The sequence below is a fragment of the Diorhabda sublineata genome, chromosome 7 (genome assembly GCF_026230105.1).
Source record: "Diorhabda sublineata isolate icDioSubl1.1 chromosome 7, icDioSubl1.1, whole genome shotgun sequence".
Lineage (NCBI taxonomy): Eukaryota > Metazoa > Arthropoda > Insecta > Coleoptera > Chrysomelidae > Diorhabda > Diorhabda sublineata.
In genome coordinates this window covers 28,174,551-28,225,507 of record NC_079480.1, presented here as the reverse complement: position 1 = coordinate 28,225,507, position 50,957 = coordinate 28,174,551, and the positions used below count along the sequence as shown (strand labels likewise).

Genomic DNA, 50,957 nt, shown 5'->3' with positions numbered 1-50,957 from the left:
TTTTATTCGCTTTAGCGACCGTGTATTTAATGTGTTCCAAAAACTTTAACATAACAAAGTTTTTTGTTATGATAACTCCTAGGTATTTGATTTTTATCTTAGCAACGACTCTTTGTCCTTCGACCACCATCTTGAAAGGACCGTTTGTTTTTGGGGTCATTTCACCACTAGCATTTTCGTTGTTGGCGTAGCTACTTTCAGTCCGTTAGTTGTAATCCAACGGACCGCGAGAGCTACAGTATTCTCTGTTCTGTTTCTGGCCTCAATTTCCTTGTTACCCTCAATATGAGGACGTCCGCATAGGCCATGGTGGCTACCTTAGGGCCGTAGTCCAACTCTAGGATATCATTATATATTATGTTCCACAGGACTGGTCCAAGGACCGAGCCCTGCGGAACACCCATTGAACACTTACGTAAAACGATGCCGGAAGTTACCCTCCTGCCGCTCAAGTAGCTCTGTATGTTATTCGTTAAGTATGGGCTTATTCCTTTATCATTTAGGGCCTTGATAATTCTATGCCATTTAGCGGTATTGAAAGCATTTTTGATGTCTATAGCCACAAATACATCCCATTTGTGACTAGTTTCGTGCAAATCCTTTTTGTCGACACCTAACAATTCTTAAATTAAAAAGGTTTTTTTGTGGAAAATTCAAAATACGCATTTTTTTAATTATTTTCAATCTAATACCAAAAATGCACTCATTCTTAAAAAAAAAATTTTTATCAATTTTTGTTCAATATTTTATATATTGTACGTTTGCTCATTTTGTGAAATCTTGAGATAATAATGATTCAAAAATTCTTATGTTTGCCTGTTTCACTTCGACAGATCAAATTTTCTTATGCGCTCGTCGAACAATCTTTCGGATTCGACACAGGTAGAGGTGCTCTAGATGCACGAAATGTTTTCTAAATGTGCCTGTGCGCTCGATACACGTGCGCTACTCGCACCCCACCCATAAAAAATGTCAAAAATTCCATTTATGTTCAAATTGTCTCTGTAAAATTATCAGCTACTATGTTTGATTATAACAAATCGCTGGAAAAAAGTTATTGTGATATTTATGTATTTTATCATTTGAACTTTATTAAAGTAAACCAGTAAGTTTGTGCTTTAATAATTTTTATTATGTATATTTTATTTCCATTTTTAAATCAACAATCTTCTTAAAAGACTTCAGTTAATGATTAGCAGTATTAGGTATTGAAGTCTGCAAACGAATAACATTTATTGGTAATCATTTACTAAAACATTTACATTCAGTTCAATTTCTTATGTTCTACATTAAACATATTGAGATGGTATATGACACAGATGTGGATTTCTATTAGAAACAAAAGTTCCTTGGGCAGTTGGAGCGTCCCAGTGCATAATTAACAGTATTTTCTCTCTACGCTGCTCACCGTATATTTTAAAATATTCACGATGTGGAATAATGGAATAATCTGCACAACTCTTGTTAAATCCATTTTATTATTTCCTTTTCCTCACATCCGACTGAAGTCATGTCGTAAATAACCAAAATAGGATATGATTGCTTAGACAATCTTTTCTTTATTATAAAAAGTTTATCGAATTTATTGAACGGAAAAACTGAATGGAGCTAAAAGGAGATTACGTTGGAAAATTAATTATTAATTTTTTTCCAAGATTTTTTGTTTGCTTTGTTGGGCCAGATACTTCTGGGACCGTCCTCGTCTGCTTAGTGAGTGACCTTTTAGATTGACCAATGTGTCTTTTGTAACAATTTGAACAAGAAGTTTCATAAATTATGTTGGTCAATTTATTATTTTACCAATTTTCAAACGACATAATATAAAAATTGCAATAAACACCATCATACAATCAATTCAATTTTCACTGAAATGAATGAAAGAGTACCTACAAATTAATTACCTAACATAATTGTGTTTCAAATACCTCCTATAAGTATTTTCAATTTAAGAGAATTCTCTTCAAAATGTCTCTTTATAGCGAACATGTATAATCATCTAAAAATCTACATATCTCTTAAACCATAAATTTTATCGAGTTAAACGTTCTGTTAAAAAATCAATTGAAAAATTACTTGTTAACCATTGGGCATGAGCCGCTCCTGGCCTTCTGATAGTAGTGTAGAATTATTTACTTCTGCAAACACACTTCATGGACATACGTAATCATCCATTAACAATTCATAATGTTCGAATGTAAAATTTAGAAAACATACTTAAATAAATGTTCTGATCTTACAACTTTGAAGGCCTATAACTTAGAAACGAGGGGTCATATGAGAAAATGTTTTCTATGTAACAGCGTTATTTTCACGTCATATACTCACTCCCGAATGTTTTGCATCAAGTCCCGAAACACCCGTATATTACATTTATTTATACTTCTATACAGAGGTCCACAAATATTCAAAAACAGAACCGCTGAAACAGGGAAGAACTTTATTGTAATTTTTAACGAATATTACCGTTTGTTTATCAGCAAAAAATAAAAAAAATTTACACGGTCAAATCTTCTAGCTTATTTTGTCTTTTTTTAAATGTCAATTCAGGACCGTCAAGAAACACGCTGAATTCATTAATTTGAACTATTAAAGTTTAATAAATAAATAGATTAATATAAAATTCATTTCATTTTGTGAACACATTCATTCTTCATCTCTGAGTATAGGTTCTCCATCTAATTTTTTTAAATTTGGTAAGCGTTTGGCTGCCTCGACTCTGAAAACGGCCTCATCAGTATTGTCGTAAAGGGGATTCCCAACAAATAATAAATCTTCCAGTGCTGGTAATTCGGAAAATTTATTGAATTCTCCTAAAAAGAATATACATGGTAAAAAACATGAATTGTACGTGCGGTTGAAAAAATCTTCAACATTCCTGGAGAGTTAAGAGATTGTATTTTTGATATAGTTTTCAGTTACTATACAAACTGATTTATATTTATTTTGATAATTTTTCAAAATACACTGTCTGAAAAAGTAGGTAAACCGCATATCAACCAATATTTTTTGTTAGGCACATTGATATCATCTAAAGAAATTTCTTTCCAAGCTACCTCATTTTCATGATTAGTTTTAGATAAAGCTGCAAATTTCATCAACATCCTACGACAAATCATGTCCAGGACATATTCAATAGTATTCAATAGATAGATATTGGTAAGCGAGGTTAACTATTAATATGATGTTGATCCATGAATACTACAAATTTGTTTACCCTTGTATTTCATTTGTCTTGTATTATGTGAAGATATGGAATGGCACATGGTTCCACAACTTCTTCACCATGACGCCAGACTGTCAGGTTACATAAAATAGAAACTAATGGTGATCTGTTACAATATTCATTTGTCCCCGAGAAGGACTTGATTTTATTGCTGGTTCCGGTGAATTCTCTTTACAACAAAGCCGATAGCTACGGCTCAGTTGTAAGGGGTAAGACCCAATGTATACGTAAATAAAAAACACCAAAACTTCGTATTTGGCGAAAACTGTACACCAATCATCCTCAAATGCTCTTCAAACTACCGGTTTACGATGGCCCGCACGTTGTTTTTTAATTATATATCAACTTCAAGTAACCCAACTATACAACCTCTTGTAAAGTCACATAGACGAATTCTATGCACTGTGGATATTTTGCTTCATAAAAAATGAAAAAGTCACTACTTAGAAAATCCTAAATTTCTTGAAAAATCAATAATGTTAACGTCACAAACTATTCACAAACTCAAGCTTTTGGTCAGTTTTCTTGGTAATAGTGAATTGGGTTGACCATGGAGAGGTACGTTCTTTGAGGGCAACTCAGAGCCATTAACATGGCGGCGAGTCGATCGCGCTACTATTGTAGCAGCGCCATGTCATGCTTCGTGGACCTTGGTCGTCTACGTTACAATTGAGATACGCACCCACACCAAAAGTTAAATTTTTAGTCAATAACCTTATTAACTAATATTTTTTCTAAATGAATTGTCGTATAAGTATGTGTTTATGGTACTAAAGGAAAAAACTTTGCTATAATTTAAGTTGAAATATTGGTAGTATTCTTAGGAGCACTCGAACAATTAAAAATTTGGCCTTGCTATAGTAGATGAGCCTAGCAAGTAACAATTACAAACCATGACCATATGAACACTCCCTTTTGAGGTTTTAAATACGTGCCGTTACAGTTAAGTATTTTCTTTTTCAGCGTTTATAATCTTTCCAACTCAGATGGGAAGACATTGGTTTCAAAATTATTCCATTGTCAGTATACAATTAAATTTCATTTATGAAAAGGTTATGACTGAAAAAAAACTAAAATGATTTACATGACAAGCAACTAATATAAAAAATATTTGCGGTAAAGTTATACGATGGTATTCAAGTAATGTTCATGGTGTTTCGCCTGATTCAATGTTTCACGTAAATGATAGAGCTTATTATGTAGTTCCAGTGAAAGTGATTATATTTATTATTACAATTCTATCTTTAACTTTAACATCTAATGTATAATATTGGCCTTGTTTGAAGACGTGTTTCCTGCAAGACCATTTGCAGTGATTGAGGTTTGGTAAAAAGAAAGTGATACTTATTAATTTGTGTCCTACATTTATCCAGTGAATAAACTAATTAGTGTTTACTTGTTAGAATAGACTTGCATAGTCCACTTCATTTATTAATGAACCCTCAAGAAATAATAAACCCCATAATAACAACTAGATTTGAAAATCATATTGATACGGGCAATACATGACTTTCCAAGAATATCTCAATCACTTCCAAGAAATGTAGTTTATTGGCATGAAATAAAGGCAGGTATTCAACTCCTATTTCCATTCAGGGTTTCAATTATTTTGTCTTCCGCCGCTAGACGGTTGATGTAATTTAATTCAACCTATAAACTCCAACCCTTACAAATAAGTGTGGCAAACCCCTGCATATTTTTGAAGTTTTTATAGGGACCGAAAATAGAGTTTGGTACGTTTCGAAATTGAAACCATGTACTATATACTTACCCCAGTCTTTAATAACATTATTCCCAATATATAATACTTTAAGTTTTTTCAAAACTGCAACGCCCTTGACTTTTTCGATCAAATTATAAGATATCCATAATTCTTCTAATGTATCGGCCACTCCTTCCAATCCAGAAAATGATTTGATGTAATTCCTCGCCAGTGATAAGATCTTCAAGTTCTTCAGAGCGCTAATACCTAAAATAAACTAGTTCCCAGCTAGACACAAAAAATCTTAGTATTAATTATGGTTAGTGTATTGTAGTGTTTAGGTGACTAAGAACCAATGCAATCATTTATTATCATGTCGTGTACTAACCTATTGTGTATAGACTCACGTTAGAGCTGGCAAGTCTCTAGATATCAAAGCGTATTTAAAGTAAAAGTCCGAGTTAGAAAGAGTTACATGTCATTATCCAAATAGATCCTTTCGAGCCTCAATAGCTTGACAAAGCTTCAAATTCGTTCATTATCCAAGAATAAGACTCGACTGTGTCGCATTCAGAGTTCTGTTGGTGAATGGTGAATATTTTTGTTTGATGCATTATTAAATAATATCGGCATTATGTCTCTAGGATCGAAGACGAGTGTATCAAGAGACCTGTGGTGAGAAATATTTTTTTCATTGAAAACAAGAGGAAAGCAAGATGTCTAATATCAGAAGACATTATGGAACAAAACAGCTCCAAAATACAACGATTTCACTGGGAATATACGAAAAGACAAAGTCAAAGAACTGAACGGTAAATTAAAGTGTCAACAAAACGCCAAGTAAATGACGAGTTTGAAATAGCAGTAAAATCCAGTTTTATTACGCGCAAGATCTTAAGAAAAAACGGAAGCCGTTTCAAAATAGGGAGCTAGCTAAAAATTGTTGAAGAGAAGTGGCGAATAGTATATTACAGTACAAGGGCCGAAAGTTAAATTTTCGGCCCTGCTCGTCATGATGCCCGAAGCGAAGCGAGCAGGAAGTAAATGTTCAACTTTCGTCCCTGCTACTGCTACTGGCGACGAAAGAACGTACTTTCGAACGAGGTATGAAGAAAAGTAGCTTTACCAGAAAAAAAATATTAGATATTGAAAGATATTCACTTGCAATCGATAAAAGCAGTGATGTTCTGACACTACTCAGTTTTGTATTTTTGAGCGTGTAGTTGTTATCAGTTTTCAAGTAACAGAAGAACTACTAGCTTCAGTTCCTATGAAAGACACAATTAAAGAATATGATATTTATCGTGAAGTGAAAAACATGTTAATAAAGTTCAATTTAAATATTAAATTACTACATGGCATATTATCTGATGGTGCGTCTGCCATGATAGGAAGCAAACAAAGGGCTGTTGGCTATTTTGCAACAGAGAGGAGTAATATTTTGGCCATAATTTTCATTTGGGGCCAGAGGCCACAAGTTCGTTGGCTAGGTGCGGGAAGAATGCTAAAATGAGTATATGACTTGCGTAAAGAAATAATAACGTTTTCAAACAATCTCAATGAGTCTCAGCTAGCAGCAGATTTGGAAAACAATAAGTAGGTAAATGATTTATGTTTTCTAGTTGATATGATCCAACACCTCAATAAGATGAACATCAAGCTTCAAGGTAATGATAACAAGATCAACAACCTGTTTGATTTAGTAAAATCATTTGATGTTGAACTAGATTTATGGCAGTCACAGACACTGGTCTGCTGGAAAATTTTCCAACCTTGAACAATTTTGCTGAACATTCGGAATCTAGCATTGATGTGGCTAAATATGCTTCTCTTGTAGGGAATCTTCAAAATGAGTTTTAACAACGATTTATCTACCATTCGTTACTGATATTACGACAGTGCTCATTAATTTTCAGATGTAAATAATCGATTCAGTGTAACAACGAGGAAATAAAATTATTCAAGAATAATGCAACTTTTTTTGGAAGCACATACTTGTGCGAACTTTTTCATTTTCTTTATTAAAACAAATAAAATTAAAGTGTCGTACCCGTCTGTCTGATAAACATTGTCCAACAACAAAAAGAAGCACTCGAAAAGGAAATGCTGTGAAAGAATTGACAATGGCTGTGGAGACGGATATAAGTTCGCCATGAGAGGCATATTCGGCTTTCCAGCCAGACCATAGACTCCGTAGAGTACGTATTCAAAGAGTTATTCCCAGCACATCAAGACGTGATAGTTAAATGAGCTACTGACAGCAAGCAGCTTAAAAATGGTAAAACACAAGGACTGGGTAATATACCGCCTAAAATATTAAAGGCAGCTGTCGAAGCAAATCCGGACTGCCTCCTAATAGTGTATAATAACCTAGCAGATTCTTCAGACTTTCCATCATCGTTCAGACCCATCTGTCTTTTCGATGTAGAGGAGAAACTGTCCGAGCACCTGATTGTCGAAAAAAAAATACAGCGTACTGGAGTTTTATCAAAATGGTAGTACGGATTCAGGAAAGGAAGACAGAATCTCGATGCGCATCGTAGCAACACATTCTCAATGAGCTCAGATTGAGAAAAATCGATGAACTTCATTGCATCGTAACTGTCGAATAGAATGATAATCGCCGAGGCAGAAAACGACTCCAGGATCTTCGAACGTGAACAATGGCGTACCACAGGGATGAGTACTGGGCTCAAATCTGTGGACCATCTTGTATCTTTAGAATATAGATGCCACAGGGAGCACTTTACTGCTTTAGTAGTAATTGTGTTACCTAGGCGTTTGACTAGATACAAAACTCAGTTTCAAATACCACGTTGAAAAGTCAACAGAAAAAGTAGAAAAAACTCTTTCAGCTCTGATGAGTATAATGTCAAACATTGGCGGTCCAAGTACATCTAAGAGGAAAATTGTTTCGAGTGTGGTCCATAGCCAGATTTTGTACGGCGTACCAATATGGCGTCAACGAAAGAAAAACTTTTAACGCAAAGCTGATATGACTACTAGATTACTATAGGTATATACACCGCCTACCAGACTGTATTTGTTGAAGAAATAGGGGTAATCGCAGGGCTGGTTCCTACGGAGCTGCAAGTAAAAGAGACGAATGACAGGTACGACGGAATTTCGAAGGCTAACGCAAAAACAAATCTTATCCAGAAGTGGCAAGTGAAATGGAACAATGGAACATTTTGCCAATGGACCCACCGACTCATTTCTATTATCGAAGACTGGGTGATCAAGAAGCATTAGGAAACTGACTACTTCTTAAGACAAGCACTGGCCGTAGATGCTTTCGCAGGTACCTTCATACCAGACGGATATCATACACTCATAAATACACCTACTGCAGTGTGGAAGACGATGCAGAGCATACCCTCCTCCACTGCGCCAGATGGGAGGAAGTGAGAAACTTGTATTCCCAGAACCGTGGACGAAGTTTAATATTGCCAACGTGATGGAATGCTTGTTAGTATCAGAGGATTCCTGGAGGTACGCGTATTAAGCGATACGGGCTATAATATAAACCAAGGAGTTGGATAGTAAGAACTAGACATAACGAAAGACAGCCTTTGCAATGAAGCAATGCGAGAGTGGACACCATTGCAGAGTGCGGGAACCCAGGGGTGGTTTTAGTCGGTAAGAGTACGATACTACCCGACGACTCCGGGTGTCTATGAGGATTTCCCCTCTGACAAGAATAAAAAAAAGTGTGATTGATGCTGAGCCCAACCACCTGCGGTCACTGACAGTACTATAGTATTAAACTAATTGATCGTGAGATGAACCATTGTTGATTTTCAGTTTTTATATTTTTGCTTAATAAAAATGAGCATCATTCAATCTAACAACGTATTAATTCATTTTTTGACCTAACAACAACTTCTAGGTTTGAATAATTTGATATTAGATCAGTTTGTTTAGATTCTCATTACCGCCTGCCATTATTCATTTGAAATTACATTTGTCCCTCACAAAGTAAAAGGTTGGGCACCCCTGTCTTTAAGGTACTTGTGGAGGAGAACATATCCCACCCCCTCACCCACCAAGTACAGAAGAAAAAAAAATTGTTTGGAACAATTTCTATGAGTGGATACATGGATTGATTAACTTTGTACTTCAGATACTGTTCAAGGTAAATTCAACAACACTACTCAGTAATCATATACTTACTTCAAACTTTTTGTAAACTGATATATTTACTACATTGTCGGGTATGGTAGTAGCTGAGGATGTAGAAATATTGAACTATCTTGTCGAAGAAATAGAAACATATTGGTCTGGTTTCAACTGCAGAATGTTACAGATACCCCTAATCCAGTACCCAGTCTTACCACTGATGAAAATGTGAAAAACATAATCAAGAAATCTGACTGTTCATATACTTCTTGTTTTGCCAGAGGAGAAAAAGAGAATATTCCATCACCAGTACAAAAAAACGTAAGTATGAAATTGTCTTCTATCAAGATGCTCCTCATCAAATGTATTTATTATATGTTATTTTATTCGTTTTATTTTATACCAGTAATGTTCATTTATGGCATCTGTTATCTGTTATGGCATCTGTTATCTACCTAAATATAGTTGTTTATTCTTTGATTTACAGCGAGTGTCACTTCCTGGGGAATCTCTAGCCAGGAAATATAAGGTTACAGTTTATAACCAATCATTTTTTTAAGAGCGTGGTAATTATGAAAAAGCGTCAAATATTCGTAAATATCATGTACTCACCAGCTATTTTTTCGATCATATTTGTAGACAAGCTAAGCTTAACGCATTTAGTTAGAGCCGAAAGAGAATTGTCCATTTTTTCGATGGGTGGCCATTGGAACTGAAAACCCACTTCCAAAGCTTCGCCAATATTTTGATCTGGGTGTTTTTCTTCCCATCTTTTTATAGCATCTTTTATAGTTGTTGGTTTTGACATGTTTTATTTAAATTTATTCTGACACGACGTTTAACCTATATGTTGTCAGGTTTCTATGGGAAGTTGCTTATTGATTTAATAAACATACATGGTAAATCTTATTACTCATTCCATAATTATGGATTGGTAATAGCTATGAATATCTAGGATCTACATATATTCACAGAGGATGGGAAAAGAGAAAAAAAGATCATCAAGACTGTATTACACAATAAAATAATACCATTCATAATAATAACACTACGGATAGTACCATAGGTGAAATTGTACATTGAGAAAGAACGATTTTTGAACCAAATAACATTTTTATATCACGTATATTGATGACATCAATTCTCTCTTCTAGTTTATAGTAACTCGATACTGATACCAAAAAACATGCTTATGTTTTTCAAAATGAATTGCGGAGATAATATACATATGAATTAACTGAATTATCATCTTTAATAAGTAATAAGTTAGTGTAATAGTGCGAAGAAATATATACAATACCTGACCATCGATGTTTTTTCATTTAGTGGACATCGATGGTTGATAATCATTGGAAAAGAAGAACAAAAACGGAATAAAAAAACAATTAAGATCATATTTCAATGAAAATATGAAAGAAACATTGTAAATTAACCGATTTTTCTGTTTGTAAATTAACTGATTTTGCGTAATAGCTGATAGGTATATACAAATTTTTGTTTTTCTAAAATTCATTGGTAGAGAAAACCTTGAAATTAATTTTAAAGTTGAAAACGGAACCCAGTCATTTTTAATGTGGATTTAGCTGTATTACCTAATTAAAAATCATCTGTAATTTTTCACTCATTATTACACAAAAATAATTAGGAGAAGAACAAGGTTATAAGCTTCAAAACAAACCTTAATAAAAAGAAATAAATTTTACATAATAATTAATAATAATTAAAAACAAAAAAAACAATATAGAACAATTGATTAATTAATATTAAAAAGATAAAAATTTTGAAACAAAAATATTGGGTATTAAATTTCCCAAAATTTGTCATCTAGTTAATGCAGAAAAATAAGTTGCACAGCCATATCTTCTGAAAGGCGATTGAATACTACTTGAAAAATAGTAGGGTAAGTGTCGTTAATCATTTTTCAGAAAGCCAGAGATTTCTGCTGAATCTTCTCGTTTGGGAAATTTAAGTATAACGAAAGTTCTTCGGGCATTGATATCGATAGTTTCTTTTTTGCCATGCGCTCTGAATTCACTCAAAACGTACACCTGTGATCCACAACCTATTTTTAACTTAGGTAGACTACACAGGGAAAGAACCACATTGAAAGGAAAATGGACAAAAGTGGAGTTTATTTTAACAAAAGGGATAATTTTGGTGAAAATGTTAAAAATATTTTGGTTAGTTATGATTGCATTATGAAAAATAGAGTGAGTAGAGTGAGTGAATATGTTATGTTAGAAGCAAACCCGTGTTAATTTTGAATGACCGATAATACCCCAACAGTAGACCGCCATTACCCGTCCCGCAGGGTAATAGCCGCCAATGAAGGGTTTTATAAAATGATTGAAAAATATGAAACACATGATTGATAATGTGCTTGATATATGTATATATATTTAGTCCACTAAATACGCTCTGTAAATAAATTATTACCTATGCCGTAAGTCCCTAAATAAATTGAAAAATGGATCAATGCTTAAGTGAGCGCCATTCCTGCACCTAACCCTACTGTTTCCTGCATTTGAGGATGGAGATTCCACGCATGAATAATGTTTTTTCAATTGAGCATATCGATTGTACAACTTTCAAGTTATCATAAAGAAGAGTTAGTTCTCTCAAAAGCTTTAGCGATGGCATACGAATAAAACTGTAATTTAACAAATATGCTGTTGATCGTGAAACGAAAGCAAATTTGTCGACTCAAAAGACAATATTATTGTATACATCTCTTAACATCCAATGGACGATAGAAGTCTGATAATGTCAGAGGAAACGCTTTTTATTGAAAAATATAATTCGTTGATTACGAATTTGATTTCAAATTTACAAAAACTCAAAAAAAGTTGAGCAAGAGTTCGATTAACAAACGTTCTTAAAAACGAGGATTGTTTTCTCTCCTCGATACACACAGTTACTGCTTCCCTTGGATGCTACTTTCACTCTGGCATTCTATGGGTGACATTCCAGTTGGAGCTCTATTATCGTTTGATTTTATCTCACTAGCAATCACTTTAGCCAATTTACGATAGACAAATACCTAACTGAGAACTTCTCTTAATTTTTGGGCAGCTTTTTGGAAATGTGGCGCCACTGTGCTTTTGTAAAAACAATTGTTTGAATCAACAGAAATACAATATTCAGAGGGAACGCTTTTTAATGAAGAATAGTAAGATACAAATATTTATAACGCGTGCGATTTAGAATTAATAAGAAAAAGACAGAAATTGTGTAAACAATTATTAAGTAGGTTATTCAACGTACATGTAGATTTAGTTTTCCATCATAATCATAAAGTTCCTTGTAGTTGCTAACAGATTTGCACCACTGTTAACCGTTTTCCTGTCTTTAGTTATCGCGAATTTTGCCATTTGTTCTAATGTGAACTGTTTCGCTTTCTTTGACTTGGTCAGCTGTTTCGCCACAGTTTAAAATTGCACTCCATTCAATATTTAGTGGCTTCTCTAGTTCTGCTCCGACGAATAGCATTAAACCAACTTGTGTGGACATTTCTCTGGCTTTTCTCTCCAAAAAGAGAAATAGAGATCGCAAAATACAGAATACATTGGACACTGGACCCCCATCCGACACCTATAATTTATAAGGAAAAGAGAAGAAAAAGTATATAATTATTATGTAAATCAATCGAAGCACATAATATATAATTTCAAGACATGATCAACAGTCACATTCCTAATAGCATAGTAGACATCATTCGTAAATAGAATTCAAATAAAATATAGGACTATTCTCATTTTGATATTTATTCAAAAATATAAACTAGCGATTTTCTTATTTTGAAAAAATTGATAAGCAGAATTTATAACAAATCAAAGTTATTGAATCATTAATGTAGATTTAGTTTTTCTTCATAATCATGAAGTTCCTTGTAGTTGCTAACAGATTTGCACCACTGTTAACCGTTTTCCTGTCTTTAGTTATCGCGAATTTTGCCATGTGTTCTAATGTGAACTGTTTCGCTTTCTTTGACTTGGTGAGCTGTTTCGCCATAGCTTAAAATTGCACTCCATTCAATATTTAGTGGCTTCTTTAATTCCGGTCCAATAAATGGCATTAACTCAGCTTGTGTGGACATTTCGTCTGCCTTTTCTGGTGACAAAATACAGAATACATTAGACACTGAAACTCTCATCCGACACCTAAAAAGTATAAGGAAAAAAGAAGAAAAAAAGACCCGACAACATATTAAGTCCAAAAAACAATTCAAATTACAAAGGCAGGAATTAGTATAGACAGAATAAGTTATCGGAAATCAACCCTAATATTAAAAAAAAAAGATATTATTACATATTGGAGTAAACTTCATTTTTTCTACTTTTTGTCTCCTCCAAATTGAGCGTATTGGTTGTGAAATTCAGTCTTTCAAGTTATTTTGTTCTGTCCAGAGGTTTAGAGAGATCATATGGATCCAATTCACAAACTTACTTTCGTTCTTGTAATGGAAGCAAAATAATCGATGCAAAAAGCAGTATTATTGTATACTTCTCTCCCAATGGATGATAGAAGTCTAACAATGTCTTTGGTAAAACCAATTATCTGGATTAAGAGAAACACTATATTCAGAGGGAACGCTTTTTATTGAAAAATACAATTACAAACATTCAAATATATTTGAGATTTCATAGCAAGATACAAATATTGATATTCACACGTGCGATTTAAAATTAATAAGAAAAATACAGAAATGGTGTATATAATTATTAAGTAAGTTATCCAAAGTACATATATATAAATTCAAGGCATTATCAACAGTCACATTCATAAAGGCATAGTAGATATTATTTGTTAATATAATTCACATAATATGTAGAATAATTCTCATTTTGATATTTATACATTTCAAAAATATAAACTAGCCATTTTTTTATTAATAGCAGATTTTAGAAAAGTTAATAAGCGGAATTTTGTCACAAATCAGTTATTTAATCAACAATGTAGATTTATTCTTCTACCATTTATATATTATGAAGTTTCTTGTTGTATAACATATTACTCGATATTAGTATAAACGAATGTTTCCTAGGACAGAATGTATCCAATCAGAAGTAGGATAAACTAGTTTAGCCTGGATGCAACTAGTCGTGATTAACATAAAGTAGAGTAAACTAGTTTTTTTCTAAACTGGACTAGTTTGACCTTGTTAAGTTACAAATAAAAATAGCCTAACCTAACTTAACTTTCCGGCGGGCACACCATTGTACTGAGTGCTACAGGTGTTTTGTTTCAGTTTTCCCTAACACCTAAAGGATTAACAAGACTTCTCACCCCTCAATATTCCACCCCTACCATAACCTTTACACAATAGAAAAGAAAGCAGAAAAAAATCTGTCGTGGTTTAGTCATAAGCAACAATAAATGTTGTTCAAATAAAACTTTGCTTATATTAATTAGTAATAAAATAAATTTTGAGCCTGTAATTACAATATTGATTAAACAAAGAAGAAATAAAACTGCAGTAAAACAAGCACGAGGAGCTAATTTTTGGGTATAATTCAGTTAATCCATTGTTAAAAACCAAAGGTAAGAGTAAATAATCTATTTTATCGAAATTAAATGTAAAAATAAACATTCATATGAAGGTTTTAAATGAAATAAACTTGTTTTGTACGCAGTACACCACGCTGCTGGTGTCATAAAAGCCCACAAGCGCGCCCACAGGAAGGTTAATCGAATTATTCAGATGATTGAAGATATTAGTTTTAATTTTTTGGGGGGAAAATATAGGAACATTAAGATATAAATTCAATAATTTATTTTGGAATGATTTTATTTTAAATTGGAGTTATTAATGCAAATAACCGATTCTTCAAAAACTCACAATTTTTATGTGAATATAGAGGGTATTAAATACTTTTTTAAACGAAGAAGGAATTAAAGGAAAATTTATAAATTCATCATGTCAAAATAAATATTCACACGATTTTATTTGAAACTTCAAGAATATTGGAGAAAAAATGATTTTAGATTCTTTTTCATAACATCGTGTGTACATATATTGACTCATATAAAAACTGCAATAGTTAGAATTTGTTGCAAATCTATTTTAATGTAACAAAATGGTTATTAAAATTGCAATTAACTCCAGCCATTAGTTTCCTCTCAGTAGAAATAAATTAAACCTGCCAATTTTCCAAACTATTTTTCCACAATTTTCTTTGAAACTTGAGTACAATGTCATGAGTAAATCAACATGTACATTTTTTCTATCACAAGATTAACCACATATTTGAACTTCACGACATTATGGAGATGTTGACCAAAATGGTTTGATGGCGTGATTCAACAAATCTCGTTGGTAAAGACTTTTGGTCCCCAAGGATAGATTTTCAACAACTTTATTAATTAGAAATTATTGTATGAGATGTGAAGAACCCAGAATGTCAATGTCATTTGTTTATTACCGAATACAATCTTATATGTTTTCATTTTTTTCTCATCCCCTCACATGACTTAACGTAACGTGAAAGAGAACGTAAAAATCTGAATTATTTGTGCAGCAAACCCCACAAAAGAATTGAGGATGGTATGAGGTGCAATATGATATATTACCCTTGGTTTTCAATGACGGCTAGTTACATTGTCAATGTACTGGAATCCGTTGCGCTTCCATGTCTTTAAGGACAGTAAATACAATTTTCCATCAGAAACTAATCGCTGCTTTTTCTGCCATTGAGCCATTGATCATGTACTGGATGCGATCGGTAAGCGTTTGGGTGAATAATAATTGGAAAAGTTGCACAAATTCTTTTGTTTACAAATTTAATATTTACCTTTCATAAAAATAAACATTTTATGGAAATTTCAATAACAAATTTTAGATGTTGCAATTTTTATGAGAGTCAGTATATATAATATTGCAAAAATAATTTATGATCTATTTAACATGTACACGCACTAGAATATTAGTCGCTTGAGTTGACCTAAAATCGTGATTATCACCTCATAATAATAAATTTTATGAAATGCAAGATTTCCACGATCATTATACACCTTAAGTAACTATCTAATTGAAATTAAACAATATCGATATTATTACTAATGTTATGCTAAAAGTAATTGCATTAGCTTTGGAACATTCAGCTGGTTTTTCACCTTTAATGTATTGACAAAGTGCCTGTACGAAATTAGTTTGGGCAAGTTCATTATCTTCCTGTTTGAATTCGTCGTTGAAAACGATGGTCGGAACAGATTTTAATGGTTTCTGGACGGCATCCGTCAACTTACCCATAATGGAAAGATAATTAGAAGCTGAAAAAAGAAATAGTTTAAATCATCACAAACTTACAAAAATGTAGAAATTGGTTGAGGAATAGTATAATATAAATAATCATGGTAGTCGGAATTATCTGAATTAGAGTCATCATTTGATTGAATATGTATATCTTATGCGAGAAACTATTCGTAAAACGGCAATCGAATCATTTATACACAGACAGATACACTTAATTGTAGTCCTATTTGGAACTTAGAAAAAAATAATTATTATACCTCGTTAAGTTGCTACAACGGAATATTAAATTATACAACGTAAATAGACGAGTAAAATGTACCTGCCTGTAATGGCGTTTGGTTTAAACAGAGTAGCAGACGTGAACTGAGCCCTTTATGTACCCCATTTGTTTTTTTTTTTGTAAAACCAAATTTCAAAGCAAAAACCATTAAGGAAAATTAATTCTTTGCAAATAAAACAAAAGAAAAACAAACATTCCAGTTTCAAAGTATCTTAATACATAATAATTATAGTCAGAATCGTCTGAACAATCATTTGATTGAATTATGAAGGTTTCTGAAGAAGGTGATACCACATACTCATCTTCTTCTTTGATAACATGTTCAACACAGGTTTTACAAAGCTCTTGGCGGTCTGCTGCTAGAACTTTTCTTATGAGTTCTATAACCTCTTCAGTCTGGAGACTGATTACGTTTTCGTAATTCTGATTTTACGTTTTTCCATATTGACTTTATAGTGTTAAATATGCAATAGTAAAAAGATAATGTGGGAAGAGTATAACCCTGTTCTTTGCACAGATTGTTAATGTAATAAATAAAACTTTATACTTTTAATAACCGTGCCGTGAGTGGTAGGATGCGTTGTCCATAACGATTACTGACTGTGGTGAAATGTTAGGATAGTTAAATGCTTTTCATCAAACCACTTTTCAAATAATTCTGCTGTCATACTACATCGTGACTGTCAAACCATGTTTCATCTAGATAAATTATGTCTATTAGAACTTCGCTAGTCTTTTATCTGAAGCAAGCCATCTAACTATTCTTGACGATTCGGTTATTCCCATACGTTGATTCAGTTTTTTTTGCTTAAAACCACATGTTGAAAAAACTTGAGCAACTTTTCTAAACTGGTACAATTGTTTTCTGGATAATCTGCTACCTTTTGCTATATTACTTACTGTCGCAACCCTACACTACTTATATCAACGTCAACTGATTTTAGTTTTTCTTTACATGTTTTACGGTTCTGTGAATGATCCACAGCAACCCCTTTCGTGACTACTCGGTAAATGGAAAATTTATTTACTCTAGTTGATTCAGCAATTCTTATTATGAGTGCATTATCAGATTGCTGAATATTTTCCCTTTCCTGACTTTATTCTCACTACACTGTGCAATTTAGGTGAAGAACGCCATGTTTCTACTTATTTGAAGAAATTTATGAATTAAATGAATCTCACCAAACGACCCCATTGCTTATCGCAGACTGTCTGGCAGGAATATTTCGAAGGTATTGTGTTCGAGTCCACGTGGACTGACGGTTTGTTAGATGTTTACCGAATTTTATACGAGGAGTAAACATTATTTTTCATTACTTAATTTAATATGAGTCCCGTGCCTATTTATGAAATATTGATTGTCTTCTGTCTTCTGCAATTGATTTTAAAAGAACTATACATAACTTCTAAGGGTTTTCTAAATGTGATATTCAAAAATATCTCTACTCATAATTCATTTAGAAGAACTATATGGAGTGTATCAATTGAATAGAACATTCGGAAATTTCAGTTGCTATTTTCTATTCTCTACAATGATGAACGGAGCATCTAATAAATGTATATTTATGACAGTATGTATTTCAGCTAATATTTCTCATACTCTTGTGTATTGAAACTAGAAGTGTCAGCTACTATTATAACTGCTTAAATAGGATCATAATCGCAGTTTTACTCGTGAAACATAAATCTTGCGGAACGTATTAATTTTTTGTTTATAAATTAATAATAAGTACCAAAGAAGATCGCAAATATTGAGACTTGTCATTAGCCCCAAGAACAAGGTTACATGATCACATGAGGGGGCACAGGAATGTTTACAAAACGATATGGAACCTGAAAATAGCATAAAATCTTACTTTCCAGATTTAACACGTCGCATCTTCTGGTTCTTTCCGAATATAAAGAAAATGCGCTGAAAAATCGGTACAATATCTGTTACAAAGGTCACGAAAATCATAGGAAACCTGCTCCGAAAGAAATCTTTCGGAAAAGCTGTTGCCTATTCGAATAGCTGAAAAAGCGGCTTTCTGTCCTTTACAGATTAGAATTTTTTGCGGTCGGTCAATGCGCACTACTGTGTACAAGGAGCACAGAAAAGGGGCCAAAATAAAGTCAACTGGCCTTCAGATGATTAAATCTATTATACGGGTGGATCCAAAATGGTGAACTGGCTAAAGCAGGAGTATACCGGCACGAAGGATGTGAAGTAAATATCCTTTATCTGGGAGGGTACACTTCTATCTTCTAAACAGATCAAGTTAGTGTAGTTTTTGCAGCAAACTGTGCTGCAAATAATAACCACATTACAATGTTCATCTTTTCATCGATGCACTGCAATGCATGATCACTGAAACAAATCTAATTTTGGAATGCTACAATGGACTCAATGAACTGTCTGGCGATAGGATAGTAGTGATGCTTTGGACATGAGGAAGTCAGGATCAATTAAATTGCTAAAGACCTGACCAAGCTTGAATCCACTCAACAAGTGAAAGAGCCTGAACCTTAATAAGAATTGCTTATACTGTAGGAAAAGATAAAACAAAAAGGCACGACTCTAATCATATGAATGTAAAGAGACCAACTAATTAAACTCCTCAGACTAGGCGGAAAAATACTGCATATAAATAGAGGGAATCAGGATTGACAAATCCTCGCCATTCCTAGTATTATTCTCCTTCAATTTTCTCTTGTTTCATATACCTTATCTTGAAGGATGTCCTGCAAAAGGACACATTAGCTCTCATTGCGCATATATGCCCAATATATGGCAGTTTTCTATTCTCAACTATATTTATCTGTTGGATCTTTCCTTGATTATGTCATAAACCAAAGTTGTATGAAAATACGATTAATGTCCGTTTTTGAGGTAACATTGATTGGTACTGAATGCCAAAATCTAGCATCGCTGGATTCGTTCACTCATCAAACTTAATTCATGTATGTAATGCCTAAATGTAAAATATGCTGATTGAAAAACATGAATAAATAAAAATTGTACCGACTGATATTATAATAATATTATAATATGAACAAGTAAACAGGGCCAATCCTAGGGTATTGGACGCCATCACTAGAAATGTTGTGAAACTCATGCAGAAAGCAGAATATTGAAAAGCACTCAGATAATAATGTAAATCTTTCATTTGCCGAAGAAATGGCGTGATCAAGAATTGCAAAATAGAAAAAAGTCTTGATTTGCTGGAAGGGATTCAAAAGGGGTTCATCACTGCCCTCGTAATCAAATAAACGGACCTTTTTCCCGAGCCTCGAACTTGGAAATTTGGGATCAATACCTAAATCTCTAGCAAGTATTGAGGCTTATTCTACAAATATTTTGAAATTATCGTCTGATCTTTGTGAAATAAAATATTTTTTTAAATTATCTAGACCTTCAATGCATTCCGTGATGTTTAAGTTAGGATTTTGAAGCATTTTACTCAGAACATTAATTCTTGATAATAAATCATGCCAAATCAAAATTGAACACAAAAATTTGAATGATTCAAGATTTTTAATTATTTATTTTGTTTTCGCGTCTCTGGTGGAATTAAGGCATTTAATGTTTTTGAGTTCTTGTTTTAGAGGTCTAATAGCATTTATACAACGAAGTAAACCGATAATTTCATATAATAAGCCATAAGTTACATCGTAATCTAGACAATAAATTCTCAATTAACCTATTAATTTTCATTGAAAAATCTTACCGTCTGTATGGTTTGCACAATTTTCAATATCTTGGACGTTGGATACGGGGTTTACTAAAGCACAATCTTTCGTAGGAAAAACAACTTGTGCTGTTTTGTCAGCTCGATCCATAAGACAATTGATATATCCGACGGCTACTTCATTGAATGCTAAATTTTGGGAGTTTTCGCCTTTGTCGATCAGTTTCAAAGCGCAAGCTTGGATTTTATTGCCGTAACATTCTATTTCGCCGTGATGGCATTGGAACTGCCAGTCCGTGATGTCGAAAGTACTCTGCAAAAATAAGATTCGGTTATAAGGGGTCATCCATGAATTACGTCACATGTTAATGGGGAAATGTGGCAATATGTGACAAGGATCAAGTTTTGAGATGTCACACCTTCTAGTGCGGCGTTGTGCTGCGAGTGACACACCCAAATTTTGAATGGGTTTTGTTTAAATAAGTTGTCGACAGCCCTCGCTTGCTTTCTTACTGTTCCATGCTACCACATGCACCGGCGCAGTCTCAAAGGAGAAAAACAACTACTTTACTGGCTAATGCCTCGACAAATTGAATTACAACTCCTCTGAAGAGTGTGATGTAAATCGACCTTTTTGTCGATATTAACATTCCCCAGTTGCTCGCAATTGCAAGGAGAGGCTGTAACTTCTGACTAGTTTCGACGTCATTACGTCTCATCAGAGCAGTTTTACAGCACTCGTTCGAACTTGAGACCCGAACTGAAGACAACGTCAAAGAGCATCGCATTTGGTACAAGTAGTTAAACATTTCCCAGCGAACGCTAAGTGGCACCATCCTCATTTCGAGCTGCGTACCATTGGTCAGGTAGAAATCTAGCATAGTCGACGATAATATAGATTTCGATGGTAAAATGTATCAAATTAATGATTTCTACTTTTCACCTACTGGGCGGAGCTACTGACTAGTTTCGACGTTATTACGTCTCATCAGAGCAGTTTAATATATATTTCTACTGCTTACTTGACACACTTGTATGACTTCACATCAGTAGGGGGTTTATAAAAATGTGACAACATGTGACAAGGACTGGGAAGGGTTCAAAAGTCCTGTAAAGTAATTTATGTATGGCCTCTAATAGAAAAAAATCAATACTCGATTTTTCTTCTAATATAATCTTTTTTGAGAACACTACATAGAGTGTGTAATTCGGAATGAATTTTCGAATACTAATTTTTTTCAAGATCTCAGACGGATTGATACTTCCAACCCTGATTTCAACTTTTAAGGTTTCTATATAATGTGAAAAGTTGTACATTACTGTCAAATTTTGATTTCTTGCCAATCATATTATGATAAAAAACAAGAAAGTTAAGAAAAAAATAAATTTATTTGAATGACTATTTAACAACCCTTTAAATCCAATCAAGATTTGTTTTAAACATTCCTGATGACTTAGTACAAAGTTTTTTATTCCTTTTAGGGGTACTCGACATTTGCCGGTTTATTCTAACAAACTTTGCTTCTTGAATAGTTGACCGTCATCTTAAGGTTAGATTTCAGAGCGAACTGATGGTGTGCGCTAGAGTGTGCAGTTGGTGACGATGTACTTGACCGATATTATACGATTTTCCAAAAAAAAACTGCTTATAAGCGATATTTTCAACTCCAAAACATTTATTTACCTATCGTCTTTTTGCTTAATAACTAGTTTGCTGGTTTCTCATAAAATATTATATATACAAGCTGTCCAAATATCAAAATATGAAACTTTACACACCCCACAAAAATAGCCACGTTTAACAAAATCAACGACCAGATTATATATCTATATTGAGACATCCTGTATACATTAAGCATTATGTTGAAATCTTGATTGGAAATACTTAAAGGCGAGAGAAAAATAATATTTGAACTATTGAATTGTACAGAAGAACAAAAGCTTCAGGTTGCTGCAGTAGTAATTTAAAGTGAACATCAAGGAAAATGAAAACGAATAGACGACCAAGAGGAAGAAAACAATTAAAGCGAATATTGAGAGCAGCAGCAATAAATATCGAGCTAAGTACATATGTTGCAAAAATAGGTAAAAAATTAAAATGCAAACAAATTAAAAATAGACACTTATCAATTACTTTTATTGCAGAAGAGAGAATCGCCAGAAGTGTGATAAACTATATTTTACATATCGCAAGCTCAACAACAAGAACAACAAAAACTAGAAGTTGGAAACCAATAACTGGAAGTAAATTTGCATCAAGTAAAAAGATACTAAAGAGCACTTTATCAGTAAATGTAGAAGAAAAGAAATAGCAAAACTTCACAGAGTTTGTAGTGGAAATAATAAGAAGGTATAAGATAAATGATAAAATACTGAAGAATAAAAGAAATAGCAGAACTGCACAGAATTCGGAAAATAGATTACAGAAAAGCATACAATAAATGTTGAATAAATTACAGACGAATAAAAAAAGTATATGGAAGCAGAAGAATCAAAATAAAGGAAATTAGAGTCAAAAATACTTAATTACAGCGATAAGAAATTGTAGGTACATAGAGAGACTATTCTGTAAAGGAATCCGTGGTAAAGAAAACAAAACGGACATATTAGAAAAAACTGAACGGAATAATTCAAACCTTTGAAAAGTTATTGAAAAACTAAAATAATTATCACTTTGAAATCAAAGCTTCCGATTCCAGATAATATGCCAATGATGTTTCTCAATTGCAATAAATTCTTATACTGAACGGTTACACTTTTCAAATAATAGATATTTATCTCAAAATATAATTTAATAATAAGCAAAAAACTTGTACTCACTGTTGATTTTCCATAAGGAACGAGGGTCAAATTGACATAACTTGAAAGGTTTCGAAGTGATGGATATAATTGTTGAGTAAAGAATTTCCTGGAATCCGGACATAGTGATTCATAATAAACAGATACATTAACCTGAAAAGAAAAATTTCATTAGTAACCCAGCTTTTAAATAACATTTTTTGTAGTTTTTAAAACAATTTACAACTAAATAAATATTGATGATAATATTTTTACGTCTGTGTAGAGCATTCTTATCTTCAATTGTTGTTATTTTTTATCATCGACGAGGAATATCGGTCAAAGTAGTCTCCATCACGCTTCTAACAGTATTTCTGCTTCCTGAAGCAGTTCAGGAAGACATTATCCTTCGTATTAGTGTAGTTAGTGAAGAGACTGGTGAATAACATAATTTGAGTCCCTTGAAGTCGTGAAAGAGAAAGCTGTATACGTTATGAAGTAGCTGAGAGACTTTCAGCATTGTTTTAAACATTCTTGTGATATAAGAGAGATGTATAAAATTAATTATTCATAATTTATAATTAAATATTCTGCAGCGTCTGTCTTCTTATTTGATAGACACATCTCGTAATATTTATGGAGGAAAAATTCAATGATTTCCACTACGGATGTCATTATTTGTTTATAGTTTTTAAATATAATTATATAAGAAGCTTGTAACTATAGTTAGTTATCAAGGTTAATATTTTCTCGTTGCATATTTTAAATTACTACGTTGTCAACAATGTTTGCTACTGTTTGTTTATTAAAGGACAAACATTACAACCTATACCTGTTTATAATTTTATAATGTATGTTGATGACTATAAACCACTTTAAATATAGGTTGTTCAATACACTTTTAATGGTTCTATTAACCAATTAATAACGTACAAATTATGAATCGTAACGTCATTTTGGTATCAATCTGTTAGATTACTTAATATGTGAATGTTTGATCAAATTCAAACGGTAACTGTTAAGCAAAATTGTAATTCAGAGCGAATACTCTCTGAATGATATTTTTAATAGATAGTACAATCGCGTTAGCTATTTCATCTCTGAATAAAAAAAATTAATTTGCAGGGGCGGCAAATTTTTTATTTTATTGTCACGAGTTTAGAAATTTTTACAGGAATAAAAGTAATTCGATAAAAATTGAAATGCTGTACACTAAAGCTTTTCTTGCTTGATAAAAGTGAAGAACTATTTATGATATATATTAAGCCAAGAAAAACTAAATGCGTTAGCTCTTTTATACCTAGGCAGACTCAATGAACAATATATCTTGCTACGATGTTTTGTATTGTTTTTATAATTCCACATTAAAGCCCAAAGTGGCCATTAATGACACCCATAGTCATGATTCCATTACGCAGTTTGATTTGTGGATGGCCCTACCTAATTGGCGCTACAGTCCTTGAAGAACATTGACCTCCCGGACAACTGTCCTCCTCCATTCTTCTCGACGTTATACTTTCCTTCGCCAGTTCCAGGTGCCTAGTTCTTTTAGGTCCTGTTCTACCATATATGCGTAGTTTACTAAAATATTATCTGATTACAAGTGTGGTTGTGGATTGCTTGTCAGATACTTGAATAATGGACATCAATGTCTCAACATTCTACAGTTTTCCAAAGTTTAGTGACGGAACTCGTCGATAATAATGAAGATGATAATAATAACTCTAAAATTATTGAGCTTCTATAAGAAAATGACAAAGAAGAAGTAAAGTATCTTCCATACTGGCTAACTAATTAATAAGCTTCACAAAACGTCGTTGAACAAATATTATCTCACCACAATTTCGTTGAGATTCTACCACCAAATCATCGTTAATGACAGAATAGAGACCACGACGTTTCTTATTATGCACATTGGTATGATTATGTCATCGCCCATAATGTTTTCATCGTACACTGCTCAAATTTCATAATAAATATCCATCGCCACTCATAGATTCTACCTAGGAGTGAATTTCTAACTAAATAAGAGATGAAGATATATATTTTCTTACAACATATCAGCAATTATCAATAAAAGTTTGATGATTTAATATTGCGTATGGACGCTTGTTTTCTGTTTAACAACTGCACAAAGTGTATCCTTGTGAATATTTTTCTGAAAATATTTGTTTTTTGGGAAAATGTGGCCATATCACATTAACTGACAACAAGAGTTTAGGGCGTCCAAGAACAAACAACGAATTTTCCATATGATGACTGAAGTATTATGCATGAGTGAGCGGTCCGTGCGTTGGTTGCGCGTTTGCTCACTTTGAACCAAAAGCGCATTCGAATGAATATTTCACAGGCTTTACTGAAGCAGTTTAAGCAATTAGAATTAAACCTGGATTCAGCGCAAACTCGTGAAATGAACAAAAAGTTAAACACAGTGGAAGTTTCATATTTAACCTTGTCTAGTAAGCCATCCCTGTTGGATCTGGATCTGTAAAATATTTTCTATATACACAGTGAGTAGTCTCCAATATTTGAAAATATTCATTAGATTTTAAGCACTAATTAGGAATTTCTGGATCCGTTGTAATATTCGTACTGAACACACTATATACAGTTACTACTACATACCACGTTTCTATAACCAAATTAGCGTCTTCAGAGACCGCGTCAAATAGTATAATTGTGAGTTTTGCTTAGTACCAGTGAACAAGGTGTTCAGATTCCAAATAAACACAGAAAAACGACTATTTTGATGGTAGGACATGTTTTCATGATACAAACACTTTTCATCTGTCAACTTATTTCCAATTCTCCAATAACTAAATGATGAATAGGGAATACACATAGATTTTTTTGTGATATTTCCAACGTCTTCGCAGAAAAAATTCTCAATCAATTCAATGTGTTTTCTATGGCTCACCTAAGAAGTTTGTGGTCGATTATTCAATAATCTTCAGTGAGCAGATTTAATATATGAATAACGTGAAAATTATATTATTTTAAATGATATTTTAGTAATTTTTTTTACTAACCGCACGTCTTAAGTCGCTGTATAATTATCTAAATTATACTTGCTTCAAATGTATGCGGTGAATCATTATGATAATTTCTTATTATGGATGCTGATTTTATTTTAGAAACATTTTACGAAAAGTTCATGGACATATATGTATTATTCATACAAACTATATATTATTAGAATGCATTTGTAAAAATTCAACTGTAAGTTAGAACAATTCACAAAAACCAATTCAAATCAATACTCGAACAATTGAAAATATTTTTTTGTACTAGTTGAATCGGTAAATTTGATCAGAATTAGTTCTTCCAATATCAATTGAAGAAGGCAGTTATGCGAAGATCAATCAATATTTCATAAATACGCACGGCACTCATAAATTAAGAAATGAAAAATGATGTTTACCCCCCGTATAAAATTAGGTAAACATCTAACAAACCGTCATTCCACGTGGTCTCATCATCTCCACCAATGAAAACATCGAATCGTAAACATAAATACATTTCTATTGGTCGAAGCTGTCGGAGGGCGTATATACACCATTTCTTTGAAATATTCTTGCTAGATAGTCTGCGATAAGCAGTGGCCTGGCTTGATGAGATTTATTTAATTCATATATTTATTTGACGTTGGCGTTCTTCAGACCATGGGCTTATGAATTTAATAATAAAGATTTAGATATACTAACACAACAAGTTATTTTAAATATATTCGAATGTTTACAAAAGGAAAATATTCGGCAATCTGATAATGCAAGAATTGCTGAATTAACTAGAGTAAATGAATTATCCATTTATCGAGTAGTCACGAAAGGGGTTGCTGTGGATCATTCACAGAACCGAAAAACATGTAAAGAAAAACTGAAATCAATTGACAAAGCTACTTAAGATTTTATACGTAGGACAATTTATAATTTATATACGGAGAACAGGGCGAAAAGTAGCAGATTATCCAAAATACAATTGTACCAGTTTGGAAACATTGCGTCAAGTTTTGTCAACATGTGGTATTAAACACAAAAAACTGATGGATGGCTACAAGATTATTTGCGTCAGATAAAAGACTACGGATGTTATAATAGACGAATGGGGTACAAAAAGGACTCAGTTCGAAAAAATGATAAAAACTCAATTTTAGTTACCACCTTTTAAGGATGATACCTTAGAAAGGGATGGGCTGAGGAAATTTTGTTATAGAAAAGACCTATCTTAAGTTTTTTAATACTAATCCAATCGACTTGAAATAAACACCATTATTCTTGTAAAAATTAATTGTATTCATTTTCTTAAAAACACCTAAACATTTTTTAACTTTTCCAAGCCTATTATCAAAAGTTTCGCGCCTATTGAAATAATGTGAAATCAACAATCTCGAAGTTTTTCTTCAAATTCTATTTTACAACAATATAAGCCGCTGGGAAGCGTTTTATTACACTATGCATTGTTGCCGGATTGTGTAATCAGTTTATGAAACAAATTTACCGGCCCTACTGTTAAAGGCATTAGTTCCGAGTCCGAGATATATAGGATTATGTTGAGTAATTCACAAAATACATGAAACGTACAATGGTTATTTTTGAAAAAAAATTTAAAACTTTTCATTTAATTACGCATCTTTTGTCTTAAATCAAAAATATATAACATCAAATAAGTCAAATTTATAACGTCTTTAATAATAATAATCTTTCAGTAATAACTTTTCAATAACTAAACAGTCTACTAAACCAAATTATTTCTCATAGAAATCGTTCAAACTGTGTCCCGTTCATTATCTGACATGCAAGCCATTTGATGTCTAATTCATTGAGTCTTATAAACTGTCTGGTCGGTTAACTGAAACCCTAATTTTTAAATGTACGCACAGAAAAATGTGGTTAATATCAGGTAACCTAGGTGGCCACTCCGTTGATACACGTCTTCCAATCCACTTTTTTCCCAGAAACTTTCGAACATTAACACCATACGTGGAGATGGTGTACCATCTTGTTGGAACCAAAAACAGTGATCCAAGTTTTCCCTATAATTGAATCCAGAAAAGCCGCAATCCGGCCCGGAAGCACTCGTACGAAGATGTTTTCAAATATCGCTCAGCTGTTAAATGAATCTTTTTCTGCCGATTCCTACTCACACTTAAATTATTTGGGGGCACTGTACCCCTTTAAGAAAACGTTACCTCGTCTGAAAATAATTAAGAAAATTTTCATTATTATCACAATGCATCATTTAGATTTCAAAAACTTCCAAACGTCTGTCCGAATTATCTCCTGAGAGTTCGTGAATAAGTTAAACTTTATATGGGTGCAGTTTCTCTTTATTTAAAAATTATACCACAATCGTTGTAAGGCAATTTCTATTGTAGTTGCGTTAGGATTGTTTTCTAATCATAGTAAAATATCTAACTTTGCATCGTCGCTTATTTCTGGTCTTCTAGTCTTTGAAGCATTCTTATCACTTCTCGTTTCATTGAATTTTTCTTACTTTGCATTAATTGGAGGTCTTCAAAACTGTGTATCGTTGAATGAGGCAGGTACTTCTTCATGACTTCGCCATAAATGTGGTATCTAATTGTAAGATTGTAAGAAAAATTGAGCAGATATTCTTACTAACATTAAGTTTTAATTTTATTAATTTGGTACATCGGACGGTCTGTCGTTGCCAGAATGTAGACAAATATTGCAGAAAAAATATTACCCGTTTAGAAGAAAATGATAATTTTATATTTTGCTGTTTTTTATTCGAGTCCTTTCAGCGTATTAACTATTTTAATAATAAAAATAAATCAAAATTTGTGCGTCAGTATGGACAATTCACAGTTTATCTTCTTTTTATTTAAAAAGTGATTTGGCAAATCTGGGTTTCTTTCTATTGGATTCCCTTGGAGCAGTGATCTTTCTACTATTTTAGAATATTCGAATGCTTTTGGTATTCTTCTCAATCAAAATGCCTTAATAAAAAGGTTATTAACTGTTGTCGGCCCAAAATAATAGACATAAGATGAACGAAAGTAATTTCGGTTTCAATATATTAGGGATTATTTACTTGAATTAGGGTCAATATATTTAGTAAAACTTATGACACAAAGACGGCATTTGAAGTATTTCTTTCTAATGGGTCTATCAAGCCACCTATACATAATAAACGGAAAATGGACAACCCTGTATTAACAGTGGATGAATAAAGTACGAATGAATCACGTTCAATAATGGAATGATTCATTGTCCCATTCTAGTACCACAAATATCTTCAAACAACAACGCATGAATATAAATTCAATTCTTCTGAATAATATTTCATAGAAATATTGTTGACTAGTAATACCTGTCAACTCCAAGAAAACAAAAGCAAACAATAACTAACAGGTGAGCTTCAGTGTTGAAAACATATTCGAAGTTAAGTATGTGCTTATTCAGCATGGAACAAAGTATCATCCTGACTGGACCCACAATAATGAGACAAGATTAGTACAATAAAGTCTTACAAAATCAGTTGATTCCGCAGCTCAAAGAATGGTTTCCAAATGGGAAACTATTCACTTTCATACAAGATGGAGCTCCCTGTCACACAGTTTAGTCTGTTAAGCCTTTTTGACAGAAGAAAAAATCCCTATGTCGAATTGAAAATGTGTCAGGGCTAATAAAAAGAGAAGTAGCTAAAGAGGTGATCACCAACAAAACCCAGCTCTTAGAAAAAATTATTTATGTGTAGAAGTACCATCTTCAAATATTACAGTACAATCTTGCATTGGTAGCGTGCGGCTCAGAATTAAACCTTTAAAAGAGGCTAAAGTGGCTCAACTAAATATTGACTTTTACTCACATTATTTCACTTTTCTTTAAAACTCAATGAACATATGATTTTCTAAATGTATGCTGTTCTATTTATGTTAAATTGATTGCAGTTGATTGGATGATATAAAAATAACAAACAAATCAATTTAAAACAATAAAATGGTACAAGCATTCAATTAAAACAAAAATTCGTTATATATACGATGTATACAAAAAAACTGCACGAACCCGCCAGTGCGAATTCAATCCACTTTACATTCCAGGCGCACATGGAAATTGCTATCACTCTTGGAAAACTATTTCGTTTTGAAAAAATCAAAATGCATGATGATTGTTAAGGTCTCTATTTTCTACTCGGGTAAGCTAGTATAATTTTCGACTAAGGAAATTTTCGAAAATCTTGCGAGATGAAGAAGTATATTTGCCACATAAGCACTTGAAGTTTCAATGGATATATTTCATCACTCGCCATATAAACAAGCAAATACAACGAGAGATTTGTTGTTCGTGTTATCAATATTATCATGTATATAAGCACATGAAATACTTCTTGGTTTCAAACTAACTTTCAAAAATCGCGATCATGAACGCTATCTTAGTTTTCGGTTAATTATTATTTCAATATTTACAGACTTCTCAATAGTTTCTCTCTCTTAATAATGGGGCACAAAATTTCGAAAATCGGTGCCGTAATTTTGTTAAGAGTTAAGCTAGACTTATTCAGTTTCCCAAAACCTCCCAAAATCTAGAAAATTCCGACCAATTTAATTTAAGGTTTAGCTCAAAATCTACCGTTGATTAACAATAGGTTATAAATTAAGATCTCTCATTGGTTGTTGCTAATATTGCTGGTACGTTATGTACAAACGCGGATAGATTTTGTCTCCTTGGGAATACTATGCACAATATTGCCAATAGGAGGTAGGATTTGCCTTGACGTTGCTAATCAGCGGTATGTTTTATCTAAACATAAGCAAGTTCATTCATGAGCTTGCTGATAGAAAATACAGGCTTTATTATTTATACAAAACATTTTAAATTATTACAACGTCACAAATTGCAATAAAATCTTCCCTTATCCCATCAACCTGTAACGTTCACACAGGTGAACTATTCAGCATTCTACAGGCCATCAATTCAATCTCTCCACCTTATAAGCTCGTCGCCATATGTACAGACTCACTTGCCTCTATTTTATCAATCCAAAATATATTTACCGAACATCCTATTGTCCAATCAATACATGACTCCCACCAGCTTATCTCATCCCAAGGAATAGCAGTTACTTTAATTTGGATACCTTCCCACATTGGCATCGAAGGCAACGAACTAGCAAATACGTCAAATACAGCGTTCAATTGGTAACCAACCTATTATCTTCGCTGGTCTCTCAAGGCAAGACTTAACTGCGATTAGAAGAGTAAGAATTGGCCATTCAAGACTTACTCATGGATATCTTATGACTACTACTGCCAGACCATTTTGCTCCAGCTGCAACTCGTACCTAACCATGAAGCATATTTTGACCGAGTGTCGCAAATATACCGTCGAAAGACAACAGTTTCGGCTTAGCCAGAACTACAATGAAGTCCTTAACAACTCGGAACAAATTACCTCTCTACTTCAGTTTCTCAAAGATGTACAGCTGTACCACCAACTATAGAACAATTGTGTTACTGTGTATTCATATTGTATACTTGTATCAATGAACCATTTCATATTTAATGTATTATAACCGCTCCCGTGCAAGTGGCCATAGTAGCCGAGCACGTTAATTTTAAATAAAAAAAAAAAATATTACAGAAACATTTTTATGTTTAGTGCGATTTCGCATTTGGTACATTTTTATTTACATTGAAAGCAAGATTTCTTTTCCTTTTTGGGTGTATTATTCTGCCAGTTGCTGGTCGACCTGCAGGTCGACGCTTACTGCCTCTAGTTACACTTGGTTTACTTCTGAAGATGGACGTCGGCTGAACTCTTATTGAAGCACCAGCTCGATTGCGTAGACCAAAGGTACTACTGCACGTACTTAAAAATAAATACAAACTATTTTTTGTTTTAGCTTTATCCAGCCTTTTTTAACATCAGTTCAAAAGTACTTTACATGTACCAAACTTAGTATGTTATTCTCGCGCAGCATCTAGGAAATGTTCAAATTCATTACCATTAGCATTTTTGCTTTCTGGGACTGACAGTGTTTTAGTATTTTTATTTACGGCATCATAATTTTCATAATTTAAGCCTATTTCATTTAAACTTAAATTATTTGAGCAGCTGATGGACTTACTTTCAACAAGCGTTGCATAAAAATCTCTTTCCTTGGCGTTATCTCCTTATACCAAAACTGCTATCAAGTATCTATCATTAGTCTCAGTTGCAATAGGATCAGTTTAAAAAGAAAACAGCAGCTTGATGCTTACCGAGGATTCCACTGACTACACCACGCGAAAAATAAAACAGAAATGCACGACTCACAAGACAAGATGATGCAATAATAAGTGTGTAGACAAAACATACGTTGATTAGCAACGAGAAGGCAAATCCTATCTCCTATTGGCAATAGTGCGCATAGTATCCCCAGGGAGACAAAATTTACCCGCGATTAGCAATGTTTGTGAAAAACGTAGCAGCGATTAGCAGCAACCAATGAGAGATTCATTTATAGTCTATTTCTAATCAATAGTAGATTCTGCCTAAATGCGTCCCGACCCCGACCGATACGATCTAGTTGTTAACTCGTGATCGCATCAATATAAGTGACGACGAGTTTTCATGTTTGGTTTTGTTGAAAGCAAACGTTCTTCAGAAGAGGCGTAAGAGGAAGGTTTTGGTGCATGATTTTAATTTGGACATATCTGAAAAAGTTTTTTTTACAACAAGCCAACCTGTGCGGAATCACAATGATAAATTGGAAAAATATTAACGAAATAATAAAAAAAACTTTTTATTATATTCTTGGAGGTATGAAGGAGGAGTTGATTTCTCGCAATTAGTTTGTTGTAGCGTTGAGTGTCGGATACCCGTCTGGAAACTAAAATATTTAAACGGCCGTCGTATCAGATAGGGACGGGAGTAAAGAAAGACTATGGACATATGTGTTAAAATGTTTGTTTTTAGTTTATCTTCGACGATTGGAAGAAATAGTGTCAGATCGGATCAGGAAAAATAGGAATCCAATGTAGGTGTAGCCTAAGGATGCAAATATTGTTTCTTCAACGAGTAATATTCATTAGAATGCTGAGTAACTGAACGTAAAAAATCTCATTAAATTAAGCGCCAAAGGTTATTAGTGTGCAAAATGGCAAAGATGCTCAAATTGATTTACCAACAACAGAATAACCCATGCTGCCAGCATCTGTGCTGATCTCTTTTCCCCACTCTACCCCTCGAGGTGTCATAAAAAGCATGTTTGTTGGTTAATGAGTATAGGTTTGACATAAGAATTTTAGCATCTTACGACATTTTCAATTACTACGAGTATATTTTTGCTTCAGATGATTTTACAAGAAATCTGAATCAGACATCGCCATTGATATTAAAGCAAAGTGGTACAAATACACGACAGGATCTAATCTTTCTAAATGTATATAATAGAAAAGTCAAAAATCAGTGACTGTTATAGATTATAATAAATATAAAAGTTATATTGATATAATGGACCAAATGAAAACATACAAAACTTCTTTACGTGGAGAGGTAAAATAGCTATTGACTCATTTTAGGTGCTGCTTATATTTGGCACCAAGAATTTGCAAACCAGAAGACGCCAATAACGAAATTCAAAAATCTAATTACAGAGCTAACAAAATTGGACATTTACCACAACTCGACACGACAACCGCATACCCAACATGTTTTAGAAGATGTGGGTACTAAAAATCGTCGTAGATGTTTGTTACGAGAAACTTGCAAAAACTGAGGGAAAACATAGATTATTCTAGGCTACTCAATCAAGAGATCGTTGTGTAGAATACTCACAAAACTATTATTTAGATTGCTTTTTTGCAGTCCACTCATGTAGGACAATTACAATTACAATGTTTTATATTTATTTATTGATTACCTGGGTGTTGTATTGATCTGGGAAGCACACGATCATCCTTTTAAAGGTAAGCATTCATGAGAATTAACTGCTTTTGGTAGCTGTTCTAGAAATTTTCCCGCGTAACTTGTGTCGAGTCTCATGACAGTCAACGTTTCAATTAACTAGCAATAAGTATCTACGATTTCTTCAATTTCTTATTCCTTAGATCCTTTCATATGTTTTTGTTGCTAAATTTTCTTGATTTCAAGTCAAAACGTCATTTTTTTAACTGTTTTAAAAATTTTCAATCAAAATCAAACCTACAATTAAGACAATTTAGCCACAAAAGGTATCTATGATTATAACAAATAATGAAATATCATTACTAAAGTAATCAATAAAATGGTACTACAACATTTGTTCTTTCCATGTATGTGAGTGTTCGGGGAACAAATATTTTCTCGCAAAGATATCTGTAATTAAATATTATGTAAATAATAAACGTGCTCAGTTCTTAGTCATGAGAAACGAATATAAATTGTTCCTTCTAAATTCCAGTTGAGAATATTTGAAATGTGAATTAATTAATAGACAATAGTAGTAAAGTGGATTAATATACGACGCACGTTCTTTCATCGTACAATAAATTAAGCAAGAATTTCAAATTGACCTAAAATGTTGAGTTATAATGATTTCAAATTTACTACTTGGGCAGATTAAGTCGAAGAATCTTTCTTAATATTGTATTTTACGAAAATACATCGACAATATACGAATTGCTAAAAGAACTACTATGAAGCTAAATTCAATGGAAAAACTATTATACGAAGATACCAAAAAGAAAAGCAGATACGAGGGTTACTTCATAAGTTGGCAGATTGACAAATAAAAACGAATATTTATAATTGTATACGGCTTTATTGTTTTGAAAATATTTTCCATTAAGATCAATAAACTTTTGCATACGTTTGAACCAATTGTCGAAGCATTTTTTCCATCACACACATCAATTTAGGTGTTGAAAAACGTTGTCCTCGCAATTTATTTTTAATCTGAGGGATTAAGAAGAAATCATAGGATTCCAAACAAAAACTGTACGACAGAAAACCCACTAATTCGATGTTTTGACTGATTACAAACGCATTTGTGTGAACTGATATGTGAGAGCTCGCATTAATGAAACGGTAGTGACATGTTGAGTTATTTCGAAAAAACAGGCGACCATTTACTACGAAGTGATTCTTGCGAGAACAACTTTTGTTGATTTGGTTCGTCTTGAAAGACCCATACAGTGGATTGTTGTTTAGTTTCGAGTTCATATGCATAGATCCATGATTTGTCACACCAATCAACACGAGTTTTTCTTAGCGATTGTCAAATTATGCGGTATCTAACGGGAACAAATATTTTTGCAAGTCAAATGTTCATGCAATATTGAATGTATGGTGGAATCAAGTATGCCTCAATCGCACGGTATGTTGCAAATCTTGCAATATCAGTTTAGGTACAGGATCTATTTTTTCTGGCACAACAACTGATTTTGGACAACCTTTACGAAATTCAACCTGTAGGGAAGAGCGACCCCGATTAAATTAGGAAAACCAGATAAGCGCTATAACTCTAAATGGTGCTTCATCACCAAGTCCAAGCTAGTTGATAGGCAAACTACAGTTGGTTTAATCCACGTCGAAAGTTATAGAAAATCATCGCACGAAATTGCTCGCGATCAAATTCCATTTTTTCATCAAGACGAATATTTCAAATATCTCTAAACAACTCAAATAACACTCGTGTGAAGACACGTTCTGAATACGTTCACCATTAAAAATCTAAAAGTTTATGATGACATTATTAGATTTGACAGATTCACATCAGATGTTGCTATATCTATCTCAAAACTCAAACCCTTGTTTTTGGGGATACTTACAGCACTTATTGATTGTGGGAAGGTCTATGATGATACCTCGACAAGTAAACTGTTGAAAGCGAAGAAAGTGTTTGATAAAAAATGATCGAAATCAAATTGTATTCTAAAATACTCGAATCGATTTGACTATGAAATATAAACCCAGGTATAGAGTTAGATCAAAATTTTGTATACGCGCCGTGACCGAAAAAAACTATAGTGTTTCCGACATTGCTGACCATATGTATATGTCATCTGTCTCGGCGTTTACAGAAATAATATGTTCCTTTTTTTCACCTTCTTATTCATAAAATGTAACATTACGAACTCCATGAAAACTTGTTTCTACTCAGCTCGATGCAATTGTTCGAACTGAATATACAGGATGTCCCGCAGAAGAACCGAGACAGTCACAGTCCTGTTCTCCTTATATAAACTATAAATTGTCCTACGTATAAAATCTTGAGTAGCTTTCTCAACTGATATAAGTTTTATTATGTTACTGTGTTTATTCTCACTACACTGTGCAATTTCATTGTTTTCATTCGCCCATGGTCTAAAGAACGCCATATTTCTATTTATTTAAAGAAATTTATGAAATAAATGAATCTCACCTAGCGCTGCCATTGCTTATCGCAGACTCCCTGGCAGTCAATGTTTTCATTGGTAAAAAGTGAAGATGATGAATTTTGACACACATTCATCGAGTCCATGTGGACTGACGGTTTATTATATGTTTTATACGGGGAGTAAACATTATTTTTCATTTCTTAATTTGGTGCGAGTGCCGTACGTATTTATGAAATTTGATTGTTCCACGCAATTGATTTGCAAGAGCTATACCATGTTGCGATTATTACAGATTCCTAAATTCTCGAATAAATGTTCCATACTGAAATTTTGGTGATCCACTTTTTGATCTATATGTGAATTCAAGATTGTATTTCTATTTATCGAATAATTTTGTTATAATACAATAATAATAATATTATATATAAATTTTTATCTATCAATTTACACGTATTTGCAACAAAAAAAAATTATTGTATTACAGCATTTCATGTGGTCGACTACCGTAACGACCATCATTTTAAAATCATTGAACCAAACATTCTTGATATAGGATGAGAACTGGTACCTCAATTTTTTTAAACATGACGATTTTTTTTCGTGTGAAGATTTTATCGTGCTGGTTTTACGTTTAAAATGAACCGTTGTTCGGTCGCATCTGGGTCAAACTCCTCTGTTACACACAAACGAATAGTTAAAACTAGCAATTATGGTAACTTTACAAAAACATGTGAATTGTTTGGTATTCAAATAAAAACTATAATACACGACCAGGATGTGTTTGTGTAGTAAACAGTAACAGTAACTCAAACATTCGTTATTAGTAGAATAAACAGTGGGATATAAAAATCCCGATACAGGTGTCAATTTTTCTTTTTACTCTTAATCATAGTTCTTACGAAAAAACGCAAATTGTTCTTCAATGACTCCTACTCCAGTCACTTAGAGTTGTAAATTTAAAGCGTCAAGTCGTGATCAGAAATATAAAAGGCAACCTGAACGGATTTTTTAAACACTTATTTTTTTAACCTTTCATCGGGCGCATTCAATCTGCCAAATTAGTAGAATATCTTTTGGCCTACCAAGTTTCTGTGTTTCACAACAGAGAGCAGAGCCTCCAGCTAGCTTCCCAACCTCTTTCTATAAGTTAGAGATGTGAAGTCACAAAGGTAGCTAAATTCGAGGCTATTATCGGATTACTTTACCTGGCAGAGATAATCGATAATTCTTGTAAGAATTGAGAGGTTAGGACGGTTATAGAGTGAAATGGTTTGATCTTGTTATTAATTAATAGAGAATCCAATTGTTATAAGAACTCGATAATAAAAACATCAGAAAAGCTCAAGAAAAAATGTTAGCTGTCCACGATATGGTCCAATCATTTGTAGATAACTAGATAAAATTTTCCCCATTATGTGGATCAGTCAATGACACAATTAGAAGCATTGGCATATAAAGATATTCTAAATATCACTCAGCTGTTAAATTCCCACGAAAGAAATAAGGATCCATAAATCTTCCTCTAACGATTCCTATCCAAACATAATTTTTTTCTGGGCGTTGGGTATGTTTTGGTTGAATCCACTGGGGCTTTACCCAAGTCCAGTTGCTAGAATTGCGTTTGCCTCGTGTAAAAATACAATTTCTCTCCTAAAAGTTCGTGAACATGTTGAACTTTGCGTGGGTGTGGTTGTTCTTTCTTTAAAAACTTTGCTACAAACTACTTATTAACATTTTGTTTTTAGCCAATTTCTGTTGTAGTTGCGTGAGGATCGTCTTCTAATAACAGTAAAATATCTAATTTTACACCCTTTCTCTTTCGGATAAGATAATAAATGTACTTGATCTCTCATATGAATTGTGTCCGACCAGGTTACGAATCATAATGCGCGTGTCAGAGGGTTAAAGAACGTTTTAAATGGTATAAAGAATTTGCTTTTGAGCTTTTAATCGAAATTACATTGATAGATGCGCATTTCCTCATAGAAATAACAAATATTACTAATATTCAAATCATTTAAGACAGATATCACGTTACTCAAAATAGAATTTACTAGTAAGAGAAAGAAAAAAGTGAAATATCACAAATACAAAATATTTTAAAGCTCCATGATGGTGCAACTAAATCGATCTTCGTCGTACGTCCCGCTCTGATTTGTGAGTAAAGTTCAGTTGCCGACGAATAGATGGATATGATGGATATATACACTCTGGAGGTGAATTTGTTATCCTGGTAATAACTTCATCATAATTTCATAGTATAGTTATATTATCTCATGAGGTGAGATAGAATGAACTAGCGAACCATGCTTCGTTCTTCTTATTCTATGATTTGAGCGATACACCTTTGAGTTAACACCCAATTCTGTGCTGTAAAATGTTTTTTGGTTTTTATTTGTATTTATGTTTGTATATAAGTGGTTAAGTTGAGATTTCTGGAACCGTATTCATACTAAATACACTGTTTACACCGCCACTACACCAACACTCATAATTACTCTGTCGGACGCGCGTTTCGATAACCAAGTTATCGTCTGTAAAGGTAAAGGTAAACTGTAAAGTTTATTTTTACCTTTACTCTTTAGCTTGGTTACCGAAACGCGCGTCATACAGTGTAATTATGAGTGTAGTGGTGATGTTAACAGTGTATTCAGTATGTATAAAAGAGAATAGTGGAGTAGAGCCCTGTAGTTTTCTTGCTGCATGCTTCCTTCTTCTGATTCGAAAGACGAATTCTGCGATATATATATATATATATATTTTTTTATTTTCCAAATTGATTCACAATCTTGTAAGTACAACGATATGTAAACAGTAGGAAAATGTAGAAAAAAGACTTGTGGGGTAGAACCCTGAAATTTGATTCCTAATTACACTGTTTTGCAACTGAATTCTCCTTTAAATAAAAATATTGTGAAGAGCCTAAGATGCTGAAACTAGATTTACCTCCTATGATTGGCTATTCCGTATATCTTTTCTCAATTAGTTTTTTCTATTAAGCAAAATCTGTATTTGTTCTGAGTTATTCCTGTACTAGAACTAGTTTATTCAGTCTGTATCGAAATGTTTCCACACAAAACGACTTACTTCCTAGAAAGAAGGAGAACGGTTCCTGCTGTAACCCCGTGGAACTCAGATATAAAGTTATAAAGTGATTGTTAGAAGTCCCGATAAATTGACGTCTGCAGGCAAGCTCGGTGTTCATGAGCCACGTCTGCGTGTGGAATAGGTTATGCAAATTCTGCTCTAGGTGGGATTATGCTGGACAGCTCGGAAGAACATCTGCCCTAGTATTAGTAAAACAAAACCAGGTCAGCAACCTTTCTTCTATGCTCTAAGCTGTCCAAGTTTCTGAACAACTCTAGGCTACCTATAAGTAGAATTTCTAACTTCTTTATTGAGTCGAGTATCCTAAGTGTATGCTTGGGATCCTAGCACAAAATATGCGAATAATACTTCAATTTTGTAGAGTATTAGAAGCTATTGCGAAGTATATAGCTTTTTGGTCTTCAAGGGGACTCGAAATTCCTGTGAAGCTGCTTTAGCTGATTCGACCACGTGGATATGCCAAGACATATTGGTTCCAACTCCATACCATCAAGCGAATTTGCGGTTATGGTGATATTATATGTCGAATCACTAGCCTTGTTTGTAAGAACAACAGCCTTGATCTTTGCTGCATTAAACTCAATCAGATTGTTTCCATCCCACTCCAATGTTTTCAGTATCGGTATTGGTGGTGGTGATCTTTTGCTACCTACGGTTTTGTTGATTGTTTTGTTGATATAATTGGAATATTATTCCAGTCACGTGATTTCATTTTGCTCCACAGTTGAAATCACACATGAATTTTCGTTGCATATATCAATTAATATATGAAGCAGAATGGAAGCACTTGAAATTCCAACAAACACATTGATTAGTATGGTTAAAATCGTAATTGATGTTATATTGGTATTTCGATCAATTTTAGAGACAATTGGCTCCCAAAATTATGTTACGACTGTTGTTCAATCGAGAGTTTAGCTTAAAAGAGTCATTTTCAACACTTATGATTTGGATGGATTCTCAGAACCATCAATGGATTGTTTTGATTGTATGACTCCGTCAAAGAGATTTATGAAAAAGATAAACATATAATTACATAATCGAAATTTCCTTCTGCAGTGTTTTTTAACAGCGGCAGAACAGTTTATAATGAAAATACCTATCAGGAAGCTAATCAATCGAGTACCTCCTCTGTTACTCCAATTTTATCGAGGGACTCAATCTGATTTGAATGATCTCGTTCGGTATTGGGGAATCCCAAATTCGGGGCAAGATTAGAGTAATGGAATTTGTTGGGAGAAAATATGTGGGTCTTGTATTTTAGTAATCGACAAGACTTCATGAGTTACTTCACTAAAGAGAATGATTAGGTATTTTGTAATAACGCTAAAAGACTTCTACCTAAGCCGAGTTTCCCTGAAGGATGCCATTTGAAAAATGAGGAAATTAAAATGGAGCTTGACGTGAAAACTTGTTAGGAAAAGCAATGATAAATAGACTGATAAGGAACTACATTGTCGCTAGAGATATTTTTATCAAGTTTTTGGTAAAAAAATGAAGGAAAATACTAGAGACCTACAGTAATTGATAAAGAAAAGATAAAGATGATTGTTATTATTGACTCATAAAATTCTCCCTTATTTGAAATGAGATTCAGATGGCTTGAGAACAGACTTTCCAAATCGTGTCTACTTCTATTAACTAACATTTCAGTAAGCTAAAGTAACAATTAATGAATACTGGCTGATTTCAAATCCATCAATGCGGATATTACCTCAGAACTTTCATTTATATATTTCTTTATTATTTTCTATTTTCTAGAAACGTACTTAATATAATGAAAAAAGGTGAATAATTGGTTTAACTAACTGGCTAATTGATATAATTCGTTCAGATTTGAACTGCAATTATTTTGCATTCATAACTATGTACAGGAATTCAGTTTGCCATTAGGATTCGAAGAAAACATTATGTAACATTTGATTACAATACAAGGTCATAAATATTCTAACACACCATTATTCTACAGGAAATTAAACATCGTAACTGTTAAATACTTAATTGAGTTTCATAAAGCCATTCGAAAATATTTTTTCAATTAATATGTAACGGCATAGCTTCTAAAATTTATAGAGAACTTGTCAATTACATGGGCCAAACAAATGATTTTTTGCGTAGTTCCATAGTCAATTGACTTTTATTGAATAAAATAATCTTGTAGATTGTTTGTGGAGTCGATTTGACTTTCCTTAATATTAAGAAAAAATAAATTTTGTCTAAATTTCTCCACCTCTGAATAAACAAACTTTACCTATTCTATTCAAAGCTCAATTTTCTAAACTAACAAGTAACATTAAATGAGTCACGATATTGCGCTGCCTGACACACCCCATTATTCATTTGACGTTGAATTTTAAACGGCCGTTACACACATTTATTTCCCCTTAGTTTGTAAAATATTTTTAGATTTGTTCCACAGATAATATAATATTAAAACCGTTTGTAATATACAATTTTTTGAGTGCTCAATGAACGTTAGATTTGTATTTTTACAAGGGATAACAAGCATATCTCTTATTACGTAACTGATTTAACCAATAAGCTCATTAGAGCGCGTCATCGTTTGGGATAGGTCGAGAATTACTATGCCAGCAATCCTTCAGGGGCGGCTAATGCATAAGCGCTGCAGTGCTGTAGAGGTCTCAAAAATATTAAAAACTGAAAAGTATTAAAATTACATACTTTAAAGAATAATAATCTAAACTAATATATTTTTTGTTGCATGGTTAGTTATGACTCATAACGATGCAGGTATGATTGTAATGAACGCCATTATTTGCCTTTGCTACTGAAGCTATGACAAATAAAAACAAATATTATAATTGGATACGGCTTTGTTATGTTTCAAAATATTCTCCATTAAGATCAATACACTTTTGCATGCGTTTAAACCGATTGTCGAAGCATGTTTTCCATTCCGATTGAGATACCTCCAAAACATGTGATGTGTGAGATCTCGCATTGTTTTCCCTAATTTTTTAAAACACTTTTGGCGAACAAATTCTGGTATACCATTTAGAATTGACCGTTCTACGCTGCTCTAATGGAAGGTTGGCGACATACCCAGTGATTCCGAAAAAACAGGCGACCATTTCCTTCGAAGTGCTTCGTGCGAGAACAACTTTTGTTGGATTTGGCTCGTCTTTAATGACCCATACAGTCGATTGTCAGTTTACGCCGATTTTGGCCGACCTTGACGAAAATTAACGAAACACGGTGGCTCGAGATGGTTCTTCATCGTGTTCGCGATTTAATTCCATGCATGACCAAGATGATCGATTCAAGTATCTGTAAACAACTCGAATAGCAGTCATGACCACACGTTCTGAGTACGTTCACAATTAAAATTGTCTAATTTTATGATGGCAATGTCAGATTTGAGAAATTCACATCAGTGATGCCATATCTCAAAACATTAGTAGCAGCCCTCGTATTATACTTTAAAAGAAAACCTATAACCAACTTTGACTTAACTATTGAAATAAACGTGCAACCTACTCAACGTTCGCGGGTTGCATTTAAATTTCATCATTCACAAGACCGTATCCAATAAGAAAATTCATATATAGTCATTCATTACATGAACATTTGGCTGTCAAAAAGATTCGTTCCCGTTGGATATCGATTAAATTGACAATCGCTCCAAAAAAAGCTCGTGACGATTGGTGCAAAGAAATTCAATTGCGGTGTTGCAAAAGACTATAAGAAAAATGATGGACCTAAACAACAATCAATTCTGAATGGTACACCAGCATTTGTTTACCAGAAGTATTCGAGAAAATCGGGGAAACCATTCGCAGAAGACGAATCATCATGTACCATGACAATGCGAGCTCTCACACATAAGTTTAAAAAAAACGTTTTTGAACAGTCAAAACATCGAATTGATGGGCCATCCGACGTACCCAATGAATTCTTCTTATTCCCGCAGATCAAAAATAAATTGCGAGGTCAGCGTCAACGTTTTTCTACACCTTAAGAAGCAATTGATGCTTTCAAATCACATATTTTGGAGATGCTTCAATCGGAATGGAATTGATTGATCTTAAAAGAGAATATTTTGAAAAACAATAAAGCCATATTCAATTATAAATAATTATTTTTATTTGTCTATCTCAAAACGTAAATAGCAACCCTCGTAATTATTCACGATTCGTTACAAAAGAAAAAACTAACATTAAACTGCAATGCGAAGTCCATAACCCATCCCTGCATAAATATTTAATTTTATCAATGATTTTACGGTATGTTGCAACTGATATTGCTATCTTTTTCCGCAAAATAAATCTTTAACTAGGTTTCTAGATCTCAAATTCTTCCTCATCTCGTAGACTTTCACCCCGCAAAGTTAACCCAGATTTTAAAAATTATATAGCTATAAACTACTTACCAAATGGTCCTGATGGTTATCATGATGATCGTGTTGACTGTGCGCCGAAACCGTAACAATAAATACAAAAAGTAACCACATTTCAGATTTCATTTTATTTCACAAAAATAGTGATTTCGGTTAACACCCAAAGCAATGTAAAATTGTTACTGATTAAAATGACAGAACTCTAAGTACAGACGACCGATCGACTACTCTCGCTCGAGACAAATTCGTGTCACGGTATAGTGAGTATTGTGCTAGATGGAGGACTAGAGGGACGATGGTTGGTGATTGGGAGAGAGAGGCATACTAACCTTTTGCATAAGCGTAACGTTAAGCGGGTTGATGGGAATGCTTGTTTCTACTGTGGAGGACTTTATCGGCGTGTTGCATTTAAGATAAAGATACCACTTATAATTAACTAGGTACACGTTCATGGCTTATTTTAAAAAATAATTAACTAAAATTTCAACAACAAAATTTTTACCCGGTTATCAATTTTTTAGAAAAAATTATTTGGGATATTGTGTCATACATTCAAAAATTCCAATAAAAATTACTAAGAACTTTGATTTTGTTGAGATGAATAAATTTAAGACAAATATAAACTCGAGGCCTTAAATAACGCACCACCTTTTATTTCAATATCAAAACCTAAAATTTTAATCTTTTGGGTTTCTTTTTTTTTTCTATTACAGAAAGTTAAAGTATTTTAAATGTTAGCAATAAAATGTGGCAAAATTTCTTATCAGGAAATAACTGTTTTGGTGGTTTTTTAAAATTTTAATTTTATGCATATTTTAATGTTTCTTTCATTCTATTGTTGTACCAACTTGAGGACAGCAGTAATTTAAGTCAATCAAGGTGTGTTAAAGTCGAGACTAGTTAAACAAAAAATGAATAGAGTTAGGCAGTTAAGTGAACGCGAAGCTGAAAGAATAGCAGAGTTAGTTGGACAGGGAAAAGTTATCGTGAAGTGACAAATCTGTTTGGCCTACACCACACAACCATTGGTAGATTGATGCAAAGATTTCGAGAGATCGATTCACATTCTAGGAGGCCTGGACGAGGACGTCCTTCAGTTTTAACTCCTCGACATGACCGTTTTTTGCAATTAAATTTATTAAGAAATCGGTCAATGACAAGTGTCCAGCTCAACAGCCTTTTACGAGATGTCCGAAATGTAAATATCTCTGATAGATCAATAAGACGACACCTTCAGAATACTGGTGTACAAAGCAGAATAGCTCTCCAAGCACCTTTGCTAACCAGGCAGCATCCTGTTGTTAGACTAATATTTGCAAGGAAACATTTAGATTGGAATTTAGAAAATTGATGCCAAGTTTTATTTACTGATGAGACAAGAATTAGTTTAAGAGGTCCAGATGGACGTAATCAAATCCGAAAACGACGAGGAGAAAAATTTGCGCAGTCTTGTATCATTCCCAGGGAGCCGTTCCAAGGAGGGTCTATCATGTTTTGGGGAGTGTCTCTTCCTAGACCTGCCCTTAACGCAGCAAGATACATAACTGACAGTCTTGAAAATCACGTCGTTCCGTTTGGGCTATTTATTAGTGATGATTTTCGTTTAATGCATGATAATGTTAGAACACACGTGGCGGCAGATGTTTTGAATTACCTAAACCACCAAGAAGTCCAGATATGAATCCTACCGAGCATGTCTGGGACATTTTAAAACGCCGCATTCGTCGTCGAAATCCATCTCCTCAAAATTTAAATGTGCTTGAGCAAGCGGCTTTAGAGGAATGGGAGAACATACCTCAAAAAGTGATACAGCACCTAATTGAAAGCATGCTCAGGAGAATGTTGGCATCAATTACATCCAGAGGCGGAAATACAAGCTACTAGCTTTTTTAAAAAAGGAACATTATTGATTAGAATGCAAGTTTTATTTTTAAGAAAATTTGGTTTTATTGCAAATGTTTTTATTTTTATTTTTTTACTCATTAAAAATCATTCTAAATTATTACACATTTCTTATTATTGCGTCAAAATGATTGAAAAGGAGTTAAACAATAGGAATATTAATTTAAATTTATTAAACAAAAAAATATTTTCAGAAATCGGGTTGGTGCGTTATTTTTGACCACGAGTGTATAAAACATCCAAATAACTAATTTATTTGAATGAGATCTCTCTTACCTAGTTCTCTGTCTATTTGAATACAGTTTTCGATTATTTTTTCATATGTTTAGCTGCTCATCTAAATTTAGAGGTGCTGATTCATTAGTCCACTGGGTACATCAAGAAAATGATCCATTATCCATTTAAAGTGAAGATATGCGTAACAGATCTGACATATCAATCATGCTTACCGGACAGATTAGTAGCGTGGTTAATTATGGAATCTTATTCCTTTTCTTATGAAATTCGGTCTGTATTATGTTCTTAAATGCATAAATCACTGCAAAAATTGCGACGTGCCATTCAAGAAGCGTGGAATTCTTACTACAGTTGCTGTGTTCCTCCATGAAAATGTTCGGCCACATACGACTCGACATGCAAAAGCGGTTATGACGAAATTTGAATGGATGTTGTTTAATCATGCATCCTACAGCACTGATATTACTCCCAGTGATTTTCAACGGTGGGCGTTTTGACAACGACGACGAGTACGTCTGTCGCACGCTGGTTCATTCAAAGGCGAATATTTCCTGTACAGAGGGGTACAAAAGTTCATCCCAGGACGCAACAAAAGTCTTAATTCTGTTGAAAAATAGCTGAAACATAGCTGTACTTGTTGCCAATAAATATGTTTCTACAGGTGTGAGTTCTTTTGTGTCAATAGGAAAACTTACCTTATGGAAGTGCCTGGGATTTTTATATTCCTGATTGTTGTTTCGTAAAGTTACCTCAAACAAAAAATAAAAATTGGGCGATCTAAGGACAAAGCTTCTTGGAGACCGTAGAAAATTAAAATGTTAGTTCAACCAACAACAGCATTTATAGTCTGATAAACCTTAATAAATATTTTATCATTGTTACATATTTCTAAGATCTCACCCCCTCGACATAGTTATTTATTACATATTTTGTGCTTTATAATATCGTGTCTTTATTTTGTTTTATAAATAAAATTGTTATCATTGCCAAATAATAACTGGGGCGAAGACACAACGAAATAGCTTAAGAGAAAAATGATTAATTTCCTCGCATAAGAAAATTAAATAATCAGCGTTTACTGATTCTATTCGGATTATAATCCTACCTAAGAATCGAAACTACTGTCTAGGTAACTATCCATTAATACGTCTTCCTCTCAATTGTGTTACATACTTAGCTAATTTTATTTTCAATATTTAGGCAGTATAATTAACTCTCTTTCTGAATTTATCTTGCTATTTAATTATTACAATGTGAAGATTTAGTTATGAAACAAAGGAAATAAGTGTTCAAATGAGTGATAAGATTCAATTAACTCCATCTTTACCAAAAAAAAACTCAAGGTTTGGAGTAGTTTTGGGAACGAAGGCATAAATCTATTTCTCCATAATCTATTAAATTCGTTAAACAAGCATAGAGCAATTATTTGATCCTAAAATTCGACACCAGACAATCACTTTATGAGAAAATTGGTCTAGACAAGTTTTGACTCAATGAGGTTTATCTGGGACCTAGTATCTACATTTTTGAGACGGTAATTAACCATTCATACGTCTCCCTCTCAATTCCTTGAACATGATCCCTTCGAAACTATCCACATAAAAATTAAACCCCCAAAACTACGACTTATATCTAGTTTTATTTTCAATATAATGATTTCCATTCGAAATTTATCGGATCATTCATCATAATACGTTTAATTCCATTCAGTCTTGCAATTTCATGATTACAATTTGGAGATTTAGTAATGAAACAAAGGAAAAAAGTGTTCAAATGAGTGATAAGATTCAACTAACCTCATATTCACCAAAAAAAAAAATCAAGGTTTGGAGTTTGGAACGAAGACATAAATCTATTTCTTCATAATCCATTAGAATCGTTAAATAAGCATGAAGCAATTATTTGATCCTAAAATTCGACATTAGACACAATGAGAGTATTGATCTTGACAAGTTTTAACTCTGGAACCTAGTATCTACATTTTTGAGTTGATACTATACTAGAAAATGTCTATCATTTCAAAAAATACTTGGGCCTTAGTTACAGACAAATCGTTTCAATGTTGCGACGAAAGAAATATGTAACTTTATCCTAATATTAAGTTACATAAAATTAATTGTCACCACTATATAATTATCAAGATGCTAATGTATTTAATTAGTTTGACTATTAAGAAGGATTTTGATAATACCACCAGTTTCATTCGAAAATTCGTTCATTACAGTCACTTTTCTATGGGTAGAACACGTATTGAAAATATCTGCTGCTAAGAGCAAATTGTTTCGATTTTTTAAGTTATTGGTAATTATATAAATTATAAATGGGCTAAAAATTTCTTTTCGCGTGTAAAACTGCAAACATTCTCTTTGGTACCAATTTCATATTTGGTATAGGATTTTTCATATACACTTTTAGATGTTTCCTTCATCGGTATAACATCTGCACAATTAATTGAATTTCATCAAATCATATTGCAATTATCAATAAATATTACAATAACTTTAACATGAGAATGACAGGCTACTCCACAAATTACTTCACTTATTCAAATTGTAGTAGTTGGAAAATAAATTTCTTAAATATACAGAAATACTTCCCAAATATTTTTAGATATTTTCGGATTCTTCTTGTCCCATTCGAATTAGAAGTGACTAAAAGTCCAATAAGTCCAATAATATTAATTACAGAATAAATAATATTGAGTCGTGATGCGTGAAATTTACCTATAGATGTCTACTTCCAGCTGAATTTGACGAAACTGGATGATCATTTTGGTATATAGAGATGACAATTTTATCAATTTTCTATTATTCCATAGAAGTGGTTTTCTTTTCGTGGCAATGAATGTCCGCCTACTATAATTAATTTTGAATTTACAATAATTAAGACAAAAAAGTGAGTGGTTGACCACCAATCTCACCAGGTTACAGGAAAACCACAGAAAACCTGCAACACCGACGGTACATTGCGGAAGGAATATAAAAAACCCACTAATCAGCAATCGCATTTAATCCGAACCGACTATTCTATTTCAGAGTATTACGGTAAGGTCAGTTTAAAATTCAATAAAATGTCAATAACAATTAATAGTTAACTGAAATATATTATAATTTTTAGTTTTTTCGAGTCGTAGAAAAAATATACGGTTCAAATTGCGTACGATTTGCGATATTTACCTATCATTACGGCAAACCCCACGTTATCAGACTCTGCTGACGCCTAATCTTTGATAACTATTATGATACGCATACAATATTAATTAACAAAACTATCAATTCAAAAGAGAATTGAAAAAACAATTAGCCAATATCAAATTAATGCTATATAATATCTACCCAATCATTGATTGTAACCAATTACAATTATGATAACCTTTGAAAGTTATTTTAATCATTGAAACACTATAAAAACATCCGTTTCCACTTTAAACAAAGAAAATATGAAAAATTTTTAATTGCATCATTCCCATTCAGAATAGGTACCTAATTGAATCACAATATATTGAATGTTCTTAACTACATTTAGTTAATGGTAACAAAACATGTTTTGTATATGAATTTGGTTTACTAACATCTAAAGTAATTTACTTAGTTGTTTCGTCTAGCACGAAAACTATTTTTTAATGTTTAAACATAGTTTTTCATTTATATATTTGTGGATTAAATTTATTTATTGATAGATGAAATTTAATCTAAAAAAATTACTTCAGACTATTTAAAGCTACAATCCACTAACTGTTTCTTTATATCCGCAAAACGTGTAACTACTAGGGTGATTCAAATATAAACGGGAATTTTTGAATAAACGCTCGAAAAATAGAGTGTTGTAGAAGTGGCTGTGCTAGTCTGCATATATGTAATTCTCCTATATGTACGGTTTCTAGGAGTGGAAGCTGTTTCGACTAAGCAAGAGAGAATGGCAATGATTTCTCTATCCTCCGAGATTCCAGCTTGCTTCTGCGCATCCTTAAGCATGCGCAGTATAGATAAAGTGTCCCGAACGAAAGAGAAAATGAATACTGTCGGCACCGTAACGTAGAGACGTTTTTTTTTTCATAAGTACTGACCATAGGAGTATTACATATATGCTGGTCTGTTACGAACATCGAAGTCGATAAGTAAATGGAAGCACTGCGAAAGTGAGGCCGACTGAAATAGCTATTTTGTAATATCCCTGTCGCACTCTTTCTCATTGCACAAATGGCAAGAACTAAGAATATTCTCGTGTGTTGAATTATATCTTTGTTATTATAAATAATTTAATTTAATAAATATTTTTAAAATATATGAATAATAAATATACAGGGTTTGTCCGGAAAGTAATAGGACTGATTTTCTTCCGCCGCGATTGTACTTTAGAGCGTGCGCGGACCGACTGGATTCGGTAGAGGGCGTTCCTAGCTAACAAACGAACGGCTGGTCAGTTGTCTCCGAGCATCTGGAGAGTCAGGACAGGCATTTTCGCGCGACCTGTTTCTGTGAGTTGTGCAAGCCGAAAATGCAGCGTTCGTTAGAGCAGAGGTACGCGATTGAATTCTGTGTGAAACTCGGTAAATCTGCGACACAGAAGAGACGTTTGATATGATCAAGCAGGCTTACCCAGATGTTGCTTTAGCAAGAAGTGGTGTGTTTCGGTGGCACCAGGCCGTTTTGGAGTGCCGGGAAGAGGTCGCCGATGAAGACCGTGCTGGAAGACCTTCGACTTCGACAAACACCGACAATGTGAATCGTGTGCGCAAAGTTTTGAACACAGACCGTCGACTAAGTATTCGTTTGATTGCCCAGATGTCAATCGGGTTCAACAAGACATCGCAGCAAACTGGAAGTTGCACCACGACAACGCCCCGGCTCACACCGCCTTTCTTGCGAACAGCTACCTGACTAAGACCGGCATTCCAACGCTTCCACAGCCGCCCTAGAGCCCAGATGTGGTCTCCCCGGACTTTTTTTTGTTTCCTCGCCTGAAAAGGCCGGTGAAAGGCAAGCATTTCGAGACGACAGAGGGGATTCAAGCAGCATGCACCAC

General features: G+C 33.4%; 2 protein-coding genes across 2 annotated transcripts; both read right to left on the bottom strand.

Moving 5' to 3' along the window:
• Nucleotides 1-2,643: 2,643 nt before the first annotated feature.
• LOC130446652 (dynein axonemal light chain 1) lies at nt 2,644-9,852 on the bottom strand. Its single transcript, XM_056783022.1, has 3 exons — nt 9,657-9,852; nt 4,995-5,192; nt 2,644-2,810 (listed from the first exon to the last, which is right to left on the bottom strand). Exons 1-3 carry the CDS (start codon nt 9,850-9,852, stop codon nt 2,644-2,646), a joined length of 561 nt encoding a protein of 186 aa, XP_056639000.1.
• A 3,771-nt stretch (nt 9,853-13,623) lies between these two features.
• LOC130446955 (GILT-like protein 1) lies at nt 13,624-44,227 on the bottom strand. Its single transcript, XM_056783515.1, has 4 exons — nt 43,827-44,227; nt 23,065-23,196; nt 20,284-20,557; nt 13,624-16,313 (listed from the first exon to the last, which is right to left on the bottom strand). Exons 1-4 carry the CDS (start codon nt 43,917-43,919, stop codon nt 16,069-16,071), a joined length of 744 nt encoding a protein of 247 aa, XP_056639493.1. The 5' UTR covers nt 43,920-44,227; the 3' UTR covers nt 13,624-16,068.
• Between the last annotated feature and the right edge of the window lie 6,730 nt (nt 44,228-50,957).

What these genes read in the sequence shown, in the direction of transcription:
- LOC130446652 (XM_056783022.1), bottom strand. Translation starts at nt 9,852, where the DNA reads ATGTCAAAACCAACAACTATAAAAGATGCTATAAAAAGATGGGAAGAA. An exon ending in TATGATCGAAAAAATAGCTG is followed by an intron (nt 5,193 to 9,656) that starts GTGAGTACATGA and finishes AGTTTATTTTAG; the next exon opens with GTATTAGCGCTCTGAAGAAC. An exon ending in TAATGTTATTAAAGACTGGG is followed by an intron (nt 2,811 to 4,994) that starts GTAAGTATATAG and finishes TATTCTTTTTAG; the next exon opens with GAGAATTCAATAAATTTTCC.
- LOC130446955 (XM_056783515.1), bottom strand. Translation starts at nt 43,919, where the DNA reads ATGAAATCTGAAATGTGGTTACTTTTTGTATTTATTGTTACGGTTTCG. An exon ending in TTCCTTATGGAAAATCAACA is followed by an intron (nt 20,558 to 23,064) that starts GTGAGTACAAGT and finishes TTATTTTTGCAG; the next exon opens with AGTACTTTCGACATCACGGA. An exon ending in TTGTGCAAACCATACAGACG is followed by an intron (nt 16,314 to 20,283) that starts GTAAGATTTTTC and finishes TTCTTTTTTCAG; the next exon opens with CTTCTAATTATCTTTCCATT.